The sequence below is a fragment of the Brachypodium distachyon genome, chromosome 4 (genome assembly GCF_000005505.3).
Source record: "Brachypodium distachyon strain Bd21 chromosome 4, Brachypodium_distachyon_v3.0, whole genome shotgun sequence".
Classification (NCBI taxonomy): Eukaryota; Viridiplantae; Streptophyta; class Magnoliopsida; order Poales; family Poaceae; genus Brachypodium; species Brachypodium distachyon.
The window spans coordinates 36,744,309-36,812,622 of record NC_016134.3 but is presented as its reverse complement, the minus strand read 5'-3'; the positions used below and the strand labels follow the sequence as shown (position 1 = coordinate 36,812,622).

The following is a 68,314-nucleotide window of genomic DNA, read 5'->3' as shown; positions in this document are numbered from 1 at the left end:
TCATATATAAATGATAGTACTAACTAGCTAACTAACCTAGCAGACTGTTCTTCTTTATACTATGTACAGTTCCAGATCAGGAAGAGAGAGGTCAGTTTGCTTTGCTTCTGTGCAAAAATTCCTTCTTCTTTACCGGTGCCTAACGCTATGCAGATCAGAATAATCAATGGTCTTCCTATCAGAAGTACTCCTTGTGAAAATGGAAGCGAGTCGTTGTCTTGTGGCTCATCTCGTGCGATAGGTTCTTCAGTTCTTTGGCTAGGGTTGGCGCACCGCAGTAGAATACTCCTGCACAAAATAGAGTCATCCTTTGTGAGAAAGTGACTGTAGAGTTGATAGATGGAAATCACTTGATATCAGGAATGTTGAGGACGTCAACTGATGCAAATGAATAGTTGTCTGAGCGAAAGACCATACCAACGGTTGAATTTGGGTGCTTGGAGGCAATTTTTGTGAAAACTTCCTTCCAGTTTGGTCTCGCGAAGTGTGTCCTCACCTGTCCAGTGCACATCAGATGTCCAGTTTGCAGTCAGGCAGACATGAAAAAACAAATTAATCAAGGTGTGTTCGTCCTAAGAGCAAAACAAAGCCTTGGATTTTTACTTGAAGATGTGCCTATATGGTGAATGTTGTGATCCAACAACTGGAAGAAAAGTTTACCCTGGTGCCCGAGACAATGTCGACACCATGTTTGGCATGGTTCAGAGCTTGCACCATGGACAAAAGAGTCGTCCGTGCATCTCGTTCTTCATACACGCTTGTCAGGTAGTTGTGCAACTCTATAACACCCTGTTTAAAATTGCATTCCGAGTTATTCATCAATTCAGAAAAATGATTGATGGGATATCTGTAAAATGAAGATATGAATTGATAGCAGCATGGCACCACAAACTCCTACCTTCTTGTCCATTTCAGCAACCTCATTCATCACTCCTTTGAACCATTCAAATGACAACGGTTCCCGAGTGACCCAGTAAAAATGTGCCCGGCTTGTTCTGTAAGCTCTCTTCCTGTTGCTACTGGCTGTTGAGACACTGAAGCTGTTGGCGCTGTCCTCAGACCTGCTAGTCTGAGTGGTCTCCATTGCCAAGTCCTGATAGTTGCAGAAAATCATGTAAGCTATAGGTAGGGAAAAGCATCTTAAGAACAGTGAGAATGAGAATAGCATAGGGGCGAAGCAATACCATCAACTCATCAGCTAGCTTAATGTTGTTAAGCAGGTCCCTTAGAATGCTTATAAATGGTGTTGCTCCAATTCCGAGGCCGACAAGAAGCAAAACATCATAGTTTCTGAAATCCTGTGCGGGGGCACCATATGGACCATCTACGAGCAATCTTGGCAAGCTGTGTTGTACACAAAGAAAAATAAAATCAGTTTCATGTCTATCATGCATATAAAACATCCATGGAAAGGGATATTGGTTGACCTTCTTGGTTCCGCTGCACCTAACTCGCTGAACGAAGCTCTTCTATTAATGTGCGGTGAGAAGTAGTTCTCGACGAATATGCGCTTGAGCTCTTGTGTCCAGTCTCCGTTTGTGCGGATGTGAACAGTGAGATAGTCGTCTCCAGGAGCTGAAGTGATGGAGAAAGGATGCCTGCAGAATGAAAACAGAAAAGCAGCAGGTCAATTGTTGTGCTAGAAACCAGAGTATGTAGAGGCGAAGCAAAAAGAAGGTTGTATGCACCATTCAAATGGGGAGATCATTGGACACTGAAGAAAGATATATTGTCCACTCCTGTATCGAAATCCATAGGGCTTTGACATTGTTATGGTCAATACACTTCCAGGTAGAAGGCACACCTGAGTGAATCAAACATATATAAGAACATGCACTTGGTTACCTAGGTTCATGCTTGTAACATATTCTGGAAGATAAATATTGTGCGTACATCATTTTATATATATTTTACATCTTCCTACAATCCTAGTGGTTTATGGTCTCTTTGATTTTACATCCCTAAATGATACAGGCAAAAAGTGAAAAAGGTAAAACATGTTAATTAACACAACAAAGAATCATTGTGCTGTTATTCATGCTAGCAGTAGCACCAATGATTGCATCTATTAATTTGGACAGATAAAATATAATTGATGTTAAGACGGGCAAAGGAGCACTCAGGGGAGAATAAACAAATCAACAATCAACCAAGAATAGTGAAGTTTCCATACATGAAAGTTATTAGAAAGAGACAGGCAATTGCCGAAGGACAGACATGCTCAAGTAGAGGTTATATTCTACTGCCGCCGCTTAGTAGTGGCAATATAATTTTGTATTTCACAAGGCCACACCATTCACCATTTCTCGCTTCACATATAAGATCCTTTATGTCACTCAGCCATGCGATCTCCAAGTTAACATGATGGGTCCAAGAACTTGGAACTTGTAATGGATCTTGCAAGTTGTGTTGGTGGCACTGTTTCAGTCTTATCGCACCAACCCATCAATTAACGTTAGTGCTATGTGTGTGAAGGCACTTGGGAACTGATGAGCGGGTTCATTTTTTCAAAATTTTAGTGCACACATATCATATCAGAGGTATATTTTCTTTTGATCAATCCATTTTATTGGTAGTGCTGAATCTAAGAAAATGGGCATTTAGAAACCACAGGAATTTCAGTTCAGTTACCTACTTACCTTTAGGATTTTGACAGGATGAGCATTTGACCTCAATGCTCGTAGCATCCTTTCGCCGACATAGAGCACCAAAGGGACAGAAATATACATCCATGTCTGAAATCAGCAGGAGATCACAATTTTAGTGTGGCGTTACAATGTTCATCAACACAGCATGCTCCAACTCCAAGCAAGAGACATTGCAATGATTAAAATGAAGTGCAGAAGTCATGGAGGATTACGAACACTGCTGTTTGCACATGATACTGTTTTCAGAGGAAAATTGCACATGGTAATGTTCCAAAGGAGGTAGGATAGACAATATGCACCAAAATAGATTTTTTTTTAAAACAAACCACTCGGCTTGGCAGCTGTCAGATTCCTTGGTACTTCTAGAATGGCGCGACAAGGTGAGTTTAATAAAGAACTTAGCTTAGTAAAACATGTAGGCTTGTACTGTAGTGTACAGGATGGCACCAACTACCGAGAACATCCTGGAGATGGGACTTCTTTCTGACATCTGAACCTTCTTACTATTATGCACATGGCAAAATTACCTACTGTACAGTAATTGCCATTGACAAGTTCAGCTGGCCAATTGCATCAGCAAAATGGCCTATTCCTCTTGCACGGAAGCTTTGGTCCTCTGGCTACAAAATGCCCAACGGAAAAGAGAACAGTGAAATTCCGTGCCACGAGCACTCCGATGGATTGCATGGGAAGTTTCACTGTCACGCGATTCGAGGCCCTATCTCTCTCTTTTCCCTTCTCCGTTCTTCCTTTTGCCTTTCACTAGCTAGCTAGACAGGCTCTTTAATCGGATCCGATCCCTAGATGCCATTACCACCACCACCCCATGATCCCTTTACAACTCAGCCCTCTTTGGCCTTGGAAGCACGGCAAATAATTTGGAAACCTGCCGCAACCGCACCACATGTGATGTGAGTAAGTAGTAGTGTGACAAAGGGACATGAGTCACTTCGCTTCACATTTCCTCAAGTGGGGGTCACTGATCACATACACACGCATTACCCATTTTATACAAAGTACTGTATAAAGTAATAAGGGGAAAAGAGCACCGCTAATATTTAGTCTACTACTGTACTACTAGTAGTTAATTCAGAGTTTGGTGAGATGGTAATGGGCACCGCCAAGGCAGCCAAAAATTAGTGGCATGAGTGAGGAGAGAAAAGTCTTGAGCCGTCCACAATTCCATGGAATTAAGGAGAGGTTCGTGGCAAATGTAGCCGGAGGAAAGCGGCCGGTCGGTCGGTCTGGGTCGGTTTCTGACGTCGCGGCCGGGGCAGTAGGTGAGCAGAATTATACTATCATTGGGGGCCATGTGATCTGGGGTCAAAGCTAATGCATCCTTTGACAATGTGACACTCCAGATAGGCCCGGAGAAAGGAAAAAAATATGGGCATGCAGTGGTATGTAACTATTTCGTGCATAGTACTACAAACTATGCCAGTACTTGAAGAAAAAACAAGGGAGGTTTCTTGTGCAATTCATCATTGTAAAGCTTAAAGGCTAAGGCAAAGTTCATCGCTTGCAGATTTGGGATGCACACATCCTGATGGATCATAATGTGAAGCAATGGTAAGATCGATCATTGTGAGTTTGTGACCGCTCCCCTCGTGCAAAGTGGGGTAAAGTTGCTAGGCTTTATGATTTCCATTAGTGATGGATCTGCTGCCCATATTGCTCACTTATTCAGCTATGGATGGGGATTTATTTTGTTCAGTTATGGATGGGGATTTGTTTCGTTCAGTACTACTACTACAAACAGTGCTCTGCTCTGTAAAGTAAGATGGTGCTTAGACTATCCATGGCACCAATACATCTAATCTAGTACTAGTACTACTACTATATTGATGATTAGCCTCAGGCCTTAGCGATGCTCACCTATTTCAAGTTTTCGACACCAAATCCAAATGAGAACGCCCCCCTGTAAAGCGACCACAACTAGATCCACCAGCAAACGTAGGACCATAATCAACAAACTAGATTTCATCAGTTCAGGAGAAGAAGAAAACACCCGTCCATCAAACTCCGATGTCATAGAAAATAATATAAGGGCACCAAAATAATTTGATCGTGCTTTGCAGTTACGAAGGGCGACGCAAGGTTTTTTATGCAAATTCCCGACGAAGGTAAATTACGTTTTCCCAGCGTTTCCTGCAAGTTTACTCCGCTCAATTCTCCACTGAGACGGATTTATTTTAACCTTGGCATGAATCCAAATGCTCCGCCACGTCAACATTTTACAGGCCCGGCCGGAGACGGGTCCAGACTCCAGACCAGAATGGCTCAGCACAGCAGTGAGCAGCACAGTTGGGATCATCATGGATCGGCGACCTCGAGACCATCATCTGGTCATCAGACTGCTACCGACACCTGTCACTAATTACGCTTCCACGTGTCCCGTGACAACTCTGCATCTACAACACGTCTACACAACTGAAGTGTAGTAGTACTCACTGGTAGTATCTCGTTCTGCCTACCACCAACCACTTTTACCAAGTCTTGAAACGCGGCGTACGTATTTATGAGCCGAGCCGGACAGAACGGCGCACACCAGGTCTGATACTACTCTGGTCCTGGGCGTCTGGCTGGCAAAGCATTGGCTCCCGTTTGACTCCGGCGCCACCGACACCAACATTGTATAGGATTACTGCTAGTACCACATGCCGCAGCAGGAAGGAGAACTATATTGGCTCAGCTACTTGGTTCGGACTCACGATTCTTCTCATTTCGAGAGAAAAAAAGAAAAGAAGATCTTGCACATGCCATTAACCAAGACGGGCATGGATAGATACATGGACTTTGGCTGGACGGAGAGACTCGTTGTTCGATCGCTGGGCATTCCTTTTTGTTTCCTGGCGCACGGTTCCTGTCAGGGAGTCATGGCAAGAAGAGTTGGATCTTTTGATGCGCGCGCCCGCGCGAGAGAGAGATAGGTAGTCGGTCGAGCGTGACACGAAGATAGGGCCGTTTCTACTTCTAGAAGACGGCAACATAAAGGAGCGGAAGACTTTCTCCAGCGAAAACGGCGTTTCCGAATAAAGCGGGCGCACGCACGGGCAGCAGTCATCACCTTTGATGACGGGCCAAACCAGAGAGAACCGTCGACCTCGTGAAAGCAAAGCAAATCAATTAAGAAGCTGGGAATGAATGTACGTACCGTTTTCTCGTACCAGCGGCGGACGAGGAAGAGGAAGTAGCCGTGGACGAGGAGGAGCGCGTAGACGATGCCGAGGAGGTGGTGGGAGTACCAGAAGGCGTTGAACCCGGCGAGCCGGTTGAGCGGCGCCGGCAGCCTCGACACCGTCGAGGACGCCGCCGCCGCCTTCTCGCCCTTGCGGAACGGGTGCGTGGCCAGCGTGAAGGACACCGTCATGAGCACCACCATGGCGATCCCCGTCACGCCCTCCACGCCGGAGAGCAGCCCGGCGTAGGACGGCTTCTGCGCCCCGAACGCCGACTCCACCAGCCGGTACTCCTCCGGCGCCGACGCGATCACCCGCGGGAAGTCGCACGCCAGGTGGTTCCCCGCGTGCAGCGTGATCCCCACCACGATCGCCGTCGCGATCATCTGAACAAACAACAAAATAAAAGATCATGTAACTAACTAACTAACTAAACACGTGTGTTAATTTGGTGCACGTTGCATCCATCCGGAGCTGAGCTTCACCACCGTGCAAGCGCAAGTGACAGTGAGCGTTTGTCGGCCTGTGTGTATGTGTGTGGACTTTCTTTACCGGTCCGACAGGACTTTTGAGTTCTTGACTCTGGGTTTACGCTGAGTGGGGCAAAGGGATCTTCTGCGCCGACTGGATTTTTGGAGCTACTCTCTAGAGCAAAATGATTGGAATCGACGGAGGGTAAAGTTCTGGATCACATGGGACACTAGTGCCCGTCCAAGGTCCAACACACACGATCCCGGAGGGCAGGGGGATGCACCGTGCACGTCCGTCGTGGCCCAATCATTTCCGGCGGGTGATCACCTGCGCCGCGTCACCGACGGCGACTGCCAAACCACCCCGGTCCGGTCGCCGGTAAATACAAAACAAAATTTGCCCAAGCGCGTCGACCGCCACGTCGGACGTACGCGACGATGATATTTGCGTTGCACTACTCCAGAATACTGTACATACACGTATAATTGTAAACGTACCTTGTGGAAGGTGATGTTGTCGTCGAAGGGGACGAAGAAGCGCGCCCAGGAGGAGCGGAGCCAGGTGAGCGTGTTGCGGCAGACGGGGAGGAGCACGAGCGCCATGTTGAGCTTGAGCGTCTCGGCGGCGCCTTTCGCCGTGGGGAGGCAGTAGCCCATCACCTGGAACCCCGCCGTGCGACGGTACTGCACGAACTTCCACACGAACAGCGCCGCCATGGCCGCGAACCACAGCGCCAGCACCCACGCGCGCCGCCAGTTCTCCTCCGCCGCCACACGCACCCGCGCCGCCGCCTTCCGAACGCCCCGGCCCCAGTGCTCCCTTCTCCTCGTCATCATTCCTCCTCCTCCTCGATTCGCGTTTTCTCCTCCGGCTCCGGCTCCGGGTGCTCCGCCGACGGTCGCCGGCACGGCCCCGCTGAGGCCCACGCCCAGGTTCTGGCTCCACTGCGCGCCGCTCGCCGTGCTCAGCGGCCGGCTGTAGTTCATGTACGTGTCGCGCTGGAGCAGCAGCGTCTCCAGCTGCCACAGCTGGCGGTCGGAAAAAAGACACGTGTCATGCGTCCCGACAGAGTGATTTTTTTGTATGCGTAGAGTGCAAGGTTTCACCAAATTAGGACGGAGCACATGTATGTGTGTATGCGCACCTCAATGTAGCCGAGGTTCTCCGGGTCGAGCTCCTCCATGATGAGCGACGCGTACTCCTCCGCCTGCTCCTTGAGCTTCGCTAGCTTGTTCGCCGACGCGCTCAGCACGATCAGCTGCCAGTTCGGATAAAAGATCAGTAAATAACTTGGCAGTGAAGCGGAAGCTAGCAGCAGAGCACGTGAAAAGTGTAAACAGCCGTGATAGTTACTGAAGCAAGTAGTACTTTTTGTAACTACCACTACTAATTGGAACTGGGCGCCCAAAAGAAGCTTCTAATGTTAAATGGAGGAGTGAAAACAAACAAACAAACAAAAACTGAGCAGGAAAGTGTTTAAACAAGTCACCTCCTGTACTTCTTCCCTCGTTATCCTCCCGTCCACGTTGGTGTCCACCCTGAATTTGGGGCCAAAAACAACCAAAGAAGAAGAAGCATGTCAAGAATCTCGTGCGTGCGGTGGCGTTGGGAATCGGGAGTGATGGACTAAAGAGGTTGCTTGGGAATCAGGTGAAAGAAAATTAACGGCCGGGGGAGAGAGAATTTAACGGGCAGTGGAGTAGTAGTACATGTCGAAGAAGATCTGGAGCCGCGCGTCGAAGCTCTGATCGGAGATCTGGAGCCAGAAGTCGTAGAGCTCCTCCTTGGTGATCCGCTCAAGGTTCTGCCGGCGCCGCCGCGCCAGCGCGTCGAAGATGCCCTCGGCGAACTCCTTGGAATCCACCATTCCTGATCGATCGACCGATCGATGGAGACACGCGTGATTAAGTCTTGTGGGGTTTCTCGCATGTCGACTCAGGATAAGGAATGCGATTGCAGCCAGAAAACAGAGCAGTTGCAAATTGCAATGAAGGAAACAGAATATAGTACCGATGCATTCGCCGAAGTTGTCGCGGGAGAGGAGGCCGTCGCGGGCGAGGGCGTTGAAGCGGTCCTCGACGCGGCGCCAGAGCTCGGCGGCCTCGGCGGTGCCCGTGGTGCGGCTGATGAAGCGGAGGCCCTTGAGCGCGCGCTTGGCGCCGGCGCGCGACCGGTTCACGCGCGCCTGGATGCGACGCCGCTCGCGCGCCGCCATGGCCGCCTCCCGCTGCAGCTCCGCTGGCGTGGGGGACGGCGAGGGCGCGGGCGACGGCGACCGCAGCCAGGCGAACTTCTTCCGTATCCGCGACGAGGTCGAGGAGCATCGGCTGAGGCGGGGCGCGTCCGGCGTGTGCGGCATGGCCGTGCCGTAGAGCGCGGCGCTGGTGGGCGTGACGCTGCGCACCACCATGGACTCCTCGTCCAGCTCCAGCATGACCTCCACCAGGTCCCCCTGATCGGCGAGGAATGCCGGCAGCATTCCCCCCCTGCCGGGGGTCCCCCCGGCCGCGGCAGCGTTGAAGAAGTAGTCCTCCCCATACGCCGTGGTGAAGGACTCGTTGTCGGAGGTGTCGGTGTTGGTCGTCTGGTCGTCCGCGAGGTAGTCCGCGATGCGGCGGTGGCCGGTCGTCCGCCGCGCGTTGCTCCCGCGCGACGGCGTCCACATGGCCGCGCCGCGTCCCTGCGCCCCGGCCCCTGCCCCGGCCCGCCAGAGGAGGAGATGGAAGAAGAAGAAGAAGAAGCAGCAGAATAGGAAACGCTCCGGCTTCCGGTGGGGGCGAGCTAGCTGCAACGGTGGTTGCCTCCTCTTGTATTATGATACTGCTTACCACAATACGCAATGCTCTTGCTTGTTCCCGTCCCCGTCAATTCCCGTGGGCTGGCTGGCTTGGCCTACGCGCCCGCCCGTCACGGTGATCCCTCCTCTCCCGTTCCCGTCCCTCTTTCTATCCTTCCTTCCGTAAGCGCGGTTTTGCTTTGGCTTCCTGTTGTGGTGCCCCGTTGTTCCGTTGTTGCGTTGCCTTTGCTTAGCTTTATCTCTGTCTTTATACCAAGCCAAGCCCTTTTCTTTTTCTTCCCGTTGCTGTTGTCGCTCGTTGGCCCCTGAAACGAGCTGCGGGTGCCACGAGTTCGGCGTGCCTCTGCTCGGTACGGCGGCAGCCAACAAAACAAACAGCCTCGAGCCTGCGCGCGCGGTCGGTGTGGGGTGTAGTACGACTGTACGTACACCACGTCGGGCTCGGATGCTTCCAAATGAGTAAAATGAGGTGGACCGGACGCCCGCGCCTGCTGCTGACCGGACATCGTCTGGTCTGCATGTCCTGGCTGGCTGGTTCATTCGGAGCGACGACTGGGGTTGCAAAATTTTCAACTCCGTAGCATTTTGGCAACAACTTGGATTTTCCACCGACGGGTATTTCACGTTGCATTATTTTTGGTTCTCGTATGGGTGGTCGCCCATATTTTTCATGTCAAGTCAGTGACGCTGATGGAAATTTATCATCGATGTACGGTTAAACCTTTTCGGGGGAAATTATACGGTTGCTTATGGACAGAAGTTGAAAATGCCGGAGAACTTATCGACACTTTAGGGACACGACTGGTAGCCTTTTACACAGAAACAATTCTGAAGACAAGTTACATGTGAATATGTGACGCTAAATACTCCTATGATATAATTGATGTCATTTGGCATCTATATGTGTTGCTAAGAGACCTTTACTAATTTTAGATGACTGTGCATGCGGAAGCCGAGGATGTTCTTTAAAAAAATACTTTCTCCCGTTAAAATTTCAACTGCGGTAAACTTTTTCCCTCTCATGAACTAAAACATGTAAAACTATCCAAAAAAAATTCGGCAAAACACATGTGGCTGCATGGTAACCCTAATAGTTGTCCTCACAAACAACTACTCTCTCCGGTCGAAATTACTTGTTACTAATTTAGTACAACTTTGTACTAAATTAAGACAAGTAATATGGGTCGGAGCGGGTACTAATTTTGATTCAAAGCAAACATAAAACAACGAATGGTGTCGCATGGAGTACAATGATAATAGTGGTTCGGGGCCAGGGTGATATTATTTTATCGAGATATGTGAGTATTTCACTGGTATGGTAAAAGATTCTTACAGAGGTGAGAGGCATAGCTATGCTCTAGTATTGCAACAAAAAAAAAATCCAATTATTTGAGTTCTAAGTGTGTCAAGTATGACAACATTTGTTTTGGCTAGCCTATTTATTCGTCGGTCGTCCAACAACTAATGTCATTACTCATCTCCATGTCTGATGGATGCGCAAAAGCTGTGGGATCATGTTTCCTCTAACTCCCTCGGCCCTTCTCCTTTCTCTGACGAACCATGTACGAAAACTTCCAATTGTGAAAAAAACAAATGAACCATGTACGGCCATACCCCTACCCTACCCCACCTACACCATCTCCCTCCTAAAGGCTTTGATGAGGGCTCTCGGCTCCCAGCCCAACTACGGTCGTCACACTTGCATCCTAGACAGATCTGTATTTAGATACTGACGAACAAGGTCTCCTTTCTTGACCTATCGTCATGGTGTCTCCTACATCACATGGGGTCCTTGCCTTCGCGTTGCAATTCATCTTCGTTGTAGGAAATCGATCACATTTAGAAAAGCATGCAACACATATAGCAGACGTGGTAAACTATGGCCAAACTATCTGCATTCATGGATGACATTTTCCCTGTTAGCGGCACTAAACATACGGTACATGTATGTTTTTTTAACGCAAGCTATCCTTTCAATGGTAGGCAACACAACTATCCAGCAAGCCGCTAGTGGCGACTTCGACATTGTGTGAATGCGAGCGCCTATCTACGTCATACTAACAAAGGGCGGAAGACGGTTAGTTGTTGACATGTTCAGATTTCATTTCAACCCATGCATGAAATGTTCTTCTTAATATTATGAGGGTGCATTTGGTAGTAAGTTCTTACCCAAAATCGTGACACGTTGACACTAATACCGCTAAGTGGTGAACAAGAGATAATTAGTTTCGATTTTGATGGGTGGAGATGAAAAGTATATGAAATTAGGTGACAAAATATGCTTTTCCCCCCGTTATTATTGATACGAAACACGTCGAGAACAGAACCATCTGTGTAACGTGGGCCAGCAGTTCGCAGCCTCGATTCTGATCTCGATGTCATCTTCGGCAGTCGGTCCTCCTTTGCAAGAAGGGGAGGGGACTGACTGATGACTAATCTCTCGTCTTGCAAATGAAAGAGATGTTCTTTGGCTCTTTGCAATCTAGAATGGAATCGTTTTGACCAGAAATCGTTAAGAAATCCACCACAAGGTAGTTTTTTCTTACCGGAAAAGGAAAGTGATAATGGGAAAGGATGCAGGAAATTGACGTGCAGCAGGAAAGTTCTCACTTGCAAGCTATACTACTTAAAGTTGCAGAGCTTTAAGTTGTTAGTAACACGGAAAATCTGAGCTTTCGTCGCGCTACTGCATCGATGGATCTTCTGCTGTAGAATACTCCACTATCGAGGACAGGCGGTTTAAGGTCGTTACTAATGAATCAGGAACAGTAAGTAGTTAGCTAGTAGAAGTCGATTACGGAGTACAGACTGAGGTGAAAGCGAGAGTAGAGACTAGTACTGAGATATCACGTCAATACCGTAGTTGGCACGGCGGGTGACCAGCAGAACACAGAACCAAAATTCGTGGCCCAGAACCATCACCATAACCTTTTCAGGGCTCAGTGCCTTTGTTTTACTTGCCTTCAAGTCAAGGCTTAGCTCTCAGGTCATCCCAGGAAAAGACTTTGTCTTGCCGTGCTTTTTACAACGGCGAATGAGCATATAGCGCTAGCTACGACCATCTCACTAACTATTTGAATACAACTAATTTCTTCACCACATGAATTTTATAGCATCTGATGCAGGATAGTAGCACTTTTGTTTATAGATACGGACACTAACATGATTAATGCATATACAGAACCATGTACTGAAGCTAGTTAATTAGCAGCACTCAAACTAAACAAGCTTCACATTCTCTCTCCCACCACATCAATGCACACAGGCGTGTTGGACTGTTGGGTCGGTGGGAGGAGGGCAGGAAAGCATGGACGGCGTTAAGGCTCCACATGTTTTCGTTCCATTGGCGAACGGAACGACCGAATGACTGACGGACAGGGAAGCCTATCCAGACATATAACTACATTGCCGTTGTTGCCCTTCTGGTCGATTCAATTCCATCAACTTTACATTACCACAGCATGATCATTTCCAACTAATCGGAAAGTGGCAGACCTTGCAAAGGCATGCACTGATGCACACGGTCCGATTAAAAATATAAAGTCACACGCATCTCGTAGCCTAAAATGCAGTGCTGAAAACTTTAGAGGGAAAAGTTCGTCATATTTTTTTGTTTCACGTAATGCTGGTTCGGTGTATGAGTAGTCATGGTGCAATGACCTGCATGGTAGGAAATTGTCTTCTTCGTATCAGGATGACATGGTGTCTGTGATCTCCCATTTTCCAGATGTAGACAAGCTAGCCGGCAATATGGCAAGCCGGCCGGCATAAAGGCAAGGGGAAAAAACTCGTTTAGGTGACGGCATTGTTCCAAATAAACAAGTGAGCACTAAACCGACTACTGATTAATCAAGGGAGTATCTGTTATATCGCCTTTTCGAAAACATCTGATCTTCAACCTTGGATCCCCAAAATCTAGATCTATTGGCCAAGATTGCCTCCTAGCATCTTTCCTTAATCCCTCATCTGTGTCTCTCTAGATTCGCGAAACCCCCTCTCACCCTCCACCACCGCAGACAGCTCTCGACAACATTATTTCTCGACCTTTCCTGCGAAGGGACTACGGCAAGCAAAATTGACGGCTTGAACCAAGATTTTACTAAGCCAAAAGGCATAAAACAGTTATTTACAAGGGATTACAACCATGATATATATACTCAAGTTGTCTTCAGAGCATCAACGAAGGACGACCTTGGACTCTTTGTTCTCGTCTCCAAATCATAGCATTTGAACGTTTCACAAATTCCCGACAACTACAATGAAGACGGATGACCGAACCTTTGTCTGGTCTATTAGGGCCCTAAAGCTCAGAGAGACTTCCAAGCTGCGTAGCTGTAAGGCGCCCAAAACGTCCCAAACCAGACGTATAGACTAAAAATGAAGCAACATATATGTGAACTCCCGATTTTGGTCTTAACAGAAAGGACATTGTCGGGGGGATGACCCCGGGTAATGTCATGACGACACACATTAGCCGAGATAATGGAGGCAAACCTGGCACAGGCAACTACGCCGGCATCCTTAAGCCGCATTGCTAACAGACCGACATACCAAGGGTATACTGGCATGTCTATCTTGTCTTATGTGATTGCAGGATAGGCACGAGCAGTCCGATCTCGGCCATCGCCGAGACTCGTCAACAGTCTTATCCTTATCACATGGCGCGAAATAAAGCAACTCCCTCTTTATCACGGGAGAGCAGTCGTTGCTTACGTCGCGGTGCCAGGCGACTGCGCAAAGAAGCACCGAAAGAGAACCAATGACGGAAGCGGGCGCGTGGCTACAGTATGTGTTGCCAGACGCCAGGAAAAGTAAAGCTGTCTTGTCCCCTGCCATGCCACCCGGAGGGAACCAAGGGGCATGCCCGGCGGGGCCCATAGAAGATAGGGTTAGCTTTTGGTTCACATGTCAGTGTGACATTGGCGGCCTATAAATAGGTGCACTACCCCTTCCAGGAGAGGAGTCCTTCACTTAGTCATCTAGGGTTTCCCCTTCTTCTTCTTCTTCTTCCTCAAGAAAACTGTTCAAGGAGCACCATTGTAGATCTCGGTATCTCGGCAAATACTACAAAGCAGGAGTAGGAGTTTTACCTCAATAAGAGGGCTCTGAACCTGGGTAAACCGTGTGCGTGTTCTTGTGTTTGTGCGTGGTTCTCATCGCGTCCTCCCTCCTCCGGTTCCTCCTTCGTCCATCGGCCCCAACAGAAGCCATCCTATGGCATCTGCCGTGACACCACCACGACAGTTGGCGCCCACTGGGGCCAGCAGCGGCACTGGCTGGAGTCTTCATCCGGACAGGAAGCTTCCTCGTCACCGGAGAGCGTGTGGTCTCCAGTTTGGTCAAAGATTCGGTTCTCTGGGCTTCATCGACAACAACGCGGGCTGCTTCAACGAAGCGCCGCTTCCCTGCGCAGGCCGCTTCATCAACTTCGGCTCATGAGGTTTATGTCGCCACTGACAGTCCTTGCAGGTACACAAAAGTTGCCAGCAGGTCGTCGGCCGTCATCCCATTCGGCTTGAGGTCGATGATGCCGGCATGAACCTCATTGATCTCGGGGAGGGAGTCCTTGGGATCATGCTTCCAATTCTTCTTCTCCTCTGGAGGGCCGACTACGAATACCGACAGATTGATCTTGTTGGTGTCGGAGGAGTTCTTCACATAGAAGAAGGTCTTGAGCCATTTTTTGCAGGACTCAAGACCCTGAATCCGAGGAAATATTGAACCTCGTCGAGGTATGACGGTGGCAGCGCCGCACTAAGTCATGGACTTGGCGGCGCCAGGATTGTCTTGTTCGGGAAGGACTTGGGGCCGGAACATGAAATACTTGGCCCACAAGTCGACAGAAGGTCAGAGGCCGAGATAGGTTTCGCAACAGGTGACAAATGCCGAAAGAGTAAGAATGGCGTTTGCCGGAAGGTGGTGCGGCTGGAGGCCGAAGAAATCTAGAAACTATCTAGTAAAGTCGCTAGTCGGGAGAGCGAATCCGCGTTCAAAGTGAGCAAGGAAGACGACACACTCACCAGGTTGGGGTGTCGGCACAACTGAAAGGGCATTTCGATCTCTAAGTGTTTTGGTGTTAATGACAACATGACTCGTGTACTAACCGTGTGCTCGAGTGTTTCAGATTTGAGATCATATGGCACAAGACGGTTCGTTGCCCTCAAAAAGGAAAGAAGCGTAGCGGTGTTTAGTGACTTTTTATTTATATTGAGTCGTAGGAACTCCGTACTATTAAGAGGGAGTCCACATGGGAAGGTAATGGATGAATCAACTTCACGTACACAAATTACCATATTTGCACCCACATAAAGCCTACCCGTGCGAGAGAGAGAGCCACCCAAAGTCTAACTGTGTTGCCAGGTCTGTTCCAGGCTCGGAACTTCCGGCCTACCTCCGGTAGGGCGGAACTTCCACCCAACGTCCGGCCTACCTCCGTGATGCTACTGGAATTCATTTGTGTTTGGCGGAAGTTGGACCGGAACAAGGGCAGAAGTTTCGGGGTATGACCGGAACTTCCTCCCCTGGCAGACTTAGTGCATAACGGTTAGATTTCGGGACCCCCATAAATAGTCATCCCCTACCTTGGGATGAACTTATCTGAAGCCCAACTCTCTCCACACCATTTCTAAAGCTTCAAAGTGCTATATCTCCCTCCATAGAGCTCCCCCCTTGTTGATTCTTTGAGGATTGGAGGAGGAGATCTAGATCTAGGGTTTCACCAAAGCAAAAGGTTGATTCCCCTTGTTTCCTTTGTGGATTTTGTTAGTCTTGGGATTTTAGGATCCCTAGCCGGAAGGTGTCTCCTCAAGGCCACTAATCTTGTGAGGTGGTACTTCTGGATTCGGGAAGGAGCCTCCAATTAAGTTGTGAAGACGTGCCCTTCTCCTCGGGTTGGGAGCTTCCAATTAAGTTGTAGAGAGAGCCCCGGTCAAGTTTGTAAGGGTTGGCATTCGCCCTCAAGGAAGCCACTTAGTGGAACTCACCTGACCTTTATGGTGTTGTGAGAGCTCATCCCACCTTTGTGGTGTGATGAGTTGGAGAATAGAGTGAGCCTTTGTGGCGCCTCTACCTTTGTGGTAGAGCACTTCTCCAAACGGAGACATACACCGACCCCAATAGGTGGAACTCCGGTGAAATCTTTGTCTCCCCATGTGGTATCATTCTTGCCCCTTTACTTACTTGCAAATCTTAATTGTTTATCTTGTGCTTCGGTTATCAAGCAAGTTTCAATTGATTATCTATTGCTTGTGCTCGTGCTTCGGCTATTGCATCATACTAGGAGTGTTCATCATCTAGATGTTTTAGTGAACCCATGTATTGATGCTTGTATCCTTAAAAGTGAAAAGAAAAAGTAAAATTGTTAGTCGCCTATTCACCCCCCCTCTAGTCGACCATACCGATCTTTCAACAACCTCGTCGTCGGGGATCCGGCACTCCACCTCCTTCGGGATCCGCCGGGTGTCTGCCGGCAACACATCGGAGCCTTCCCAGCTGGCTCGCTCTGAGCCCGTCTCCTCCTCGACATGCTGAGCAGCAGGGTCGACGGCGGTGGCATCGCGGGACGAAGAAGCCATTGCCCAAAAACAGATATAGGTCTAGGGTTCCGGCGAGGAGATGGCGGCGCAAGATGCGAGCGGGCAAGAAAACGGCGGCGGAGAGCTAGGCAAACGCGCGCAAGGCTGCGGCGGTGAGCCGGGCTACCGGGAGCGGGGAGTCACAGCGGCAGAGGAGCTCTGAGCTAGCGGCAATGGAGGAGTGCGCAAGAGCAGAGGAGAGCGAGGGCGTCGGGGGAAAGTGAAGAGTTTACCCCCTCGCCCCTTCCCCTTATTTATACCCGCGGTGCACTAATGGGGCGAGGATCTTCCGCGCCCACGATCTCCGTGGCCAATGGTAAGGCCACGCACGATCATGGGGGCAATGAACCCCATTAACGGCGCACGCGCGCGATTACTGCGCGACGTGGCGCGGTAAATCCCGCCGAATCCGGGAAAATAAGGATCCGCGTGGGAACCGATATTCCCCTCTTAATGTCCTGCCGGTTTTCCTGTCCGATGGGACGACACGCTCGCCTCAAAAAGCGCGCCGGCAGTACTTCGGGTCTTATCTTCCCGTTATTTAAGCAGAGCACAGAGTATGAGCGACAGGTGGCTCTAATGTCGGTAGAAACGAGTTTTTTACTGCTGGCCACGTGGAAGAAAGGAATCTCGGCTCAGGGCTGAATAAGCACGCCGGCAAGATATGTCGGAGTGGCCTGATTTCAGCTAAGAAAGCTCGGGATTGTCTCGGCATCTTCCTTGGCTCGGCCCTACTAGGCTTTGGTGGCTTGAGTTGTGGGAAACTGTCGTGGCTCGACATCTTTTCCTGCCGGACCGCAACAGCTTCGGGGATTAGTGTCGGGGGGATGACCCCGGGTTGTTATGACGACACACATTAGCCGAGATAACGGAGGCAAAACCGGCACAGGTAACTACGCTGACATCCTTAAGCCTCATTGCTAACAGACCGACATACCAAGGGTATACCGGCATGTCTATCTTGTTTTATGTGATTGCAGGATAGGCACAAGCAGTCCGATCTCGGCCAGCGCCGAGACGCGTCAACGGTCTTATCCTTATCACATGGCGCGAAATAAAGCAACTCCCTCTTTATCACGGGAGAGCAGTCATTGCTTACGTCACGGTGCCAGGCGACTGCGCAAAGAAGCACCGAAAGAGAACCGATGACGGAAGCGGGCGCGTGGCTACAGTACGTGTTGCCAGACACCAGGAAAAGTAAAGCTGTCTTGTCCCCTGCCGTGCCACCCGGAGGGAACCAAGGGGCGTGCCCGGTGGGGCCCATAGAAGATAGGGTTAGCTTTTGGTCCACATGTCAGTGTAACATTGGCGGCCTATAAATAGGAGCACTAACTCTCTCAGGAGAGGGGTCCTTCACTTAGTCATCTAGGGTTTCCCCTTCTTCTTCTTCTTCCTCCTCCTCAAGAAAACTGTTCAAGGAGCACCATTGTAGATCTCGGTATCTCGGCAAATACTACAAAGCAGGAGTAGGAGTTTTTATCTCAATAAGAGGGCTCCGAACCTGGGTAAACCGTGTGTGTGTTTTTGTGTTTGTGCGTGGTTCTCATCACGTCCTCCCTCCTCCGGTTCCTCCTTCGTCCATCGGCCCCAACATAAGCCATCATATGGCATTTTCCGTGACACCACCACGACAGATATGAGTCTGAAAATGAAGTTTATTCCCTATCTAAACCGACGACATTTGGAAACATGCATTCTTGTTGGTTTGCTAACACATGAATCCAATACAATGTTCGGCGAATAATTCTTCCAAACAGATGGAGCTAAGCTTCCATCCGATTTTGATGCGAAAAAACTTGTCTTGTGTAGGAAAATATGTTTTAGATAAGTTTTCCATCTTCCCTGCTAGGAGTCGGTTACCTGCAACATCAAAGTAAGTGTGCCCATCAAAAGAGTGATCTGAGGCAAGATTTGATGAGGCTACATAGGATAATCAAGGCCATAGCAAAAGGTTGGAAGAGTTAGAGCCTCCCAACTGAGATATTTGGACGCATCGAGTGGGAAAGAAGACAGGGAAGCGAGAAGCAAGGATCGCATACTCTCATTCCCATGCCACGGTTAAAACTAGAAGGAGGTTGCAAGTCTATTACCAATCTGTACCCTGGTGATGGATCGAAACAAGGGAAGATAAAAGGAGATGCCCTTCTAGACAATCGAATCGAATCAAACCGCTGACTATCTCCCAGATCGTGAGCATTGCTCCAACCATAGAGGCTGGCAAAATGACGCTCCCAAGAAGAAACCTCGGGGGAATGCACCTTAGCAAGATGCTTAAGGAGAAGGCATACATTAATTGTGGTTCGAAGACACTTAAAACCCAATGGGTATAGGAATAGCAAGATTGCGCCCATCACACATGTCGGCATAGCCTTAATGGACGAACGGACCATTATAACATGCCCCCAAGGGACAACATTTTCTTGTGTCATCCCACTAAACTATTCTCTACTTTATCAGTGATTGGAAGAAAAGGGGACATCCAAAAACCTTATGGGTCGAGGTAGGCCGGAGTACGTTTGAGGGAAAGAAGAAACCTAGCATCCTAAAATCATCGCGAGAGAGGAAGCAAATGCATCATCTTCCTGAGTTGGAGCAAGAATACTTTCTATGGGACCTTTTACTTTAACCCTCAGTCTCGCCTCAATCTTTCTTCTGCATGTAGTGCATGCAGCATTTCTTCATTGCCCCTGGCTCGCACAGGACAGGAATATGGGAGAGGATTGGTGAGAAAAATTAACAACAAGTTTAAAAAATCACCTATAACTTAGCAAATCTGCTAGCTAATGTACGAAAATAATGAATTTGTACGCAGAAACATGTGGCCATAAACTGGAAACTGAGAGTGAAAATTTGACATGCTTCTATATGCCACTGAAGAATGGACCGTGATAGATAGGGAATATACCCAATGGCTGAGAGTATGAAGAAAGTTAAAGCTACATATGTATAATTATCTGAACTTAAATTTTTGTATTAACGGATGCATTAATGTATACTTTTGCTTATACCTTCGGGTTAGGAAGGTGGTAGGTGAAGTTACGTATTCCGCAAGTATATAGTATAGGTCAGTGGTTGGAAGCATACGTGTAAGGCTCTTAAAATAAAGATAATGGAGGTCTCATGTTCTCTTCGCTTACCACTCTTTATTTATTTTGACATGGCATATGTTAGTCGATGGATTTGTGTTTTGTTTGCGCGTCCTTGAAAGGGATTGTCCATATTTGTCCTTGCTCTGGAGAAAAGAAAAACTATTACAGAGATTCTAGAGCAAAATGGTGAATGCTTTCTCTGTACCAAGTCTGTTATTCAAGAAATGGAAGCTTACCTTCGGCCTCTGCATTGACGAGGATACGCACAACAAGATGGTGAATAATTTCTTGACAATCTGTACCATGAGCAGGCATTGACCATGAGATCTATATGTCCAGGGTAATTATTTTTTATTACTCCGTATTAGTGTAGAGAAACAAGTTCCAAACAAGACACCCTTCCTTTCAAATATATTAATCCCAAACTCTCATTCCAAATAGCACAGTTTTTAGCATGTCATCGTATCCGAAAGTTCAAACTACCATTTGCTTGCTTCTTTCAAGAACAGTGTGCATGGTCGGTATCTATAGCCACGCACACAAGTAACCATATTCCATAATTCGTCCATCGGTTCCCATAGTATATTTTACCAGTATTAATTAATATTGGTTTAGGACTAAAGAAGTAGTACAGTGTTTGATTAAGCTATTGAAGGGCAGCATCCGAAAAGATTGCTACTGCTGATACTTATGTCACGCTTGTCAAGTTTGTTTGAAAAGGAGAACTCCCACTAGAGTTTTGTGCATTTGCCTTGCTGGCCAACTGTATTTGTATTAGCAAGTAGCACAAACTTTACTATCTACTCCCTCTGTTTTAACATAGTTATACGTTAGGTTTTTCATAAGCCAACCAAGTTTGACTAAGTTTGCATAAATTTATATCAATATCTAGGATATTAAATGAATACAATATGAACACAAGATACAATAAAACTAATCATGTGTTGTAATCTTAGTGTACTTTTCTATAAAGTTGGTCAAATTTAGAAAAGTTTGATGTAGGACAAATCTTAATGTATAACTATTTTGAACAGAGTGAATATGATATACACATCAAATGATTTTTTGTTTTTGTTCTCAATGTACTTGTAAGAATGTATTGCACTAAGTTCTAAAGTATTGCAGGGATGCCAAATTGGTCCTAACATTATCAAAATGCATATTTGAGTCCATAGACTAAGTATTGCCCATCTATGAATCTATGATATACACATCAAATGACTTTGTTTTGATTTGTTTTCAACATACTTTTAAGAATGAATTGTACTAGAAGTCCTAAAAATATTTTAGGGATGTCAAATTGGTCTTCATACTATCAAACTGAAAATTTGAGTCCTTCAAGCACGCGACAGTGGTCGACCTGTCACGTGTGCGTTTACGTGATAAGAGAGGACTTTTTAGGAATGATTATGCAAAATATTGGCTACGTGAGGGTGGACAATCTGTCAGGCGTGCAGGTTAGAGTTCATACGGTGTGGATAGGGCCTCCCGGCTCCTCACTTGTGTACTTTTAGGACTCAAATCTGTAATATGGTTATAGTTCTTACTAGAGTTGGATCTGACCATTGTCCTCTTTTGTGTTGGATACCGGACAGGGGGTCCCAAATAAATCTGCAATCTTAATATTTGAGAAAACTTGTATTCTAGAAAAAAATTGAGAAAACTTGGCTGACGGTTACAGGTTTCAAGGAGCATGTTTATTGCTAAGTGGTTGGAACAATCCTGGCTTTAGAATACACTAGACTAACTTGACACCCTTGTAATATTTTTATTTTTACGACTTTCAGTACATTTCACTCTACTTATAATAACTAGGCGGCATCTATTTGATTAAAAAAAAGGAAACATGCTGGATTGAAAGGGAAATACCAGCAGCATGATTTTCGGTATGACTTCATGTAGCCTAGACAGGTACATATGACTTCATGTAGCCTAGACAGCCCTATGATTTTGAAATGTTAGCTTGATGCATTGCTATCAAGCTTGTGTAAGAAGCACTAATTATCAGCATCTTCTACCTGCACCTCCCTCCCACTTGGAGGAGTTGGAGAAGGTACTAAAGAATGATCTAGTTTCTCTGTTTGAAAATATAAAACCATGCATATTCTGTTCATGCAAAACATGAGACCCAGATGAAACTAGACACAAATGAGAATTAAAAGCAAAGAATGCTAGATAGGTTCATATGCACCTATTGAGCGTTCAGAGTACTTGTATAACTTCATGAAATTTCCCAAAAAGGGTTGTAGTACAAAAGCTAAACTTAAAACTAACACATTTCGTGTATTTATCCAAAAAAATTCATCTAATCTACAATCTTTGCTGTGAGTGAGTGAGTTATCACCAAACTCTGTTTGAAAACAATTCTTTTCCTGCACAGCCATAGTGCTAAACATCTTTTGGTTTAATCTGTGATATACCCGCGTGTTGGTGGCAGGATCTGGTGCCAACATCTCTCTTTCTACTACCTTTATTTGAGCAAAGAGAAACATGCTTGCTTTCCGATTCCTTCGTCTTCCGGGAACTTGGTAGCACAACAACCAGAAGACTGCTCCCCCACGAAGGAGAACCCTCGCTGACACACTTTCTCTTTTAGTTTGCGCTAAAATCACGACAAGTATTTAGAAACGGAGAGAGTACAAATTAAGGCAACACCGGTCAAAGCCATCCACAGTGACATAGCCGTAAAATGACAGGGCGGTTGTTAATCAGTTAATTGCTGGATCACTGTGGCGCAATATGCTCAGCTCGTACAGAGTCTACACTCTAGAGGGAGCTCCAAGAGGTTGATCCATCCATAGCATCATCTTTTTTGTGTACTACTAACAATTTGCACGTTACTCTTCGACTGCAGCAGATCAAAACCAAGCGTGTGTATTCACATGAACCAGGACGGGAGTCACACACGTAGCTTAGGCTAGCTAACGACCCCGGATCAGAAAAAGATGGCCTAGCCGCAAAGCCTACGACATATGGGTTCAGGAAACAGTACGGTGATACTATCCGCAATAATCATCGCCTGAGCGTTTCCATCCCGACATGCGCCACAAGAGGCAGACACGAAGCAGGATGCTTCAGGCACTGAATCAATGCTTAATTGGCTTCGATCAAGTGGTACGAGTGAAACCAACCTGAGCCATCAGATAAGACAGCAGCCGATGGATCGATCTACCCAGCAACGAATGGCCTTTGGAGCGATGTAAACTATGCTGCGACGAATTGAAAGTTCAACAACCGAGGTTTTACGTAGCAACCTGCAGCTTCAACTGGGCTAAATAAGATACCGTATCCTAGTGAGATTCACTGTCACTTTCTCTCTTCCCAGTTGCAGTGGAAAAATAAAGCAGGGAGAGCATCTCTGAGCCGTCACTACTTAGAAAAAAGAATACTGCTACCTTTAATAACCAATAGTTTTAACCAGATCACAAGTACAAAGATGGTCACTGTATAGATAAAGTGTGTTAAAAATGTTCCATTGTTATAATATATCACAAGCGCAATAAAAAGATGTAATGCAAGCAGAGAGAAATGGATAAAGCTACTGAGGTTGTATGAGAAAGCAAACCATGCACTGGGAATAGCAGAGTCAAAGAAAATCTTTATCAAAAATGTCAAGTGTTAAAAAACGAAGGGAGCACCACGACATGGTATGTTGCTGAAAAAGTGAAAAAAAATGGTAAAACGAACAGTCCTGACATATTCCGGCGGCTTAAAAGCCGGAGATGATTGCGATTGCACAACACGATGGAACTGCACATTCCAATGAAAATTTACGATCATCACGTTTACACACAAAAAATGGAGTTTGAGGTGTAAATGAGTTAATTGCAAGTATATTTATTTGAGTAAAAGTTTAGCGGTAATTTGATCCGAGGTTGGAATTCTGAAGTGCATATAAATATCTAAATGCACAAAACTCAAACTACGTCTTAATCTGTACACTTCGTAGTATGGAAGGAAGGGAATATCCAACTCTTATACTCAACAAAATAAAACCCATTTGTTACTCTCGTCTTACCAGTTTGGCCCATGACTGACGGCGTGCCTGTATGTCTTGAAGGTTGCAGGCTTGGCCACCATGATTTGACAAATCAAATTGATAGTAACTCTCCACCAGTTGGTAATGACAGAACGCCCCCCCGTTGGTATTCCTCAAATCACATTGTAGTGAGCTGACATTGCAGTCTCTGCAAAAAGTATGTATGGTGGTTCTCCTGTCCCTGCCTAACTTTAACAATCGACGAAACAGGAATCATGAAACCAACTCCAGAGAGGAGTACGACAGGGAGATGGAACATATGCAGATACAAGTACGTCAGGAAACATCTCCAGTCTATTGGAACGAAAGAACAAAACTAGCAAGCAAAATTGTTGGCCTCAGCTGTAACACCGGCAACAATATTTTTACCATAGTTCAAAACATCTCCGGTCATCAAAGAAATAAGCCTCACAGAAATATAGATTCACAAAAACCTAGCAACTTCCTAAACTAAAGGCCAACTATTTGCAACAAATTTTCTAGCTAGACAAAGAAAACACCAGGCAGGAATCACCCCTATACAAGATTGACATAAACAGTGCCAGAATAATAGCTGGTCAAGCCAGTGTTGCAATAAAAAAAACTTGCAAGTGCAAAACAAGGCATCACTGAAATTGGCTCGCTCATACAAATAAAAGCAAGCATGTCCGACCGCAATTGATGGTGCTGTCACTGATAGTACTGCCCACACCACAATGACCAATAATCAGAAAGAATGGTGAAATATTGCATGTCAGCATCACAAACTTTGACTATGTAACATCACCTTGAAGAATCAAAAGGAAGCTGCAATAGCAGCCATAAGAGATACAAAACATGAGACCAGCAAATTGGCATCACAAATGAGACTACAGCTGGTAGGTGAGAACTTTAGGTGTCAACACCTCAAAACGATGCGCACTCATGGAAGAGATGACTCAATCCAATATTTCTGTCAGTAAACTATGACATGGAGCAACCATCTATTGACTACTGGGGGATTGGACTTGCATCATATTTTGAAGTTAGATGTGACCATGGTTCAACAACTATCATCACCAACAACAATGAAAGAATATGTCCACTTGAGAAATGTGTTTTCTTTGGATGAAAGCATGTCTACCTACAAAACAATGTTTCACTTATGCACCAGCATGGCACCTTTTAGTAGCAACATAAGATTTTCTGAGGAACCTGTGCCCTATGATATCCAGAACATAACTAAAGAAAAGAAAGCACCAAAAGGAACACAATGAAAAGAAGCACCAATCTTATCGGTCTGCTAGACAAGTATTAGCTACTCCCTCCGTTTATTTAGGCGTATAAACTTCAGCATGAATATTAACGCAGCCACCGAACTGTTGGACGCACGTATAGCTATCCGCATCGCAACTGCCGCAAGGCTCACTTCACTCATGAATGCATGCAACTGGAGGAACGCCCACGCCCACCATATCTGCTAGCGCCCGTGCAATTAGGAGAAGAGATCCAATTAGCATGCAACGGAAGGAAACTGCCTAGCTTTTCTCACGTATGCAACAGCTGGGTGGTGGGTGCGATTTTTTTGTTCGCATGCAACTCACACTTGACAGGCAGAACGATACGCGCCTTATGTTTCGAGACGGATGGAGTAGTTAATAACTCGCACTTCAAGTATATAGTTACTGAAATAACTTAAGTTTGTCAACGGACTCATCGCCTCTCCTCCAGGTTTTGTACATAGAAGAACATTGTAATTTTTTGCGAAAAAGAATATTTATGCAATCATTTAAAATTGTAGAGCCACAAATCTACCACTACACTACTCAATAACCATTGTCCTGCCCCCCCCACCCCCCACCCCCGCCCCCTCCAATCCCCGCGTGTAACAACAGAAATCCAACATATTGTACTCTGAATCGCAATTCATGAGTGTGACGCTTGGATCGCTATCCGTATCATATAAGTGCTAGGGTCACGACACGAATGTGGTAAAAAGCAACTCGCTTCCAAGGACAAAAACAAAGTGCACACTTAAGATCCAATAGCGCAACACACAGCATGCCAGCGGCGAACTATATATGCCGGATGTAGCTTTCTTTGTTCAAGAATGATGTGGGACTAAGAGTTGCGCCAGTTACTGGTCGTCTCGTTGCATTGTCGATCGGACGCAAATGACCCATATCTACACATGACTAGTTCTCACAGTCATATAGCATGTACTCCCTCCGATCCAAAATAAGTCTCGGTTTTGAACAAAGCCTAGTACAACTTTGCACTAAATCAAACTTATTATGGATCAGAGGTAGTACCATTCAACTTTCGACAGGAGCAAGCAGCAGCCACAAGCCTGCCATTGGGGTCAAGTGCAACTGGTCTGACCCTATAGGCCTATATTCAATCATGATTTAACCTAAAATAAGAATCTGTGTGCATGCTTGACAAGCATCTTTTCGTTAAAAAAATCAATTTCCAATTGTGGAAGTACAAGCTTATTAATTGCATAAGTTACTTCTGGATAACGTTGATGATATTATTGTTATACCACACATTACTTTTCTTATAACCCCGATGGATTATATCCATGCCAGGTAATTTGTCCAACACATAATTTTTATATAAAGATAATAAATATCATGGTGCCGTGATCCTAGGGTAGTACAATCTGATACTGCTGTAGATACTATTTATCATATACATTGGATGAGTTGTTCAAATGCATGTTGTCGTACCAGTGGCCCACGGGGTTCCACTGATACGGGACGCGTGGGTCGCCAGTGACGAAGTCCCGTCAGGAAGACCTCCCGGGAAGCGATGAGTCCGAGAAGCCTGCCTCGAGGAGACGACCCTTGGTGAAGGTGAAGCTAAGGGCCGAGTACAAGAGGCCCCCGGGAACCCCGGTCCCGGGAAGCTGAAGGAACGCCTCCCGGCAACTAGCAGGTGCACTAGCCGGGAAGGGGCACCCCAGCAACCCACGCTCCCGCAAGAACAGTGAAGACAGGACGAGACGGCAGGCGCAGTGCATTTAATGCACCGACAGGAGTCTTATCAGCGACTACCCTACGAACCATTTTTTCTACCGTGTACAGTGGACCAGGCGCTGCATGGCGTCCAGCATGGATGAGCAAAGTTGTACCTCATGTGGCTGTGACACGCGTCTGGGAAACGTGTCACGCTGCATGCATAGGCACCTGTGGTATCCCCTTGTCTATAAAAGGAGGACCGATGCTAACGGTCAAAGGGTTCTGGTCGGTTTGGTTCTGTTCAGTTCAGGATTCGCTCAAGTAGTCAAGCCCTTAGAGGAACAAGTAGCAAAGCCCGGGAGCTCCCCGGCAACCTGTAACACTCATACTAAGAAATACAACTCCCAAGCAGGACGTAGGGTATTACACCTCCGGGTGGCCCGAACCTAGGTAAACTCTTGTGTCTACACTTCGTGTCCATCGCCACGCCGGCGATCGCCGGAGCGATCACCTCGCCCTCCACCGAACCAAAAAACGGGGTGCTCGGCATCCCCGGTGCCGGAGACCCGTGCTCCGACACATGTGCTCCCATGTTCCCAATTTTGTGCTAAATAAAAATTAACTTAAAATATACATCAAGTGAACTATAATTCAAAGATCGTGATATGTATTGTTTACACATAGAATGGGTGACAATTATTGTGATTTGCTAGTAGTCTAGAGAGTAGTCTCAGAGGAATGGGCGGACAACCACAAACTCATATCTTTATAAGTAAAATAATGATGCTGTGTGATATACACAAGCATATGCCTTCACAGAAAGATTTCGGTATAGCAGAAAATGTAGAGAAAATGAACATGGAATGATTGACAAAAGGTGATGATAGATTTGTGAGAGTAATCCTTGCTTAGGAATTAAGGCAGCAACCTGTAGAAGCTTGTAGGGTTTTGTAGACCCTTCTAGAACTAGTGGTCAGCCACCTTGTACCCCTATATATATAGCAGTATGCAATACAAAGACTGAAGCTTATGCAGCACAAATAAACCACCTAGCAACCTAGCCTGTGCACGTGAGGTGAAAGATCTTCTAACAGCGAAGAACTTCTAACAGTTGGTATCAGAGCCCTGTTAAGAGGATCCTGAGAGAGATGTCTGCTCCAGCTCAAGACGTAGCCGGCAGTCCGCTTCGCCAGCCACGGCACCGTTCCCCTTCACCGCCGCTAAGACGACCACGCCACCGCGAGGCTGGAAGGCGTGAGGTCGTCGTCGAGCGTGTCGTGAAGGACGTCGGTGGTGGCAAGTACCCGATGCTGACGCGGACGAACTATGCCGAATGGAGCCTTCTCATGAAGGTGATGCTGCAGGCTCGCGGCCTTTGGGAGGCAATCGAGTTTGGCGCCGACGACTTCCAGGAAGATCGAATGGCGCTGGAGGCCATCTTGCACGCGGTGCCACTAGAAATGATGGCCAGCTTGGCTGTCAAGAGGACAGCGAAGGAGGCGTGGGAGGCGGTCCGAACCATGCGTGTCGGTACTGACCGCGTGCGGAAGGGCAAGGCGCAGCAGCTGAGGAGGGAGTTTGAGACGATCTCGTTCCGTGACGGGGAGAAAGTCGATGACTTCGCGCTGCGCCTCAGCAACCTCGTCACAAGCCTTGCCACGCTCGGAGAACCAATCGACGAATCTCAGGTCGTCGAGAAATTCTTGCGAGTTGTGCCACCAAGGTTCTCGCAGCTCGCCCTTTCGATCGAGACACTCATTGACATCTCCGAATTGTCGTTGGAGGATGTCACGGGTCGGCTGAAGGCTGCGGAAGACCGTCTCGAGCCGCCGGAACCGCCACGTGAGCAGGGCAAGCTCCTTCTCACCGAGGAGCAGTGGCAGGAGAAGATGAAGGAGCGCCAAGGTGGCAGCTCCTCCAGGTCCGTGCGTAGCAGCACACAGCGGCGACGATGACCTCCACCACGTAAGGGTGGAGAAGGCAGCGAGGAGCAGGCAGCCCCTAAGGACGGCCCCCGCAATAACAAATGCCTCAATTGCGGGCGCAGCGGCCATTGGGCCAGGGGCTGCAGGCAGCCCTGGAGAAACAAGGCTTTCTTGGCCCAAGCTGAGGAAGATGATGAGGAGCCAGCTCTCCTCATGGCGCAGGTCTGCACCACTCCAGCCCCAGCCAAAGTTGAGCAGAAGAGCATTACTCCAGCCCCAGCTACAAAGGTGCAGGACAGCACTGCTGCAACTCCAGCCCTGGTGCAGGACACCACTGCTGCAGCTCCAGCTCCAGTGCAGAACAGTAGTGCTGCAGTTCCAGAGCACACGCCTCTTCACATCGACGAGCCGAAGGCAAAAGTCTTCCTTGGGACGAGCAGTTATGAGGAGCGAATCAAGGGCTGGTACCTTGACACCGGCGCCACAAATCACATGACGGGCCACAGCGACGCCTTTGCTGAACTTGACCAAACGGTCACCGGCACCGTCAAATTTGGCGATGGCTCGGTCGTCGAAATCAAGGGCATTGGCACTGTCATCTTCGCTGGCAGGAACGGCGAACACAAGGCCCTCAACTGTGTCTACTACATCCCTCGCTTGAGGAACTCGATCATCAGCATCGGTCAGCTCGACGAGAGCGTGCTGATCAGGAGAGGTGTGCTGCGCATATGGGATCAGCAAGGTCGACTCCTTGCTTGCGTAAGGCGCGGCCAGAATCGCCTCTACAAACTCCATCTTGAGATTGCTCAGCCAATCTGTCTCTCTGCCCGCCACGGCGACGCTGCTTGGCGCTGGCATGAGCGTTTTGGGCATCTCAACTTCGATGCCTTGGAGAAGATGGGACGCCTCGCCATGGCACGTGGGCTGCCACAGCTGGAGCATGTGGAGCAGCTATGTGACACGTGTGTCATCACCAAGCATCACCGGAGCCCATTGCCTCAGCAAGCAAAATACCGGGCACAGGAGCCACTTGAGCTCGTCCACGGCGACCTCTGTGGTCCTGTTACGCCGGCAACACCAGGAGGCCGGAAATACTTCTTGCTGTTGGTGGACGACGCCACTCGTTACATGTGGGCGATGCTCCTAGCAGCCAAGAACAACGCTCCTGATGCCATCAAAAGAATTCAGGCAGCGGCTGAAAGCGGCTGAAGTTCAGAGTGGACGCAAACTGCATGTGTTCCGCACGGACAACGGCGGTGAGTTCACTTCAACGGAATTTGCTGCCTATTGTGCTGATGAAGGAATCAAGCGCCACTTCTCCGCACCGTACTCCCCGCAGCAAAATGGAGTTGTCGAGCGGCGGAACCAAACGGTGGTAGCAATGGCACGCGCTCTGCTGAAACAGAGAGGCATGCCAACTGAATTTTGGGGGGAGGCGGTGAGCACTGCTGTCTTCTTGCTCAACCGAGCTCCCACCAAAGCCCTTACCGGGAAGACGCCTTACGAGGCGTGGCATGGTCGCAAGCCAGCGGTCCACTACCTTCGCACCTTTGGGTGCTTGGCATATGTCAAGGAACAGGGGAACCTGCGCAAGCTCGATGACCGCAGCTCTCCCGCTGTTTTCATTGGCTACGAGGAAGGAGTAAAGGCGTACCGGCTGCTGGACCCTCTGACGAGGCGCGTCCGCATAGCGCGCGACGTCATCTTCGATGAAGAACGTGGCTGGGATTCGGCAGCAAACGGTAGCAACTCTGGCAGCAGCTTCGACATACAATATATATGTCGTGGCACCGTGAGGGCGCCTAGCTAGGTGTCCTGTCCAGGAGAGGACAGAACTGCATCATTGAGCCATGGGACTCCAAGTGCCTCAGCCACCATAACACCGTCGTCTCCATCTGTTCCAACAGCAACTACAACCAGTGCACCAGCTTCAGCAACTCCAGAATTTGTCACGCCACCAGCAAATGATGATGATCGACTCGATGCTGCTCATAGCGACACACCAGTTCGCTATCGTATGGTCGAGAATCTGATTGGAGAAGAAGAACCACTGCCAGGGCTCGCGTCACGCAATCTTGGCAATGAGCTGCACTTGGCCAGCACGGGGGAGCCGTGCTCATTCGCTGAAGCTGAGCGAGACAAGGCATGGCAGGCAGCTATGCGTGAGGAAATTGACGCGGTGGAGCAGAACAAGACATGGGAGCTTGTCGATTTGCCACATGGGCATCGACCAATAGGCCTCAAATGGGTCTACAAACTGAAGAAAAATGAAGCCGGCGAAGTGATCAAGCACAAAGCACGGCTGGTCGCTCGTGGCTTTGTCCAGCAAGCCAGCATAGACTTTGAAGAAGTCTTTGCTCCCGTCGCTCGCATGGAATCAATCAGGCTGCTGCTTGCTTTGGCTGCCCAGGAGGGGTGGCCCGTCCACCACATGGACGTAAAATCTGCCTTTCTCAATGGAGAATTGAAGGAGGAAGTCTATGTGAAGCAGCCACCCGGTTTCGTCGTCACCGGAAAAGAAGGAAAGGTTTTGCGGCTGCACAAGGCCCTCTATGGCCTAAGACAGGCACCACGAGCATGGAACGCGAAGCTTGACTGCACGCTCAAGGAAATTGGATTCAAGCAGAGCAAGCACGAGCACGCGATCTACAGGCGCAACAATGGCGATGCAACTCTGCTCCTTGGAGTCTATGTAGATGATCTAATCATCACTAGTTCGTCGAAGGAAGCAATAGAGAGCTTCAAGGAAGAGATGAAGACAAAATTCCAAATGAGCGACTTGGGATTGTTGTCTTTCTATCTCGGAATTGAAGTCCAGCAGAACGAAGACGGCATCAGCCTATGTCAGGCACATTATGCCTCACATATCCTTCAGCTAGGAGGAATGGAAGGATGCAATCCTGCTCACACTCCAATGGAGGAGCGGCTCAGGCTGAGCCGTGAAAGCACAGCAGAAGAGGTGGACGCTACGGAGTACCGACGGATCGTCGGCAGCCTCTGCTACCTTGTCCACACACGGCCAGACCTAGCCTTTGCTGTTGGCTATGTGAGTCGTTTCATCGAACGACCCACAGAGGAGCACATGATGGCAGTGAAGAGAATTCTTCGCTACGTCGCCGGCACGACTCACTATGGTCTGCACTACAAGCGGAAGACAAAGGAGACACGGCTGGTTGGATACAGCGACAGTGACCTCGCCGGTGACATTGACACCAGGAAGAGCACAAGTGGCACACTATTCTTCCTTGGCAACTGCTTGGTGAGTTGGCAATCTCTCAAGCAGAGGGTGGTTGCTCTGTCTTCCTGCGAGGCAGAGTATGTAGCAGCCACGACTGCCGCAACACAAGGAATTTGGCTGGCTCGACTGCTTGGTGAACTCCATGGAAGAGAAGCCGGGGCAGTTGAACTAATGGTGGACAGAAGTCTGCCCTGGCATTAGCCAAAAATCCAGTCTTCCACGAGCGCAGCAAACATATCGATCTTCGATATCACTTCATCAGAGACTGCTTGGAAGATGGAAGCATCAGCACCAGCTACATTAGTACTTCAGATCAGCTCGCTGACATTTTGACAAAATCTCTGGGGCGAGTAAAGTTTCAGGAGCTGTGTGCTAAAATCGGGATGGTCCAAATCAAGTCAAGCATGAAGAGCAAGGATTAGGGGGTGAATTGTGAGAGTAATCCTTGCTTAGGAATTAAGGCAGCAACCTGTAGAAGCTTGTAGGGTTTTGTAGACCCTTCTAGAACTAGTGGTCAGCCCACCTTGTACCCCTATATATATAGCAGTATGCAATACAAAGACTGAAGCTTATGCAGCACAAATAAACCACCTAGCAACCTAGCCTGTGCACGTGAGGTGAAAGATCTTCTAACAGCGAAGAACTTCTAACAAGATTAACTGTAAAATGTTGCTCGTATTCAATGAACAATGCATTTTCTAATGAATTTTATGAGTATTGTTTGACAAAGCAAGTTGGCATGACCATCTTGCCAAAAGCTACATAAGGAAAATAAATGCAGGAGGTGAAATTAGAAAATAACTACATATATCTTGTATTCTGCAAAACTGAGCAGGTATCCAACATACCCATTGCCTAGTCAATGTGGTTTAGCAACATGCCCGTCCACAGCAAAATTTCTGGTAGCTGCTGGAAGTGCTAATCGTATGCCATCAAGTTCAGGGCTTGCAATTACTTGGCAACCAAGGCGCGATCTGAAACAACAAAACTGATCTAGTTCAACCGAAATAATACATTTTTTCATATTCACAAAGAAAATAAACATACGTTTCTGTAAGCCCAAATGCAAGGTCCAGCATATCATTTTCTTCATCTTCAGGATCTTCCAATTTGTTATAGTAATCTACGTCCTGAAGAAAACTTTCTGATCAACTTACAGTTTGAACTCTTTTAATTTCAATACGTTGAAGACTTAGAAGAACTGTATATAGAACTTCATACCGTTACAATCACATGGCAAGTAGAACATGCAAGAGAGCCCTCACATGCTCCTGGTGATTATAACAGAACAACACACAAGTTAGAAGTATATTATCGTAAAGTTCGGATTTTTGTGTGCTTCAAACCAACATGAAGTACAGTTCAAAGGAAAAGAAGAAGCGACAAAATGAACAGAGGTATAGAATGACAGGATGGTAAGGTGGCGTGTTTGAACAACATAAGCTGCTTAAGCTAATAGAAACAGGTGATATTAAATCCAAGGAAGCAAATGAAGACAAGTACAAGCATGTAATTACTGTCTATTGTTCTGCATTTAAATTAAAATGAGTTAAAAAAACAGAAGCGCAGAGGACCTTCAAGTTCTATGTCATTCTCATGAGCAGCTTCTAGCATTGACATTCCAATAGGAACTTTAACTAACGTTTCATCGCCGTCCTTATCAACAAATGTCACAGATATCCTGCAAAGAAAGTTCCAGTCATTAGTAATGAAGTGCCAAGTGTAGGATAAAACGTCATCAGTTTCAGAACCAAAAGCATGCATGCACATCAGATAGTAAACATAAAAACAACCCAAGGCTTTGTTTGGACTGCAGAATCTGAATTGGGAAATAGTATTGAACTTCAAATTCCGGTTCCATAGAACCATAAAAAATGCAAATCACATTATTTAAATTAAGTTAATGTCCTAAACTTTGGATAGATTATATACTCCATTCCGTAAAGGATTTGACCATGTTCAGTGATAACAATATCAATATCTACATACCAAATAAATACAATATGGAAACATATTTCACAGCGGATCTATTGGTATCGATTTAGTATTGACGTAAACTTTAAAAAGTTTGACTTAGGACAAAATTAAGATGCCCTCCTTTACAGAATGGAGGGAGTACATCATATCCAATAGACAACTGTATCACTGTATGGGGTCAAAAATCTGAAGGGACAAGTATACTCACAAAGCATATACTTGTGAAGTGTCATACTGTCATGTGGGCCCAGACCTATGGTCGCCACATGAGAATATCCCAGTAAGAAGGGGTGCCGACCCTAGAAGGATCCCAGTTATAAAGTTACGATTTTAAATCTCCTAGAGTTCCCAAAGGTTTACTTTGCATCCTTAGGTTTGTAAGCTAGCTATACAATGTCTAGCCTTTTCTTACCAATCAAATAACAAACTATCCCAATTACCTCTCGCATGATTCTCAGAACTGCCTATTTAGGTGTTGTAAACTGGGTATATAATGCCTGGTCCTTTTCTAGCCAACCAACTTAAATTATCGCATTTTACCTCCCGTGATTCTCAGCCCTGCACGTGTAGCTTGAGTGCTTGACAGTCCGTTCACGGGTGGTCATGCCTCCAAACAGACTAAGCGGCATGAGTCCGCGTCAACCTGTGGCCATGTAAGATGCCAAGTTGCTAACAGAAGCTGTCGCAAAATTATTTGGCAACAAGTTCCAATCCTCAAATGATTTAGCAACAGATGCAAATTCACGAAGCCTTAAGTTATCATAATGTACTATCCCTCTCGGCCCTTTGTAAATTCATAGCTTCCATCCATAGTCTACGTCCCGCCTAAGTGCTTCCACAGTCCAATGGTATCATCGTCAAATTGGCTGTATCAAGTGGTCAGCACAATTGGTAAGAAAGATTTATTGTGTTGGTCCACAGTCAAAGCTTACATAAACAACTAACAAATTCATCCAAGAAACATAGGGTTAATTCCATGTGTTTGGCAGTTCTGATATTTCGTATTCTGGATTAACAGTCAAGAATAATGGTCATGTTTGTTGATTTCAGAATTGCAGCAGGAAGCAAATCAATGCTGACTGACCAGGCAGTCAGGCATTTGACGGAAGAAATCTAAACCAACATTCAGGTGCGAATATGCATAGTTTCCACAACGCTTGGCTTGCAGCATGGGACAATCATGCCAAGAGATTGACAGGTGCCAGACGTTTAAGGCGCAACAATGCTCTCATTTTTCCATACAAATTACGTACACGGCCTAGATTTTTTTAGAGTATTGTAGTGTAGGTTGGCTCAACCCTCAACTGAGATATAATTATCATGGATATAACCCCTTACCAATGCAGAGATAAAGCGGATATTAATGTTTAGAAGAGGTAAGACTATATATTGCAAAATTGAATGCATTGACAATACATAAGAACATTTAAATATTTTACGCTACAGCCAACAGTAATAGCCCACAGACCAAGCGTCAACAATAAAAACCTTACTTAGCCTGCAGATCTTTGCTCCTGTCACTGGCTTTAGCATCTGTGGCGGAACAGAAGAAATAATTCCCCTGAAACGAATTTCATTCGTTATTCTACATCACAATTTGGATTTAAATAACCCACAAGAAATAAAAGAAGAACACGCACACAATTGTATTTCTGCACGTCTTTCGAAACATCACAGCTGATAGCTATGTAAACTACATTATAGTAACATTTTTAATGATAAAAGGTTCTGGAGAATAGGGATACATCATACATTTAGGAACGCTCGAAGGCGTAACAACAATTTGCAGTAACCAGTGACATATTTTATAAAAGGTGGCAATAAATTCAGACTAATCAAAGAAATCCTAAAAAAGGTACTTGGGGGGGGGGGGGGGGGGAACTTTCGCCAATGCAGCGTTCGGGAGAGAGGGAGGGAGGGAGGGAGCTGACCACTTGGTTCATACAAGATCGAATGGCTTGTTCCTGGTTCCTTGAAGGTACTGAATTTTGACCTGATAAGTAAGCTCAGAATAACTCAGTCCATGCAGAAAACAAAAGGATAGACATTAGACTGAAGATGCTACAACAACTACAGATACATTTCTTTCAAAGCGTGGTTCTAAACATAAAATGGGAACAGCTACATTGTGGAAAAGCATGAATACTACTACCGCCTCCAAATCATCTAAACATATATATTACATTTCGTTCTAACGTGTAAATTGTAGAAAAATGAGCAGGTCGATCCAACTTACCTACCTGCATGATTTAGCACTATTCGAAAATCAAGGTGAACAATGAGACACCACATCAATACTCTTGATAGTGAGTTTGCGAGCACTCTGCTGTAGATATTGCCGAAATTCCTTAGTACAAACACAAACACCAATTCCATGGGAAATACTAAAGCCCACAAACTAGTACCTACCTGCCAGCTACCAGAGCTAGGGTTAACTCTGTGAAACCAAACAGCAAAAAAATCAGTGTACGACGACCGACGGGTATCCGTTGGTGCTTCTTCTACTTCATCAAGGAACCTCACATTTTTCTCATGTTGATCTACTAATGCCCAGCCTATGCCCACATACGGACACTCGAAACTCGGTATGTTTTTGCATCCGAATGACCTGGAGTTGGCATCCGGAGCCGTAGCATCCTGAGAGTGAGTTGAGCACTAATCTGACAGTGCACCTCAGGTTATCATTGGGAAAGCCCACGGAATACTTCGTAAGCAACTGAACTCTAACCGAGACATAAAAAGAAAAACCAACGGAGCAGAAGAAAAAGAAATCGCAAAATCGCGGCTTCACGGTACAGTGGGGAGGGGAGATCACCTGGCCTCGCCCGGTTCAGGGCATGGACGCCGATACGGGAGATCCGCGAAAGCATCTGCACCAGCGGGGTAAAACGGAGACAGCCGAAGCGACAGCAGCAGATTCGGGGCGCTGGTTGGGGCCTGGGGGGAGCAGCGAAGGAGGAAGAAGAGGAGTGCGGCTTCTACTCTTGAGAACGGAGTCGAAGGCAAGCGCGGAGCGGCGGACCGAGCGGGTGGGCTGGGCTGGAGGCCCAGTTAAAGAGCATTGGTGATGGTTCTGCGCAGGTAGTTGGGTTGTTTCTCACGCGTTGTCGGGCCAAACTACGAATGAGTCCACCATTATCGAACCGAACCGGCGATCTTGAGTCTTGACAGTCGATGAAAGCAAAAAATGGTGATTCTTGACAGTTGATGAAGGCAAAACGATGGTGATCAAACTAGCAAAACATGGAGACGCGGGGAATCGAACCCCGTGCCTCTCGCATGCGAAGCGAGCGCTCTACCATATGAGCTACGTCCCCATTTTGATTGTTGTCAGCTTTAAACCATTTTATTCTAATAAATGGTTAGTATAAACGAGCGGCTGCGGGAGTTTTCGCCGAAAATGAGCGTGGATACATGCTGAAATCGCATGAAAAAGGGCAAACGGAATTACTGCTCGTGTCGATTCAACCAAAATTGCTCGCTTCCACGTTCCCTAATTATGGTTCCATATGTATTTCGCTGTGTTCTCAAGCTTTTAGCCAGTTCAACCGGCGTCCGGCGCCGTACTTCTCCATCTGGTGACCATACCAGCTGATGTCCTTCTCCGCAAGCACCATCCCTCCCAAACGCTACCTAAATTTAATCACCTCGACAGATCGTCCTCAATCCCCTCACGTGCAGGCTGCAGGGACGACGCCCGAAAGCGAGCCTGCCGGGTCCCCATTCCCCTGGGGCGGACACGACGCGGCCGTAGTTCAGGGAGGCAGCTTCCAGAGACCCGGGCAGGTGGCGCGGGCGCAGCCGAGAGCCGACCCATCCACGTACGCAGCGCCTGATCGCTAGCCATACCTGCACGGACTGAAGAAGCACGGCAACCTCTAGCTCCTCAACATCTGTGTTTGTGTGCGCGGAATCAAGCAGCAGCGTACCATCGCGCTGGCAAAGTGTCAAATTCAGTAGTACTGTAAATCTTAGCTTCAAAGTTGCGCCAAAGTGCTGGGCAACGAGCGATAAAGAACCCCCCCCCCCCGGAAAAATATCACCAGCAAACACTTGCGATCTGTCAAACATCACGAGCCCCACCATTTTGACCTTAACCGTACAGAGAGCACAGTAGTATCAATGAATTTTCAGATTAAGACGACCTTTCCCATCGATCTGACAGGGAACTAGATCGAGCCCAATTATTGGTGCCAATTTCCGCAGGGCACAACCATCTCGATAACACACCTGATAATTAAAGGGTAGTCCAGTCCAGATTCAGTATGTTCAGAACACGCTTAATTCGCCATGCATTATTGCAGAGATATTTTACACTGCATTAGCACATGCCTTCTTCCGCCTTGTACAAACAAAGGCAGTGGAGAGCCGAGCAGGCCACAGTAACATCAGCTCGCACACCCAAGCCACCCCCTCTACTAGCACTAGTAGGACGACACCACAGTACAGTACACAATCACATCGGTCTCATTCGCTTCAGGTCATAGCCAGCCGGTTTCCCTACCATTTTTCCTTCAGCTGCTAGGACTTCGATCTACACGGTGACACATATACCATACGTAGAGGTTTACAGCGGAGGTACATAACTGACATATATACTGGGACAAGCTGAAATTAGAGGACAAGAGGTCGATCTTGTGATCCGTCTTCAGGGTCCTTGCAGCTGAGTGCTCTCGTTGTGCTTGTGCAGCTCTTTTTGCCTCCGCGGAGCAGCTTCAGCGGTCCAGCGAGCTGATCACCACCCTGTCAATAGCCCCAATACATCCTTCAGAATTAGACCCAAGGGCTACTAGCTATTGACATGCAGCAAAAAATGTGAAGTATACTCTGAACTCTGAAGACGCACCAGTCGTAGACGGTCGGGCTCCTTGGGGTGCCAGGGCTTGCCGCGTCCATGCCGTCGGCGGCGGCCATCCTGCCTTTCCGGCGCAGCTTACTCCACCCGTCTCCCCTAGGTGTTCTCGCTGCCGAATCCCAAAGATTATACATCACACCGAACGTGATCAGCCCTTCCGCTGTAGCGCAAGAGAGGAAGAGATGGGATTAATTAAGGCAAATTAAGTACCTGTGCCGAAGGGGGAGTCCGGGACGCTGGCCGGGGACGAGGGCGCGGATCCGCCGGCCTCGCTGCCCGCGGACGGCACGGACAGAGCCGGCGGGCGGAGGATGGTGATGCTCCGCGTCACCGCCGGCGCGTCGGCCGGCGGCGCGGCCGCCGCCGTGGAGGACGGGGAGAAGGAGGCGTACTTGCGGAGCTTGCCGAGGCCGGACTCCGGCCGCGGCCCGGCCACCGTGTCGTCCCACAGCTGGTCAAGGAGTCCCATGCAAACCTGCGCGCGTTTCAACGTACGTACGTGTGCGTCTATGATCAGATCAGATCTCTCTTCCTCTGTTTCTTCTTCGTTTCGAGAGTTCTTGACAGGCAGGCGCAGGGAGAGAGGGGGGGGGGAGAGATTACCTTGGTATTGAGGTGTTTGTGACGCCGTGTATCCTTCTCCTTCCTTCCTTCATTGTTGGAGGGAGCAAGGGGGGGGAAGATTTATAGAGGAGTTTTGGGGGACGGAGGGGGAGCACGTATGTAGGCGAGATATTTGGAGGGCATTGTGTAATTTTGGATTTCACGCTTTCTGTTTCTCGGCTCCGTCTTCTCCGGTTAGCTCGGCTCGTGCGGTCCAGCTTATCTCAGGTTGTTTTTGGCATCCACGACTGTGGTAATTAACCAGGTAAAACGGATAGCGTAGGGTTATTTTTAGCATTTTATCGCAAAGAACGGATAACGAGTCAAACAATTTCGGATAAGGCTGTCACTCAAAATAGTACTCAATAATTAGCCGATCTCGCCAGGGAACGGAGCCTCCTCGACTCATTTGCATGCAAACTTTAATTTTGGTTCCAGGTACTAAGCTAATACAAAAAAAATACTTGGCTTGATATACTTCCATATTTGTAAGTGTTGCGATTGGTTAATTCTAGGGTGTCCGAGGTCAATTAATCTGCCTTTTTGAACAATCAATCATGCTCATGTTGTAAACTTGATTTAAGTGCATTGCTCTAACATCACGTAAAAAAGCAACAAGTTAGCTACTCCGTATTGCTTATATATTGCAGATTCAGTACAATTCTGTCCGGAGGGAGCATTACAAACAGGCAAGCAGACTATCTTAACCCGTTGTAATTTCTTATATTGGTCAATGGTTAAAGATGTTTTCCAGCTATTGCGTGAGACATTGTATTACTGTACGCTTATACTTCGTCTCTTTCGAACACATTAGTATGTAACTTGATTTAATATTCTGCTCAACGCACAAAAGGATACTGTAGTGGCAGATATCTCCACCCAATGTATATGTGTACAAGGCATAGCTAGTATCGCAGTAATATGCTTTTTTTTAAAGGGCATGTCATTAGTATGCTACTCCTGTCCTAAATAATAGTACTATAAATCTATAATGTTCTAAATTTGCCATAAAGGTATGCTAGGAATATATATTGACTGATTTAATAAAACTAATCCAGAGGTGCAGATGTTGTTAAATGTTTCTCGAATTTTAGAAAAATTGACTTCAAACAAAGATATATAGAACATCTTATATTCTTAAGCGGTCAAAATATTTTATATTGTTGTTTTCATCGAACGTGTCACTGCACTTGCAGCCCGGTAGGCAAAGAGGACACTGCCGATCATACGGCTCAAGCCCATGTGCTCCCACACCGTCCGGAACTGAACTCTCGAAGGGTGTGATCCCTATTACCTACGGAAGACGGCGTCTTGTATTCTTGCGAGCTTTTCTTCCAGTATACACTCCGCGTTGAATAATCACTCGCGAATGGTCACCGCTCCGAGCCGTAGCTGAGCCGAGACCGGCTCGGCTTGGGAGCCCGGTGACGAGCCTGACCGGTTTTAGGCATTTGACCGGGCGGGCCCACTCTGGAGGCCCACATGACCGCCCGGAGCAGATAAGACCCACTGCTTAAAGCCAAATCTAGCACGACACGTAGTGGGGCATACGTGCTGTTACCAGCGCACTTTAGATTAGACGGACTAATGACGGTTTTGATCAGTCGTCGGATGCGGACGAGGAGGGCTACGATGAGACGAGGCTAAAAGCATGATGGACCCCTCCAAAAAAAAAAAACATGATGGGCTTCCAACGCAGGCACATGGATTGGAAGATTCTAGAGCTGCATCGTTGCCTCGGTATTTTGAGCTAGGCACATGGACCCGATTGGACCGTTTTTAAAAAAAAATTGGTTGTGGCTTGTTGACGTGTGTGTGGCCTCTAGCTCTCTCGCGTCAGTTCCAGACGGTTCGGCCCTCGGCAGCGCCCTTTGATCTTGTAGTTTAATCGAACCTGGACTGAACCTGCATGCCAACTTCTCTTCGTATGCTCGTCTACGAGCAGTATCGACCTATAGGAGTATATGAATCCGCGATCATAATTCTGAATTTGTATTCTCGTAGTTCAGTATGAAACCAATTAGGGTCCCTGTGCGATCAGTTGGGACCTGGGTACACTGGTACCAGTACATTTCAGAATCTATTCTCAGTGGAGACTGGACGTTACCCCGGCCAGTTACCACCAAACTCGGTTCCCATTGGAGCAAGTAAATCGCCATCGGATTAGGTAAAGTTGCGGTAAAGCAAACGTTATCCGAAAACTCAGGAAAAGAGAGAAAACAATTCGACCATGCATGTGACAGAGCTTAGGATCGGTGAATTGCCTTTTGCCCCTTTATTCCTCGATTGCTCTTGTCAGTTTCATTGCCGTAGCCCGACATCAGTTCACCGCACTTCACCATCAGCATGGGCCTTTTTCCTCCAAGAACGGGTCGTCGCCCCCAAGTGGCGGCTAGAGAAGAGGCAGAAATTAAGCAGCGGTCAATTTCGGAAGATATACTCTCGGACGCTTTCGTGCTGGAGCTTCTTCTTCCAGTTGCATATGGTGACGAGTCAGTCACCATGACCCGTGTGACACGGAGATCGATCAAGATATTTAATACTCCCTCCGTCGCATATTAAATGATTTAAATTTGTCTAAATATGAATGTACTATGACTAAAACACGTCTAAATATATATAATAAAAAACCATTTAATATGGGACGGACAAGTACGCTCAACAACCTTCAACTCCTCGCAAAAAAAAAAACAACATTCAATACATTTTTCGAGATAAAGTAGTGCGGTTTGTTTTCCTCTCATATACATTTTTCGATCACGCTGTCACTGGTTACTACTCCACGTAGAAAGAAAGGATCAAAAGTGCATACGGTGACGAGTCAGTGACCGTGACCCGTGTGACGGAGATCGATCAAGATATCTAATACTCCTTCCGTCGCATATTAAATGATTCAAATTTTTAATATGAATGTACTATGACTAAAATACATCTAAATATATGTAATAAAAAATCATTTAATATGGGACGTGACAGGTACGTCTTGCATGAATCAACAACCTTCAACTCCTCGCAAGAAAAAAAACAACCTTCAATACATTTTTCGAGATAAAGTAGTGCGGTTTATTGCGCCGGCCGGGTCTATGTTGGAGCCGCGGCGAGGCCGCAGAGGTTACCGACGACGGTTGGGTAGAGAGCGGCGAACGGGGAGCCGGAGAACGTGGCGCGGTAGCACTCTTCGCCGACCGTCTCCAGCGCGCGGCAGCAGCGATTGCCGCCGCGGACGCCGAAGAAGGACCTGACGATGTCGATCGTGCAGTGCTCCACCACCGCCCGCGCCGCGGTCCGGCGGCAGCAGACTGCGGCGGGCGCCTCGGCCGCGACGACGGCCCGGACCGGCGGACGCTGCAAGGTCGCCTCGTCGGCTACTGCTACGACAGAGGTACGGAGGTGTGCCACCAGTAGCAGGAGCGTGACGACGAATGGTGGACGGGATGGCTGCCGGGACATGTTGGAAAGCTGGAACAATTTTGCTCGTGAATGTGTCATTGGCATGGAATTAGTATGTGTTATAAGCAACGTGCGTTCTTTTTGACAATAGCAATGCGGGCGCGTTTGTTTGTTGATCTGGAAACTGCACCGGGTTCAGAGATAAAAAAAAAAGTGGTGGCTGGTAGTTCCGTTTCGAAAAGAAAAAAAGTGGTGGCCGGTAGTAACGCTTGCTAGAGTTTATTCTGGAAGGAAGGCCTGCAAGAGTTCGTAATAGCAGTACGATTATTCACCCAACCTGGTAAACAAAACCGATTATTCACCCAAAGTTCCAGACTGCATGGAATTACGAGAAATTTCGTAACTACTTGTTGGGCCAGGCCCAGAAAGATCCAACTAAGGAAGATCCATATCTGCCTATCTGGACCGGTTAGCGTATCAACGTTTTAGGCTCTCGAAGAAGCTACTTCATGGGCCAAGTGTCATGACCCGCGGTTTAAAGTACCCTTGTAGGTGGACCTTTTAATCAGTGACCAGCCAGTGAAGCACGGCCCGTCGTGTATCATCTGATCAAACGCCCTACGATTGTATCGTTAGGTTTTCCACGAACGAGAGCTGAACTAGCCGCCGTCATCGAAAATTTTGTTGTTCCCCCGCCTCCGGCTGCTGCGTGAGGTGGGGGACCTCGGTTCCTTCTAAGAGCGTTTAAAACTGTTTGCTTATATCAATTGTTTGGCTCGGCAATGTTATGATGGAGGTTGCGATGCCGTCGTAGTATTATGATTTTTCCTCTGTTGTGGTGGTGTCTCTATGGACGTTGCTGCGGAGCCAGAGATTTTTAGTCCCCATAGGTTTAATGTATCCGATCTTGCGGATCTTGGGTTTGTGTACTCGCAGATTCGTTTATACGTATCTGTTGAGTTTTTGTTTGTGCGTCATGGTGCTTTTGTTGGTATTATCTTTTGTAATTCTGGAATTCTTCTCTGGCGTTTTGGTGAAGATATTGCGGTTCGACGACCTGCACTTTTAGAGGATCATCCCCGGCCCAAGTACGTTCAAAACTCACGACTTCTTATCTTTTTGGATGAGCGACTCAAGGAGCTTCTCAAAACCTTCAAAGGTAGTCAAGTTCGTGAAGGGATACCAGTGTCGTTGTTGCTACTCCATTCTGATTACAGTCTCTATGTTCTCAGCAATATTTCATGTTGCAAAATATGATATCACGAAGCAGATGTCTTTAAGAGATTTTATTTTAATTCTTAATTATAGAAGTTACTTTGTAGTTTCTATAATCCATGATCGAAAGCATTGTATCTGTAATGGTTCTCGCGTTTGAATAAAGTTACAGATTTTTCTAAAAAAAAAGTGCCCGGCCGGTGATTTTTCATCCCTTCAAATGTTTTCAATACTACCTAAGGTAGCCTAGCCCTTAAGAAATTCATAGGTCCAGCTGTAATATGCACCGGCGGTGTGGTTGCATGACTAAAGTAAAGCATAGCCTTATTCCTTACACAAAGTCATGAACTCAGGATGGAATTTCCCTGAAAAAAGGTCATGCTGGATTTGGAAGCACTGGAAGCTTATGCTAGCTAACCAGCACTGCTCGTCGGTGATCTCTTTTCGACATATGTCGCTTTTAATGTCAGATTTCAGACTAACCAAAAGACCATACATCCAGCTGGAATCCCTGTGCATGTGGGGTACTTACAGATTTAAAACCTCGTAGTACTAGTACTACATAAACACCGCATTTTATAACATTAGGAAATTAAATGCTACAAGTTGGCCATTCCAAAAGAAACACGGGAACACCCTGGCCGGCGTACTGAACCAGTCTATTGGACAGAGCATTTCTGTAGGAATTTGAAGGTTTCAAACCCTTACAAATATTTTGTATAGGTATAGACTTTTGGACAGAGTATTTCCATAACAGCCTGTTTGGCATTCATCATTTGGATCTAGAATTTTAGAATTCATTTTGTTGTAATATAATAAAATCCTTATATGAATCCGACTATAATCCTACGTGGCGGCGACCAAGTCAACAAATTCCAAAGACCGATCAACTTGCCAACAAGTCATAGCCATGCCAATTAGACGCCGGTCAAAGGAGTCAACGAGTCTAGCCTCTCATGTCATGGTCAAAAGAGAAGAGGATCTTGCGTAGGGGCCAAGAAAGGTGTAGCGATGAGTTACCACTTTGCCCTCACTTTCTCTCTCCCCCAAGGGTAGTCATGGTCTTTTGTCATGTACCCTTAGGCTATAAATACCCCTCCATGGGGGCATGTATCATTCACTCTCCATTGAAATAAGATCAAAGGAGAGAAAGCTAGAACCCCCTAAGTAGCCCGCTCTCGAGTACTTGGGTCAAGCCTAGTCTTGACTCGACCTCGGGGACGCACCTTAGGAAGCTTAGTTTCGAGGTTCCGAGTCGTCTAGTATGGCCTCGACTCGAAATAGAGGGATCGGATTAGAGTCTCGAGGGTATCCTAACCTCGCTAATTGGGAAGACGAGTTCGGTCCAAGTCCGAGACGGTCCCGAAAGATCTCTTGCTATAGGTGACTTGGAAAGACGAGTTCGGTCCAAGCACGCACTTGGCTAACGACCCCCTCGAAGTCTCTCCTAACATAGGACTAAGTCGTACCCGCAGGGTCGACCGAATCTATTCAAAAAATATCGACGTGTCAACTTGTCCAAGTGTACGGCGACCTTCGCTATAAGGCCGGCGTACACACCCTACATACTATTCTCACACTTGTGTCATCGAGCATTAGCATCCCTTACTCCTGTTGTTTTCTAAAACAACAACACATTTTGAATTGCAGAAACCAACTTGTTTGGTTGGCACGGAATTGCCCATAGAAATTCAATCTCAAATTCTATGGGATCACATTATAACTAATCCCAATTCCTCTAAAAAATCCATCATTTCTCTGGAATTGTATCTCACTCTACAAATTCATATGGTAGACAAACATGATTTTTGAATCCAGAAATCAAATTTAACCATATAAAATCCTATCAAAAATTGGATTTAATTTCATTTCTGCCAAATGAAATGAAAGGATTAGTGCCAAACGAATTGTAAGAATTTTACGTCTTCGATCTTTGGGAATATTTTGTAGGGAGGTCTTTGGGACAAAAGTAATAAGACATCAAAAAAATCCTCTAGATTGCGTTTCTACACCCAATCTTATGGCAAGAGGTTGGATCTAGAAACCTTTTGCGTGCGTCTATCCATCATCTTAAATTCAAGGATATAACATTTCAGTCCTATGTTTTTCTGTTTCCTCTTTTTTTTTTTAATCATGCGATTGAAAGGTGCCCTTAGCCATAACTACCATGGATCATTAACAAATTTTAACCGCCGGCAATTAAGAAGAAACCGCCACCAACCTCGATAGCATGGCCTCGATAGCTTTTCCCGTGCACTTAATTTTGTTGGATGAGTTTGTTGCTAGCTCGTCGCTGCCTTTAATTGGAGCTATCATGCAAACGGCCGCAAGTGTATGCATGCAACATGTCAAGACCTCCTCACGCGGGTACCTTGGAGAAGACGGAAATTAACGCCATGCTCTTTTGCGTGCGTTTCCCGTGTTAATTAGTCAAGCTCGTCAGTGAGATCATGTGGCCGCACGTTACCGAGGCCATCTTTCTAAGCGACCCCTGGCCTGATCTTATCTGAGAATTTTGCTTCATAGTATATTAATTCATCTACACAGAAGCAATTCAGGCCACGTATGGTACTAGTAAGTTTTCTTTTGTTAATTTGTTCTATATATGTGTGTGGCCATGCGGCCGATCTCGCACTGTACCTGTATTTAACAAATGTAAATCCAATCGATGTGTTAACTGTTGTTTGGATGGATCTTTAAACAACGGAGTATGCTCTCTCCCTTTTTCTTGCTGTTGTTGTTCAGATCCAATGCATGCATGAAAGTTGGAACACGTACGCATAAAGTTAAGTTTATCCTTTCTTTACTGTTCTGACATCGAGTCATTAGTTACTCGAGTTTGTTTAGCACTAGAGAATATTGTCTGGAGATGTCAGTGCAGCACCCCGTGTTCCCGGGGACCTCTGATCTTATCTTGTCGGGTAAAAAGAATAAATTGGACTCGACGTATACATGTACCCAGTACCCGGCCGGTGTATATTCTACAGTACATTCTGCCACACACGGATCATAGATGCACTGCACCTTCGTAATCATGTTCTAACCTGGCATCGATCACACACAATCATGCAGCCATGTTCTCATGCTTGCAATACATCCTTGCCTGGTATTTTAATTAGTCTCCAGCATACAGCTTGCCTGCTTCTGTCCCAGTGGGCAGGTTAAGGTGAGATCTAGTACTGGTAGTCGTACGTAAATTAACTAGTCGATGCATTGCTCTAAAATCCGGAATATTGATGTTCCTGCAACCCTGCTTGGCTTGCAAGGCAAAGTAATTAAAAGTTTGGTGTCCCTGCTGCCTTTGCCACCCTCCAAAAGTCTGAAGTTCTGAACTCTGAATTGAACAAGCTAGCTAACTAACAGCCGGCCAGACGGACGGGTCATCAAATGAACACACGGCATTCTTGCGCGATACGCCGCGCGCTTTAGCTAAGCAAGCCCTTTTATTAATTAATCAATCGGCAACGGAATCTCTTCCGGCCCTGATCGATAGATGCCGCCATGTTACCTTTGCGCGTATAGTGTGTACGAATGCGATGCGCGCGACCCGATTATATAATCGCCACGCCGTTCTTGCATGCCATCGATCCCCCCCAGCTCCCCCGGCCAGCATACATCCATCCGTCTCAAGATCCAAGAAAAATTCCGTCACTAGCTTAACAGCCAAGGCGTGATGGGCGACGAAGGCGCGAAGGCGGCGGCGGCGACGACGATCGTGCGGCTGCGAGAGCTGCTGCACAAGTGGGCCCTGGGCGCCAGTGACGACGGCGGCGAGAAGCTTAAGGCCCACCACGCCGCCGAGGAGGAGGAGGAGGCGCCGGCGTCGATCCCGCCGTTCGTGCTGCGGCGGCTGCGGCGGACGGCGACGGTGGACTCGGACGACGAGAGCTGCCACAGCCCGGAGGCGGCGCCGGACGTGCCCAGGGGCTACTGCCCGGTGTACGTGGGCATGGAGCAGCGGCGGTTCGTGATCCCGACCAGCTACCTGGGCCACCCCGTGTTCCGCCTCCTCCTGGAGAAGGCCGAGGAGGAGTTCGGGTTCCGGCAAGAGGGCGCGCTCGCCATCCCCTGCGAGACCGAGGCCTTCAAGTACATCCTCCAGTGCGTCGAGCGACACGACAAGGGCCTCGCCGCCGCCGACGTCGATGGTACGTTACATATGCTAAATTAGCTCTCCCAAATTAACACCTGTTTCATTAAGAAGTGGTCATTTTAAATGTGTGATGTGGATTTATTTCGTAACAATGTTTGCAATATTTCATTTGCATTCTTGCAGACGAAAACCTGGCCGCACTGCAAGAGAAAGCGTCATCGATTTAACATATATTTCGTAGAAAGTGTTTCTAGTGTTGTAATTTCTCTCTGTTTTGTTTGGAGAAAAAGACCTATGTATGTATATGATCAAGAATTAAATTGATTTGTCAAAACTTGTGGGCAACTAGTTCTTCTTGATTGTGATTTTTAGATACTCCCCTCGATCCATAATAAGTGTACTAAATCCCCGTAATTATTATGTATCGGAGGGATTACTTTGCAATGGTAATTAATTCTTCAGGCTTTGTTGACCTTGATCGGTTGCTTGACTTGTGAGAGTCCAGTGAGTTGGAGCAAATTGGAGTTTTCTAACGTCGCCCACCTTCTCTGTTTGTTCTGTTTTCAGTTATAGTTTACTACTGTAGCATATCTCGGACTGACCAGAAAACTTCGAAGCAACTTATCTTGTACTACCATTTGTTTCTCATTTTGCAGCGGTTTTTTTTTTCTTGGTGTACTGTCACTTCCCTTAAAACAATTCCAAAAAGTGCCAATTAACGGATACAGAACCCAAAAGCTAGCAATTACAATCAGGACATCAGGTAAAGAAATTGCGGCGACTAGTTTTTGACCTCCGATAAGTGCTGCTCCAGTTAATCCTGCACTCCTTCGTCAGGCTGGCTGGGCACGTCTGACCGCGTCGAGCGTCCGCCATTGACTTCAGTTGCTGTTACCTTTGCGTCATCCTGTCAACCTTACCTGTGGCGGCAAGGCAACCAATGCAACTCTTTGATCCATTTTTCCGACCGTCCACGACCTTGGCAAAACTAGTAACCGTCTGTGTACAATGCACCGTTAACCAATATATAAATAATCATTCATGAGATAAATTATTTAGGTAATTGGAGCGATATTAAATTAGTGGAATTAATCTGGTTTGTATAATATATTGCTTTCCAAACTAATCAAAATTTGAAAGTATAAAATTGATTCTAAGTAAATGAGTTTTCATAATTGATGAGCTTAGGACGGCAAGGTATACCAATGATATTGGTATGGGTAATAAAAACGTTATATAGACATCATGTTGAAGTGATGCGAACAGTTGGATTTAGGTAGTTAGATGATGAAGATCGTTTAGATCTGTCACGACTCTGCTTTTAAACAGTAGGCAACATTGCGCAGGACCCCTTCGGCTGAGCCGCTAGTATGCCACTATTTTTTTGTTTTATATCGTACCATCCCTGCTGCATGGTGAGCCGAGCCTGAACTCACGGACAGTCACACGCACCTGAGTGCCCAAACACTTATTGCGTGGGTTAGGAAACCCACAAGCGCTGGAGTTAAAACTAGGTCGGCCCAATTGGGGGTGGTTTTTTAGTTTCACAATTTAGTATATTATGTACTTTTCCATTTTTTATTGGGTGCAATTTTTAGATCCTTTATGTTTGTGTTTGGATTTCAAATATTTAGACATTATCAATTTTTATTTTTCACTTTTATACAAATACATGAACATTTTTTCTGCTATACAAGAACACATGTTTAGGTATATTGACATTTATTCCAAAAGTCATAAACACATTTTTCACAGTTTTATAACAAAGTGGTATGACGAAATAAAAATAAAAAAGGGAAAATTGTTCGCTTGAGGGTAAGTAAGGAAAATAAATGTTGTCACAGTCTTATAATTGATAAATAAAGAAAGGAAGAAATAACTAGAAAAAATAGCTGCAGAAGGAAGGGTCAAACATGCGACGACCTGCACATAAGTGGAATACACTAACCACTGCAGTAGTACATTAGCGAAACTAAACCACTACATTGACAATTGCTTTGTGACAGTTAAAAAAAAAGACAATTGCGAATGCTTAGATTTCTCGAGGTTCTTTTTCTTAGCGATGTCACGTGGGATAAAATATGACATGGAAGGAAGAGAAATTAAAAAAGACACATGACTTCTCTTAATTAAGAGACGATCTCTTCAGAAGAATAAGCAAAAAAAAAAAAAATTCCGCATTGTACTAGATTTCACCTTCTCTTAACATTTATTTATTTAAATTTATTCATCTAATCATTAATTAAAAGATAAGGCAATATGAGATGACCTATTGTATAATATGTTTTCTTGTCTTAAATACATAAAAAAACTGACTTATCAACCATTATACATGCCCTAATGAGCCGGCCGAAACGGCAGCGGCTGCGGGCAACCAGCCGACAGCAAGCAGCCCAGCAGTCCGTCTGCTCGGTCGTTGGAGTTGCGCTGCGTGAGATTTGACACCCGGCCTGTTTTGTTTGAGTTCTGGATTCTCATGGGCTTCACCGGACTGAGCCCGAAAACCACCACCTCATCATCAGTTCGTCAAGGTAAAAGGGTACCCGAATCCATGATGTCTGGTCAAGGGGCACCGTGAAAAGGTAAAAACATGCCACGCAGAGAGACCAGGCGCGCGCGTCCTAGGTCGTCTTGGCGCTGCTCACCCTCGTGGGGACTGATTGCACACGACAAAGGGGCAGGCGGCGCATGCAGATCGATCCGCACTGAATGCCCATGCACCCCAGAGACGCGACACTAGTGCCGTGTACCTGCGTCCCTTGAGGAACGGCTCTCTCCGTATGGCGGCCGGCCGGCCGGACCGAGATCCATCTGCTCGTGGCGCCATCCGCCCCCCTCCTGGCTCCTCTGGCCCAATGCACGATATCTGCATGCACCATGTTGGCCTGGTTGACTGACGCCCGTACGTAGTACCGTCCGTAACATCGACTTGGTTTAAATTTACGGAATTGGTATTGTTCAATTATAAATTGTTGGAGAGTACTGCTGCGAGTAGCAAATTCATTTCTATAGGAAAAGGTTAATAAATTGAGTTCATTTCACCTTTCCAGGCTAAATCTTGTTTTTGCCATATTAATGAGCTTGTCTGTTTTGGGAATATTATTTTAATTTGACAGTAGGTGTGGTTCTGCTTATCTTTTCGTAGCGTTGTACATAAACGGAGTTAATTTTTCTCAAATTACAGTTGTGAGTTTTTCTATGTATCTCACAGGTGCCTCCTCGTATCTATTTGGCCTTTTGTTGTAATGCCATTGGTTGTTTAATGTCTTATCCAAAAACAGGCATTGGTGGCGAACAAGATGGAGTTGAACTTTTGCAAGATGCAGAAGATTAGCGACTGTAATGTGATCAACCGGATGAGCAAGTAAGCTTATCTTTTGCACTGTTTAACCACTGTTTTATGTAGCTTCTATACTAAGATCAGCTTTAGTTTGTAAGAAACTTTAGCTAGAGCTTATCTTAGTATAGAAGGTGTACGTGGCACAGTGCCACTACAAGTTACCATCTTCCTATTGCTTTATGAGATTGTTGGACCCTTGAGCTTTTGGCATAATTTTCCCAATGGTGGTTGAGATAGCTTTAAACGCATTGCCTTGAATGAAATTTGCAGACCGGTTTGTGCTGATGGCATTGTTTGCTCTGCAGGTATCTCGACTGCATTCCGGTGGCTGTGATGCCGAAATGGCTTGTCTGCTCTAACTTCTTCCATTCTCTATGATGTGCATGAGACAATTCTGATGTGTGCTTGCAGTAACTAAACATGCCTTGGTCAATTGTGAACTGAGAGTGTAGTCTTCTAAGTTGTGTGAACTTCCGTTGATTATCTGGTTTAAGTGCCTTGTTCCAACTGCAGTAATTAGTTTGGGTTGATTGATTATCTGCTTTGGGTTGCTTTGTGTCTGTCAGTTAATCTTACAGTTAGTTTTCTTTGTGCACGCTGGTCGTGCTTGGATTCTGTGTGTGCACACATCTTTTCAGTATCTTTTAGTCATGTCCCATTAAATTATCTCTTTATGCTATGATGTTTCAGATAAAAACATGTATTCTTTTAATGAGCTCAGATTGCATATAGTAGTAGCAATGCTGTTTTTCAGCAGTAGCAATGCCATTTGAATGTAAGCTCTTTATTTACGAGCTGAGATTGCATAAAAATCTGTATTCTTTTAAGAGCGAGCTGAGATGGGTAAAAAAAAGGGTTAATAGGCAGTTGAGATCTTAGTTGATTCAAGATAGTTTTTCACCAACTTCCAACGAGTAAATTACAGAAAACCACCACATTAGCGTCTAAGGTTTCACATAAGTACCAGTTTACGTTTTGGTGACTAAAAACCACCAAATTTACTTAACTCCTCGCTTGTTAGCGAATAAACACGTTTCTGACTTATGACCCACTGTTGTGCCAGCGTGTTTTGCCAGCGGGGCTGTCCAGCGGTGCACCTATCCAACCGTTGGGGGAATACATGCGCTCGAACCACTCGGCCCGTGGCCGTATTCTAATTGCTAGCTAGTAAAGCATTTGAAAATACTCGGGGAAAATAGGTACCAGCAGTTAGAAGACAACGCCGTTGGGCGCGCGATCGAGATCGATGCCATGCATGAAGCATGCACCGCGATCCGAGTGTATCCGACGGCTGTGTGGCGCGCGCGGGCCCGACATGGACACAGGACCGAAAGGCAAACGCGACCAACCCGGTCGCCCGCCGGTGTAAATGCGGTGGCCGTCACGATTGGTACGTACTGTACGACGCGCGCAGCGCGGCAGCTAAGCTTGTGGCCCGCCGCCGTGCCCACGTACGAGAGACGTACGCGCGCGCGCGCGCTCAGCTTGCGACGCTCCGGTGTCAGGAGGTTCGATTCGATCTCGATCGGTCGCGCGCGTTCCCCGCGGCGCGCACATGGCCCCGTCGCCATATATATACACACTGCTGCCGCGACGGTTCAACCGTATCGATCCCCGGTCCGGCCGTGCAGTGCATTGGAAATTAACTCCATCTTATATCTCCTGGTTTGTTTCGCGGCGGTCGCCTTCTGTGCACGCGCTGCGCCATGAGCCACGCGGGCCAGCCGCAAGGATCTCTATCGGATACGCTTGCTTTAGTTGCTGGATGGATCGAGTTGACCCACCACCAACGGGCTCCCGGCTGCATGCATTTTTCCTCTGCTCTGATCACTACTCGTACATAACAGACCGTTGCTTTATGGATAATGCCTCAGAAAATTATAAAATTGCCTTAAAAGAATTTTCAAGGCCTGTGAAAAAGTGTTGGAACTAATGGTGAAGGGAAACGATTTTTTAGGCAATTTTGAAATAGTGCCTTAAAATATCAAGTTTTAAGGCAATTCAAAGTAAGCCATGAATTTAAATTCGAGGCACTTTTGAAAAAGCCACCAAATAAATTTCCAAGCATATCTCAATACTGCCTCCAAGTTAAATTGAGGCCCTTCAAAAAAAGTGCCATCTAATAAGTTTTCAAGCAAAATACAAAATTGCCTCCAAATTCAAGTGGAGGCTCATTGGAAAAAGGCCTCAATAATTATACCACGGCACTTTGAAAGATGCATGAATATATAATATTAGGCAGAATTCTAAGATGCCTTGAAAGACTATTGACGCACTTTTAAGCAAGCAACCTGATTACAGTACTCAATAGTACCAATTTTGTAGAATTCAATTGGTGAAAAGCATTCAGTTCAACACAAGCATTGTAACAGCTGATTCACACACTTCATCAAAAGACAAGTATTCGCATTCAAGTCAGGACATCATTCACTCAAGACAACACTGGCTTCAGTTGTGGTAGGTTTGGAAACTTTCGTCTTCCTTTTTGTCCTCTCAGCCGTAATCTGTGATTGTGAGCCGCAGGCACCTGTCCCAGCTTTTAAATTTGCAGATTCCAGTGGAAATTTATTTGAGCTTTAAGTATTGATACTACTGCTGCGTTATAACCTTCCGAACCAAAAGACAAAATGGTACAAAACATCATATATGTAGAACTTATATGAGATGCATGACTCTGGTTTCTGGAGTACAATTTAAGCCTTTATAGATAAAATGAAACATGGACAGTTAGAGCTGATCCAGTACAAGAAGTTAGCAGCTTATATAGCGGAGAGCTCACTCATTTGATCATAAATTTCAGATATACTTACTACTAAGAGAATTCTGATAACATAGAATTGCATATAAATTTCACAAATACTTACTACCAGGAGCATATAAATTACCTTAGACATCAGGGGTGTACCATTTTTACTTGTAACCTGCACTTTTTGTTCAGAAAATAATAGTTTACAAAACCATGATGTAAATTAAGTATATGCAAAACATATGGAGAGGGGCTAAGTTGCATACACCATACATTTTCCCTGGGCCAAGGAATAGAACGAGCTTGAGCATTCCCCATATTTAAGACCCTCCCTTGGGATCTTGGCAACAAAGTTGTACCTTTCAGGACTACGTTCACGAGTACCTCAACATAATCACTGAGCGGTTTACCATCCATACATTTTGCTTCTTTGTTGACATTCTGAACTGTACCGAGTGCTACGACTGCTGCACTATTTGGTGATGTCAAGCCAACCTCCATACCACACTTAATGGTGTCACCCTGCCCATAATGTCAGAAGTTTACTTTTTATGTAAACTGACACTTTCAAAAAAGCAAATGAAACTGAACATAGACTGCCACTTGTGTACATCAAAGTAAAATTCACTCGTGTGCTGGGTCAACTTTCAGAAGTAAAAAAATTGTAAATTGGTAAAGATACTGTAGTAAGTACCTTCGCCACTTTGTCTCGTGGCACTTTGGGCTGGCTCGTCTTGTTAGTTTTAGAGGTTCTCCGCCTAATGGGCTTCTTGTTTTCCAGATTCTTTTCCTCGGCATTACTTGGTTCAACCATTTCTAATTTAACTTGTTTGAACACATTGTCCTTCATATAGATTAAAAACTGTGTTAGTTGTCAACTTATTATCATATAATTTAAGTACGAATATTGGAGAAAAAATTCAGTACATACCTGTGATTGCAATTGCTCATATGATCTCTTCTTTTCCTCAGCATTACTTGCTTCAACCATTTCTACTTTCACTTGTTTGAACACAGTCTCCTTCATATGGATTAAAAACCGTGTTAGCTTTCAACATATTATCATGTAACGGATGCACGAATATTGGAGAAAGAGCTAAGTATATACCTCTGCTTGCAATTGCTCATATGATTTCTTCATTCCTTCCGCTCCAACTGGATCTACATTCATATCATTTGGAATCACTTTGTTTGTACTGTCATGTTCCTGCTGGCTTGATTGATGCTTCTGAGAAGCTAGGAACATAGCTCTCATCTCTTTGTGCTCTTCCAATAGTTGACTTTGACTTGCAGCAAGATTTTCTACCAGATTCCTAAGCTCCTTGTTCTCATTTGTCCTTTCATTTAGTGCAGCTACCAATTGAGCAATCTACTCAGATTTCTTTCCACCAACTGTTAGCCCTAATCCATGCATTATTGATGTTTTTGCTTTTCGAAATATTGTTCAGTACATATCAGCTTCACGTACTTTTTCGCCAATGAGTTCAGGATTAGCCTTCAAATTAGACTCTATTTCATCCTACGTACAAGATAACCAGCATAAGCATTGGCTACCAATAAGCAACAAAGGAAATTGCAATTACGGTTATATATTTTGACTTACAATCTTGCCTGCACAGTATTCATCAATTGGTTCTCCCTTCTTGTTTTTATGTGTGACCACATATAGCTCTGCACAGCCCACAGCTCTCCCCTCTTTAATCTCCATCTGATCATGAACCACGGCAAAGCTTCTTGAACCAGCTGAGTGTATACCATTTGCTTGTGTTTCCCTTGCATGTTTGTTCTTGTAAGAGACAACCTACAATAATGAAATGCAGTTAACAAATGGATAGCACATAAATAGTTGCATTGCACAAATGATGCTATCTAAATAATTACAATAAGAAAATACCTTCGCCTTCTTTGTTTTCCAATGTCTCACCAACCATACCCATTGCTTTGGATGTATTCTGCCTTCACATCCTTTTACAATGTTTTGCTCTCTAGACAAATTAGTATCAAAATATTTCTTTTTCAAAACAGCCTTGAAATCTTTCCATTTTTTGCTAGCTGATCTCAACACCCAACTCTTGTATGAGTCGTCAATGTTGAAGAATCCCTGTAGACAATATTCCATGAGCCGAATTAATGACAAAGATCAAAACACATAAGGAGACTAGCTAATAGTATTCAGATCATGAAGTCATTCTAGTTTAACTTCAGAGTACACCATAGTTTACCTTCAGAGCACATAAAATGTAAACTTCTTGCCAACATATGCATCATAAGTCAGTACACCATGATTCCAACAACGTAAAAGATCATCCAAGGTTAGCTGCATGTAAACATCTATTTCTTTTCCTGGTGCCTTCCTACCCGGAACAATAACTGATAGAATAAAATTGGTTTCCTTCATGCATAACGAAGGTGGGAGGTTATAGGGAATTAACAAGATTGGCCATATGCTGTAAGAAAGGTTCATATTCCTAAAAGGGTTGAACCCATCCGTAGCCAATCCAAATCTAACATTTCTAGGTTCAGCACCAAACCACTTGTGAGTTGCATCGAAATGTTTCCATGCAGGTGAGTCGGCAGGATGCCGCATCAATCCATCCTTTATTCTGCCTTCATCAACCCAACCCATGTGTGGTCCGGTCTTGGAAGACATAAACAACATATGAATTCTGATGTCTAGTGGGAAATGTCTAGCCACCTTTCGAGCTACCTTGAACACCCGTTTCCCATCAACTCCTGTCTTCTCACTCTTCCATCTAGATGTATTACAAGTTGGACATATAGAAGCATCTGCATATTGCCCTTTGAACAAAATGCAGTCATTTATGCAAGAATCATGGCTATCATAGCCTAGACCAACAGAATTGATGTATTTCTTGGCATCATGCAAATTTTTAGGGAGGAATTGTCCTTGTGGTATGACGTCCTTAAGAAGCTTTAAAACCTCTTCAAAGCATCTGTTTGACATTCTCCACATGCTCTTTATGTTTAGGAGCCTAACTAGGAATTGAAGCATCGAAAACGTTTTGCAACCCGGATACAACTCTTGGCTTGCTTCATTGACTAGATTTTTGTATGACTCCAGATTTGCATCAGACTCGTCGTCACTATTTTCTGCTAAATCTGAATCTAATGTACTTTTATCGTACATGCCAAATGCATCAAACAACAGCTGGTCCATCTCTTCTTTATCTGCATATTCTACCTGATCTTGAGTTGTCTCGGCTACTGGTTCAGAGATTACTGCATTTTCCCCATGATAAACCCAAGTGGTGTACCCATTTATGAACCCAACAGAAATCAAATGGTCCCAAACCAGTTGGTCAGCTAACCAAAATCTGTTGGCGCAATTCTTGCATGGGCAAAGGATCTTAACATTTTTTCCAGAATTAGCAGCAGCAAACTGTACGAATTTCCTTACTCCTGCAGCATATTCATCGCTAGACCTAGCTAATCTCATCCACAACTTGTCCATAAGTAATTGTCACGGAAATAACTCAAACAAACAACAATTGAGAATCAAACAGTGCCTGCATAAAAGGGAACAATGAATGGTATGCATAGAAGGGAACAATAAATGGTATGCGTCAAAGGGAAAAATGAATCGTATGCATACAACAAGTTAGGGCAGCATACATAAACAGTGGAAAGAAACTATAGGTCCAAATCAAGTAAGGGGCCTCAACAACAAAAGGGTTAGAAACAACACTCACCAGATGTCGGCGGCTCGTTGTTCTCCAAAGGGGACGTGGCTTGCGAGCGGTAGAGGAACGAACGGCGCGGATCCATGAGGAGAAGTCTGTGTTGTAGTATGGAAATTTCAGTTAACTAAGCACAAGAGTTTCAACTAACTAAGCAAAAGAGTATCAGTTTCACGCAAGAATAATTAACTGTACTTTTTAAAATAGTTAGGAGCACCAGCAAGATAATTTAATGTACCATGTATCAATATCAGTACACTAATCAACATATATACGGGGGAAATATGATCCAACATTAAAGTCAGTTAAAGAGCTAGAGAGAAACCTAGAGATAAATAGAACAAGTCAGTAAGTATTAGCTACTTTCACTAAACTGAAACCATGAAACCAGACAATGAAACTGAAACTGTACAAGCCCTGCTCTGTACTTAGGGAAAGGGCATCTAGTCAATGAACTGAAATATCCCTTTATTCTATCATAGGCTCTTCTACTCCTCGTTCTGATCTTATGAATCTCAGTCCTAATAAAATCCATCAGCGACAAGGGGACATTACATATTATCCTGACCCAACCCAGCCCCAAATTGAGCCCAAACTAAATCCACCACAAAGCCAATCCCCTGGAAACCTATGAGAGGCCATCGTTGCAGATCCATGGATAGCATATGGCGGCATGGGAACACATCCTTACCAGTTGACGGATGGCTAGTAGACGAGCTTCTAGTCAAGGCACTCCATGGGGAAGTCCCACATGTTGTTCCTGGTGAGCTTAGGCTACATCAAACACAAGGAAATCACAGGGGACGAGCGGCTCAGCAAGAGTGATTCAGAGAGAGAGAGAGAAAGAGAGAGAGAGAGAGAGAGAGACTAGTCGTGGGGAGGGGACGTACCTGCGCACGAGGGAGGAGATCGACGGCAGGCCCAAGGCTCCGCGACGGGAAGAGACGGCGGGCGCGCGGAGGCTCCCCGGTGACAGAGACGGCGGGCTCGCGGAGGCTCCCCGATCGATTCGCGCGAGGGCAGAGACGGCAGGCGGCGGCTCGATCGATTCGTGGAGAATGGAAAGTAATTTGGTTTTTTTTTTCTTTTCTCGCGAGGGACACTTAACTGGGTTAAACCGGCCGGTGGAAGGATAGGTTTTTAAGAAAATTCAAAACGGAGGTGCTTTTTGCATAAAGTACAGATTGTTTAAGGCAGTTTTTATGGAATTGCCTTTTTAAATCACAGTGGTAATTTTATAAATTGCCCCAAAATAATTAGGTCCCTGCCTTTTTCTTTATTGCCTTTGATGGTTGAAGCTTCTGAGGCCTTCTTTTTATTATGCCTTTGATGTTAAAAAGTTTTGGAGGCAATTTTTTTTAATGCTTTTGATATTATAAAATTCAGAGGCATTTTTTCTAAAAAGCTTTTGGAGTTAAAAGTTTTTGAGGCATCTTTACAAAATAGCCCTCATTGACTTATATTTTGAGGCAATACAATTTTTTTGCCTTATATAATAAATAATTGAGGCAATTTAAAATATTGCCATTATCAAACTGCCTTCGAATATCCACTGTGAGGAAGTGCGTACTGCTGCCTCAATTCGTACATATTGCATTGTGTTCACGTGCGACATTTCCTAGCTAGCTATACTGTAGCATGGTCGATGTGCACATATTCGTAGACAAAATGGCTGTACTTGCACGAGCACGATCAAGAAAAGCCGGTGCATGCAAAATGCCGCCTCAGGAATAATGCTCATCGGCCGATCTCTTTAATTCTCTCTCCAGTATTATGCACGTACGTTCGTCTTATCGGTGTTTGAGAGAGATGCTAGCTAGTACCAGGCGTAAGTTGGCGCCACTACAGCGTCGCAATCCTAGAGATCTGCATCGGCAAACAAGCTAGGCTAGCCACGCATGCAAGGTTTGTAAGCTAGTACGCCTGTGTGCCGCTCACACACGTACGTAAAATTAAATTACACCTCGTCTCGTCTGCATGCTTATTCGTAAGAAGTACGGATAATTAAGCACTGCCCAATATCATATCAGCTGTTTCACTTCTTCTCTGCAGTTTTAGCCAACAGCCAAGGCCGCCCCCCTAGCTATCTATCTATCTATAACCTGCCGCCTGTCGGGAAGGTGCAGCATTTACTAGCTAACTAATGCGCAGCCTAATTAACAACAAGTATGATCTAGAACTGGAAGTACAATGCTGCGTGCATGTGGGGTGTGTGTGCCTGTTAAGGACAGTGTGACGGATGCGCGCGTACGTCGGTTAAGGAAATGGACCGGTGACCTGCCTGAAGCAGCCAACTAACGTGATTGAGCCGGCCGGCTATGTATATAGCCATATGTAGCTAGCACGTACGACTACTACCGAACCTACTGGAGTAGTACCTAGCTACCCACATACACGTAAAATCCAAACGTCAAAACTCCTACTGCTAGCTCTATAATTAATTTCTTTTCAAGTATGCTGTTCATAATGTCCTATATATGGAAGGTAAATTACTCACAAATTTCTAACATATGAAACAACTTACTAAGTAGGAGTAAAATTTTAAGCCAATCGGTTTTTCTACTAAGTAAATTTTAGACAACCACAGTTTTTTGGTTGTATCGACGAAGCACACCTATTGCTCAGCCGTCCGCAAAACGACACATTTTAAGACAGTTTGTCTCAAGTGGCTGAAAACCGGATGGTTTTGCTGTTTTACGTGTTTCCTTACAGGTAAGTCCCATGTGTCAGATGCCACGTCACATCGATCCGACCGGACCCGTTAACCCGCGATTAAACACCCCCGGTTCCCTTCTCCTTCCCGCCGTCGCAGTTTTCCCCACTTGTAAGGAATCAAGTGGCATTCAGCAGGTGGGCCCCACCTGTAAGGAATCATGTGAAACCACGAAACCGCATTGTTTCGAGCTACTTGAAACAAAATGACTAAAAACGTGTGGTTCTGCGGACGGTTTTGCGATAAGTGTGGTTCGGCAAAACAACTGCCCCAAAATTTACTCTTTTTTAGTAGATAGATCGACCTTTTGCTCCCAATGCATTAGTCCTTAAAGTGTTGTCTTTTAGCGTATGATCCGTTAAGCAGGTACAGAATCTACCATTCCCTTGGCTTGTATCTAGAATACAATATTATTTAGCATAAGAGTCGGTTTCTCTTAGCTTGTATCTAAAATACTTGTATTTTTCATTATCTATGTGCCACATAAAACAAAATGATGACTGAGAGTGTGAAGAGGATAACGCCACTTAAAAACAATGAGAGTCCTTAAGGCAGTACAAACATGATTTCAACCGGACCGAACATTCTCAGATTCCATAATTAATTCCTTTTGGGACCATCTACTCGCACTACACCGATCAATTAGTTAGCTCTAATGTTTGGTGGAGTTAGTAATAAAGGGCATCTCTTCATAGTTGGATCATTTTATTATCGCCCGGGCCCTTGCTGTACGTGCCATCCTTTTAAGAGGCAAAGCCCTAGTTGTCATGAATAGCAGGGTGGCTCATGCAGGCATGGAACAACCTCCATTCACTCAAAATCTTTAAAATGGGAGAGTGGTTAAATTAACCAGGAGTTAGTTAGAGGTAGCACCGTAGCACATCTTTAAATTCTTGAGTGGTAACAGGAAAGGATTGGCATAGCTACCGGCCGGCAGGCTTTTAGCTCAATAGTGAAGGCGTTCAGTTTGTCTCCAACATATAGCTTTTATAGCTCCTGTCCCACCACATCAATCATTAGTGGGCACCAACATTTATAACTATATCTAATTTGTTTTAGTAGGAAGTAACATATTACATATATATACTCCGGTTACTAGACGGCTGCAGAAATGCAGATGGAAAATGATCAATCTATCAGACCGTCACTGCAGATGGGGTTTATGGTTCGCCTGTCGGGCTCAGCTTCATTTGTTTGGAAATGACACATGCATGCCTGCAGTCTATGTAGTGATTTGGTGTCTTTTTTTTTTCGAAGTGCAGGTGATTTATTTGGTCTCCTTATCTTTGCTATGCATGTCCTGTACAATGTTTCTAGTATAAAAAGGCAGGAATGATGGAGTTATTCGGAGTAGAAGTACTGTGAAGTTTATTGGCACTGTACAATTTAGAGCTAGCCAACCATCGATTGCCGAGCCTTAAGAAAGTTGTGTTAATCAAGCAGCTGCTAGCCTGCTGCAGCGTTGTCTAAAAGAGAATTTAGTTTACTGTGAATCTGTGATTCAGTATGCGTGGTTCAACGATTTCTTCAGGGGACCAAATGCTTTCCCTTACCTACCAGCTTAAATGGCCCTGGTTAGTACGTCCAAAATGCATGCCCGAAATTAATAAAGTTGTCATCATCCATTCAATTAATCGAGAGGATCAAACGTAAGCATACCAATGCGCACCATGCATGCAGAAGGAAGAGAAAAAAGGCCATGCATTACAGCCAAGACTTGGACGTACCCATCCAACTCTGTACCATGCAAACTTCTACTTTAAGTCTTAAACCCTTTGATTATGTTATGGCAATTATTTGATGAGTTTTGGTACTTTGACAGTTAAGTTGTGTATTGCTTTGTGCATGCCCATGATGACTAATTAATCATTAAGCATGATCAAAGTCCCCTTTTCTGGCTTATGAGATACTGTTATGAACAACTCACCATATAGCTGTTTTGTCTTTGTGGGACTTTGGCACAATCACTTGCGATTATTCCACCAACTTCCATTATTATTGGCCTCTTTAATCACGAATTTCGCTATTTTGGGCTTATCAACAGTCTCAACTTTCAACATATACCTTCTTCTCTGGCATCTGACTCTGTTTGGTGCAGGAACCCGTTCGACTCTGTTTCTTGGTCTGGAATCTCTGGACATGAACTCTATTTTGACATCCCACTGCATTGCATTTTGATTAAATTACTTCACCAAATACAGTCACTCGATCAATTATAATTCGTGAAGTAAATATAACACCGATTGTGTGTAGCAAGTTTGTCAACCTGGCTCTGGTGAAGAAGGCCATGGGATTACCAGCCAGGAATATAACAGGACCACAAAAGTATCTGAACAGAACTTTAAGAAGAACGCATCCCATAATAAGAAACGAGCCTGCATGCACTTTTATACATCGATGGAAATGTACATGGATGCATAATGCATTGATCCCCAAATATTATTTCAAGGGGAGAAGAAAAAGAAGGGGGAAATAAGAAGAAGAATGAAGCTATTACACCAACATTAGAGAAATCTGCTCCAGAAGAGCATTTTCTTTCTTGGGCGCGCGGTGATTGCAGCTAATCTCCGAATTACCACGAACGCCACAAGGTTAAATAAATTCTCCACACGGCTCAATTACTCGCTCGTACTCGATCGACAGGCGTATATTACAGTTCTACCCCTAACCTTAAGGAAACAAAGAACAACCCGACCGGATTACTAAATTACCCTTCGCAGAAGCCTCCTGCTCCGGCTCCGGCGAGCAGAGCAGAGCAGATCAACAGGCGTAGTACTCGACGAGCTCGTCGAGCGACTCGGGCTGCGGCTCGGCGTTCTCCAGCATCCATAGGAGGTGATCGAACAGTACCACCTCGCAGCCCACGATGGTGCCGCCTGCCCCGGCTGACGCGGCGGCGCCGCCGCCGGAGCGGTCGACGAGGTTCTGGAACAGGGGGTGGCCCACGAGGTCGGCGGCGATGAGGTAGCGGCGGCGCGACTTGCCGACGTACACGGGGTGGAGGCCCGGGGGCACGCCGTCGGCGCCGTGGAACGACGCCGACCCCGCCCCGCGGCCGCCGCCGACGACGGCCGAGGCGATGCCGTGGCGCCACGTGTCCTGCTCCTCGCCGCCGTCGCCGCCGTGCGACCCCGCCGAGTGCGTGCGCGAGATCCGGCTCGACGAGTGCCACCGCTTGATCATGCACTTGAGCTTGCTCAGGCCGCCCTTCGCCATTGTCCTGCTGCCCGGGCGGTTGCTTTTTCAGCCTGGAAGAAGCAGAGGGAGAGAAAACAGAGGATGGTCTCGGCTGTTTGGAGGGGGAGGAGCCCAGGAGATGAGAGCATTTTATAGGAGAAGAGAGGTGGGCAACGTGGCCGGACGGAGACGGGGGATCGTGGGCTCCAGATGTCGGACAGGGGAAGGGGAGTGGGTTACGGAGGGAGTATAAAAGAACTGCAGTGAATTTTTGCGTGCAATTTTAAATTGCACCTGAAATTTTATATGTATAATTATAGTTGTTCAAAGGTGTAATATCAATTGCACATTTCAAAATCCAAATATGCACACAGAAAAAATCAAGTGAGATTTAAACATTTTGATTAAAAATCAGGAGTCTGATATAGAGCCACAATATAACAATCATTGGTGTGCCTCTATATTAATCAAAGAAAAACTCCAACTTTATCTTGGCGGACAGCTTGATGCCATGCATACATCAGTCATCATAAAGGAGTAGAGAATGATACATGGGTTTTACAATGATCCACAAGAAACAAGGCAATACCCAAAGAGTACAATTAAAAATCAGAAACAAAACTATTAGGAACAGGAAGAGTGAGAATGTATGTAAATCGTCGCCGGCCTTGAAGTTCGGCCAAGTCCACACCTGACTACATGGTCGGAAGGACGTAACCTAGCCGCCGCCAAAAAAAGCCACACCCATAACCTAGCCGCCGCCGAGATCTTGCATATCGCATCCGGCCGGCCGGTGACCAGTCAAGCGTTCCAGCGGTCCTTGACTTCTCTACTTGCCGCTGATCTAGCGGTAGGAGAGGGTGGGAACCCTCGACCTGCGTTTGGCGATATAGTAGGTCTCTAAAGTTAGGTTTTGGTCAACCGGCAGGGCGTTATGGTGGCACTTTGCGGAACAAGAATAAGATTTTCTGAACTCCTCATCCACCTCAGTGACGGCCATCTCGCCGGTGGCGTTGAGGAGTGTGAGGCCTTTGGTCGCTGCTCTTTTGGAGTGGTAGATCTAGTTGTGTGTTCGTTTTGCAGGTATCATACGTGTCTCGGTTTGTTGGTTCCTTCTACGATTGGCGTGGCTCGGCCAGCTATGACTTTGTCGTGAAGTCAATGATGCTATCTCTTCCCACATTCTTCTGGCCAGTTCTATAACGGTCATCCAATCCTTTTTGTCGACTTCTTCTCTAGGACGGTGTTGTTTCTCATATCACCGTCGCAGGCTTTTTCTGACTCCGACCGACGATTTTCTAGCTGCTACGTCAACAACGTTTTCCTGGCTCCGACGTGGTTCAGATAAGAGGTCTAGAAACAGCATCGAGCTTCGTTCATGTCGCACCACCGGCAAGTGCAGGAGGAAGACGTCGACGTTTACCCACAAGGACTTGCATGTAATTTTATTTCACTTTAAAGACGGTTGACCTTCTTGGGGAAAAAAAGTCCACAACTGACTAAAGAGATTACCTACGTACTACCATTTGAGGATGTGGCACTACATTGTCTTCCATCCACAAAAATCCGACCGTGAAATAAAGTCAAATGGAGTACTCACATGAAGAATTTAGAAGCCGATGGGAGCAATTGGAAGATGCACCCGCACGTACTTTCGCTAGCCAAAAACGGCCATCTCCAGGAGTACGCCCGGCGCCATGTCGGTCACGCTTTACCATTATTCTCTTGCTGATTCAGACATTCGTGGCACGTACTATATACCACCCCTACGTACCGTTGGCCACATTTGCATTTGCGCTTTGCAGCCTAATGCGTGTCACACTCCAAATGGCTCTGTACACTCATTGATTCGCAGAAGTCATTGGGAGTTGGCTCTCTCTGAACCCCAAATAGATTCTTCGTAGCCAACCACCATTTCCGGCGCCCGATAATAAGTAACAAAGAGCCAAACATCCACTACAGTAGTCTCATTAATCAATCAATACAAATGGAAAATCTGTGCTAAGAGAATATTGCAACCTTAATTATACTGCAAACCTTAGCTAATTTGGATTGTCATCGCAGCTGGGATCAGTATTGCTCTGCATCGTCATATCTTGCCACAAGAATGGCCAAACAAATCAACAACAGAACCAACGACTGTTTGCCCTGTTTTATGCCATTAATTAGTCTTGCTCTCAGCAAGCTATCCGGTGATTTGACGACGCCATCGAGATGTTCTTGACTCCCTGAGATTCTTCTTAACCTCCAAGCTAGGACAAACATCTCTCTGCAGATGTTTGGTGTCGCCACAATGATCTAGCATTACAAGAGTGGTTGGAACGTGTGTTAGTCAAATCTGAAATTATGTATGCTGCCGTTTGTCATCTAGTAGGATTTGATTCCCACGGAATGCATGAACCTTTGCACCCACATGAGAATACCTAAGGGACCAGCTCCCTAGCTATGAAATTTTATATACAAATACCTTACCTACATGGACATGTTCATGCACAAAGGGGCAGAGAATATAGGACGTGGCAAGACGAGGAATACCAGCAGTTAAATAAATCAATCGATCCATCGGTGATCGACTATAAAATTAATGCTTTATTAACTAGGACTCTAACTCTCTAAGTTAATTAGGATTAGGTCGAAGGCAGCAAACTGTCGAGGGAAACGAGACACATGTGGTTAGTGTCTCTTTTTAATTTAACTAGTACAATGCCCGCGGGTTGCTGCGGAAAAATTACAAAGACATTTTTTTTGCTTTAGTTGGTAAGAAATTGTGATGTTCATTTGTCACTCACGTCTCTCTTCCTTGTTGAACAACTATCACACAAAAATGACTGGTTTGCAACATGTTTTCTCAATTCTCGTCATGACATAAATATGGTTCTCACTGTAAGTCCCAGTACATTAACCTATTGTGCTAGCCGCTGGACATGCATGTTATAAGTGCTAGTTATGGTATTTTTCACAAGTTTGCTGGTGGAGAAGTTATCAGCAAGAATGTCAAAGCACACGATCAGATTGCTCTACATTTTCTAAGCTAAAAGATCTAATATATAGATCCACGGCACATGACTGAATGCTTCAAAATCTAAAAACTGAATCGCGTAGAATTATAGGCAACGGTGAATAAGATGGCCAACGACCACTAATATGACAGATGACACACTGCATGGTTTAGAATTTTTCTCACATACCCTGAATGAAGTACTCACAGGAAGATCTCAGAAGTATATACTGCAGGAACAGATACAGAGCAACGAACAATTAGGCACTTGTTGCAGTGTAAAATACGTATCTACATGACTAAAATTAAACTGTGTGATGTGAAAGGTGCTTACTCCCATTGCACGTCTCCCACAAGCATGAGGTCGCCGTCTTTGTCCTCGTGGCGACGACAAGCATCTGTAGCAACTTACACCAAATTTGCGAGACATAGAAGGAGACGACATACACTACCAAGAGAGCCCGGACCTCTCCTCTTATCCCCATCTACAGTGGTAAGAGGCGATTTGTGTACCCCTCTCTGCTTCCACCTCGCCGGCGTCGATCCGGTCGATTTCTCACCCTCCGGCGGCCGCTCCGGCGGCGGGAGGATGGGGAATCGACGGATCGCGCTGTGTATATAGTGTATGTAGCAGTGGGATCTCTGCCGGCGGCACTGAGGAGTTGGTGGCGTGGCCGGAGAGAGTTTTGTGGGCAGTGGTCCTCTCCTCCGCCCTGGTCGCTCCGGTGGAGCGCCGTGGTGGATCTGCTGTCCGTTGCGCGGCCGCGACTCGTCGGAGTTGTGGTGCACGTCTCCCCCAAGCCGGTGTCCGAGAGATGGTGGAGCCGGCCGTCGAAGATCTAGGTGGTGGTGCTGCTATTGACCAAGCCGGCGTCGTCGAGCGTGTGGTGCAGGATGGAGGCGCTCAGGTGCCGAGGAGCGTCGACTTCCCGGCCGCTCGGGGGATCCTCCCAGTCCAGGCAATGAGTGGAGGAGTGGCGGCGGGTTTCGCCGGCGCAGCGTGCTGTGCGATGAGGATGACGCTGGGGTGCTGAAGGATTTCGTTGTAAATTTTCTATTTTCAGGGCTTTTCTGTAAGAATCTTGGTTAATGCAATATGATCCACCTTCGCAAAAAAGAGAGGAGAGGACATACAATAGAAGGATGTAGGGGGCTACCGATTGGGGATTTCAGGATGTGGGGACAGACGGTCGCAGGTCACCGACGGGCAAACGGGTGGACGGCCTGACCGAGCGGATGTCAGGGTGGGGCTAGCGGGTGCTGAGGAGCTGGCCAGCGGAGGAGGAGAGACTGGGTGTAGTCGTGGAGGCGGGAAGCAGGCGGCAGCCAGGGCCTAGGAACCCAGCAGCCCAGGTGCGGCCGTGCGAGGCCAGCGTCCAGCGGCGGCGCTGCGTCTCTCGACCTCTGTTGTCTCGCTCGACTCTCCCAAACCATCACGCAGGTAAGTAAGTTCTTCAGTCATTACAGAAACTGTAAGCGCGAAAGTAAACCAAAACACTGCACACAGCAGCAGGCGACGGCTGTATCGATCCATTGGCTGGTATCACGCCTCATTACGTAAAGACACAAAGTGCCAGGTCAGTGGAAAGTTACATGGATCTATTTTAAAGGTTTCGCGAAAAGCGGTC

General features: G+C 46.1%; 7 protein-coding genes, 3 long non-coding RNA genes and 1 other non-coding gene across 32 annotated transcripts in view; 2 read left to right on the top strand and 9 right to left on the bottom strand.

Annotated features, from left to right (window-relative positions):
- Nucleotides 1–187, top strand: part of LOC112268718 — a 1,180-nt gene extending 993 nt beyond the window's left edge. Inside the window, exon 2 of the long non-coding RNA XR_002960093.1 lies at nt 1–187. This exon is cut by the window's left edge and continues 792 nt beyond it. This is a non-coding gene — a long non-coding RNA (uncharacterized LOC112268718).
- LOC100827423 (respiratory burst oxidase homolog protein E) overlaps nt 1–9,319 on the bottom strand; it is a 9,514-nt gene extending 195 nt beyond the window's left edge. The window contains exons 1-14 of the mRNA XM_003578120.4: nt 8,309–9,319; nt 8,008–8,167; nt 7,788–7,836; nt 7,443–7,556; nt 6,796–7,326; nt 5,803–6,213; nt 2,640–2,735; nt 1,689–1,804; nt 1,428–1,598; nt 1,185–1,344; nt 899–1,093; nt 661–789; nt 418–496; nt 1–288 (exon numbers count right to left, since the gene is read on the bottom strand). The exon at nt 1–288 is cut by the window's left edge and continues 195 nt beyond it. Of these exons, the coding sequence (XP_003578168.1) occupies nt 179–288; nt 418–496; nt 661–789; nt 899–1,093; nt 1,185–1,344; nt 1,428–1,598; nt 1,689–1,804; nt 2,640–2,735; nt 5,803–6,213; nt 6,796–7,326; nt 7,443–7,556; nt 7,788–7,836; nt 8,008–8,167; nt 8,309–8,963 (2,976 nt within the window). The 5' untranslated portion in view covers nt 8,964–9,319 and the 3' untranslated portion in view covers nt 1–178. The remainder of the gene's footprint in view (nt 289–417; nt 497–660; nt 790–898; nt 1,094–1,184; nt 1,345–1,427; nt 1,599–1,688; nt 1,805–2,639; nt 2,736–5,802; nt 6,214–6,795; nt 7,327–7,442; nt 7,557–7,787; nt 7,837–8,007; nt 8,168–8,308) is intronic.
- A 9,599-nt stretch (nt 9,320–18,918) lies between these two features.
- Nucleotides 18,919–26,601, bottom strand: LOC112268727. 2 transcript variants are annotated; one of them, XR_002960117.1, is made up of 4 exons: nt 23,777–26,601; nt 19,995–20,054; nt 19,807–19,901; nt 18,919–19,356 (listed from the first exon to the last, which is right to left on the bottom strand). It is a non-coding gene; the product is annotated as an uncharacterized LOC112268727 (long non-coding RNA). The 2 variants fall into 2 exon arrangements; XR_002960118.1 differs by lacking the exon at nt 23,777–26,601 and adding an exon at nt 22,890–23,008.
- Nucleotides 26,602–32,536: 5,935 nt separating this feature from the next.
- LOC100841673 (adrenodoxin-like protein 2, mitochondrial) lies at nt 32,537–36,859 on the bottom strand. Of its 2 annotated transcripts, none has more exons than XM_014903207.2 (7): nt 36,674–36,859; nt 35,790–35,851; nt 35,352–35,419; nt 33,456–33,562; nt 33,103–33,152; nt 32,929–33,011; nt 32,537–32,855 (listed from the first exon to the last, which is right to left on the bottom strand). In XM_014903207.2, the coding sequence occupies exons 1-7, from the start codon at nt 36,726–36,728 to the stop codon at nt 32,741–32,743; spliced, it is 540 nt and encodes a 179-aa protein (XP_014758693.1). In that variant the 5' UTR covers nt 36,729–36,859; the 3' UTR covers nt 32,537–32,740. The 2 variants fall into 2 exon arrangements, with proteins under 2 accessions (XP_014758693.1, XP_010238199.1); XM_010239897.3 differs by lacking the exon at nt 36,674–36,859 and adding an exon at nt 34,399–34,724 and having other exon boundaries at nt 35,790–35,857.
- Nucleotides 36,860–37,102: 243 nt separating this feature from the next.
- Nucleotides 37,103–37,175, bottom strand: TRNAA-CGC. The gene has a single exon. It is a non-coding gene; the product is annotated as a tRNA-Ala (tRNA).
- Nucleotides 37,176–38,117: 942 nt separating this feature from the next.
- Nucleotides 38,118–39,462, bottom strand: LOC100826495 (dormancy-associated protein homolog 3). The gene is made up of 4 exons (XM_003578117.4): nt 39,317–39,462; nt 38,924–39,188; nt 38,705–38,822; nt 38,118–38,601 (listed from the first exon to the last, which is right to left on the bottom strand). The coding sequence occupies exons 2-4, from the start codon at nt 39,180–39,182 to the stop codon at nt 38,574–38,576; spliced, it is 405 nt and encodes a 134-aa protein (XP_003578165.1). The 5' UTR covers nt 39,183–39,188; nt 39,317–39,462; the 3' UTR covers nt 38,118–38,573.
- A 2,736-nt stretch (nt 39,463–42,198) lies between these two features.
- On the bottom strand, nt 42,199–42,957 carry LOC112268867. Its single transcript, XM_024455062.1, has one exon. It carries the CDS (start codon nt 42,809–42,811, stop codon nt 42,398–42,400), a length of 414 nt encoding a protein of 137 aa, XP_024310830.1. The 5' UTR covers nt 42,812–42,957; the 3' UTR covers nt 42,199–42,397.
- A 3,765-nt stretch (nt 42,958–46,722) lies between these two features.
- Nucleotides 46,723–48,480, top strand: LOC100841069 (auxin-responsive protein SAUR50). Its single transcript, XM_010241077.3, has 2 exons — nt 46,723–48,069; nt 48,198–48,480. The coding sequence occupies exons 1-2, from the start codon at nt 47,595–47,597 to the stop codon at nt 48,239–48,241; spliced, it is 519 nt and encodes a 172-aa protein (XP_010239379.1). The 5' UTR covers nt 46,723–47,594; the 3' UTR covers nt 48,242–48,480.
- Nucleotides 48,481–53,579: 5,099 nt separating this feature from the next.
- Nucleotides 53,580–58,883, bottom strand: LOC100840765. Of its 20 annotated transcripts, none has more exons than XR_002960247.1 (12): nt 58,689–58,883; nt 58,490–58,572; nt 57,811–57,896; nt 56,323–57,627; nt 55,995–56,201; nt 55,704–55,901; nt 55,209–55,619; nt 55,032–55,121; nt 54,795–54,944; nt 54,367–54,622; nt 54,240–54,280; nt 53,580–53,961 (listed from the first exon to the last, which is right to left on the bottom strand). XR_002960247.1 is itself a non-coding variant. In XM_010239893.3 (11 exons), the coding sequence occupies exons 6-11, from the start codon at nt 55,353–55,355 to the stop codon at nt 53,786–53,788; spliced, it is 780 nt and encodes a 259-aa protein (XP_010238195.1). In that variant the 5' UTR covers nt 55,356–55,619; nt 55,704–55,901; nt 55,995–56,201; nt 57,811–57,896; nt 58,490–58,572; nt 58,689–58,874; the 3' UTR covers nt 53,580–53,785. The 20 variants fall into 20 exon arrangements, 7 of the variants coding, with proteins under 7 accessions (XP_010238195.1, XP_010238196.1, XP_010238197.1 ...); XR_002960251.1 differs by having other exon boundaries at nt 53,580–53,881; XR_002960248.1 differs by having other exon boundaries at nt 54,240–54,275.
- A 3,988-nt stretch (nt 58,884–62,871) lies between these two features.
- LOC100826808 (auxin-responsive protein SAUR72) lies at nt 62,872–63,803 on the bottom strand. Its single transcript, XM_003578118.4, has one exon. It carries the CDS (start codon nt 63,725–63,727, stop codon nt 63,272–63,274), a length of 456 nt encoding a protein of 151 aa, XP_003578166.1. The 5' UTR covers nt 63,728–63,803; the 3' UTR covers nt 62,872–63,271.
- Nucleotides 63,804–65,589: 1,786 nt separating this feature from the next.
- LOC100827112 lies at nt 65,590–68,045 on the bottom strand. The gene is made up of 3 exons (XR_732575.3): nt 67,021–68,045; nt 66,877–66,916; nt 65,590–65,986 (listed from the first exon to the last, which is right to left on the bottom strand). It is a non-coding gene; the product is annotated as an uncharacterized LOC100827112 (long non-coding RNA).
- Between the last annotated feature and the right edge of the window lie 269 nt (nt 68,046–68,314).

Excerpts from the sequence above, each read along its gene's own strand:
- LOC100826808 (XM_003578118.4), bottom strand. The coding sequence starts at position 63,727 with ATGGCGAAGGGCGGCCTGAGCAAGCTCAAGTGCATGATCAAGCGGTGG.
- LOC100826495 (XM_003578117.4), bottom strand. The coding sequence starts at position 39,182 with ATGGGACTCCTTGACCAGCTGTGGGACGACACGGTGGCCGGGCCGCGG. Across the intron at positions 38,823-38,923 it reads GGACTCCCCCTTCGGCACAG|CGAGAACACCTAGGGGAGAC; the intron begins GTACTTAATTTG and ends GGGATTCGGCAG. Across the intron at positions 38,602-38,704 it reads AGCCCGACCGTCTACGACTG|GGTGGTGATCAGCTCGCTGG; the intron begins GTGCGTCTTCAG and ends GGCTATTGACAG.
- LOC100840765 (XM_014901784.2), bottom strand. The coding sequence starts at position 55,355 with ATGAGAGCTATGTTCCTAGCTTCTCAGAAGCATCAATCAAGCCAGCAG. Across the intron at positions 55,122-55,208 it reads ATGAGCAATTGCAAGCAGAG|GAGACTGTGTTCAAACAAGT; the intron begins GTATATACTTAG and ends ATCCATATGAAG. Across the intron at positions 54,281-54,366 it reads GCCCAGGGAAAATGTATGGT|TGCAGGTTACAAGTAAAAAT; the intron begins GTATGCAACTTA and ends CTGAACAAAAAG.
- LOC100841069 (XM_010241077.3), top strand. The coding sequence starts at position 47,595 with ATGGGCGACGAAGGCGCGAAGGCGGCGGCGGCGACGACGATCGTGCGG. Across the intron at positions 48,070-48,197 it reads CGCCGCCGCCGACGTCGATG|ACGAAAACCTGGCCGCACTG; the intron begins GTACGTTACATA and ends GCATTCTTGCAG.
- LOC100841673 (XM_014903207.2), bottom strand. The coding sequence starts at position 36,728 with ATGCTTTCGCGGATCTCCCGTATCGGCGTCCATGCCCTGAACCGGGCG. Across the intron at positions 35,420-35,789 it reads GATCTTGTATGAACCAAGTG|GGGAATTATTTCTTCTGTTC; the intron begins GTCAGCTCCCTC and ends AATTCGTTTCAG. Across the intron at positions 33,012-33,102 it reads CTTGCCATGTGATTGTAACG|GACGTAGATTACTATAACAA; the intron begins GTATGAAGTTCT and ends AGTTTTCTTCAG.
- LOC112268867 (XM_024455062.1), bottom strand. The coding sequence starts at position 42,811 with ATGCCAATGACACATTCACGAGCAAAATTGTTCCAGCTTTCCAACATG.